The sequence below is a fragment of the Onthophagus taurus genome, chromosome 6, assembly GCF_036711975.1.
Source record: "Onthophagus taurus isolate NC chromosome 6, IU_Otau_3.0, whole genome shotgun sequence".
Lineage (NCBI taxonomy): Eukaryota > Metazoa > Arthropoda > Insecta > Coleoptera > Scarabaeidae > Onthophagus > Onthophagus taurus.
Window position 1 is genome coordinate 1347867 of NC_091971.1, and position 70583 is coordinate 1418449.

The following is a 70583-nucleotide window of genomic DNA, read 5'->3' on the forward strand; positions in this document are numbered from 1 at the left end:
TTGCTGGTTTTACAATATTTCCAATTTTGGCCTCTAGGGGAAAAACAAAAGACGATAGCGCTATGAGGTTTTCGGCATTAGCAGTTTCTCGAAAAACGAGATCATGACATGTAAGCTACTTTTTTTCTAACTCTTATAGTTTCCGAGTTAGCCTATTCGGACATCGAATTTGAACCACCCTGTACTTATTATACATTACATTTTTAATTTTTTTTTCTAGTTTTAGCTATGATTCAGTGCTAGGTTGTATATTTTTATTGAACTAACACTAGATCTAGAAACATTCGGGTTTAGCCGTCTAAAGAGACATCCGAATGTTTCTAGTTCTAAATCTATTACTGTTAGCTTCGATGTCAGAACTAAAACTAGAACTTTTACTTCAATGAAAAATAGATCTAGAACTAGAAAGCGTTAGATTGTTGTATATTTTTATTAAAATAAAACTAAATTCTGATTTTTTAAATGATTTTGACATACAAGTGTCATCGTAACGTTAAACGTCATTTTGACGTTTAAATTTACAACCCATTTCCCTAAAATGATACCAACCTAAATTTTTGGAAATCTTTTGACGAATGTCGAATATTTCTTACCAGTTTTTTCATAACTTTTTTTGATTTATAGGATTTCGCTACTTTTAATATTTTAATAAGATTTTTTTCATCAAATTAACTGATTTTTGAGTTTTTTTAATATCCATTTTTTTTAACGTTGACGTTTAATCCGTTTAATTGTCAAATTGACGTTTAAAAGTATATTTTTACATATTTTTGATCAACTAAAACTAGAACTTTACACTAGACCTAGAACTAGAAAGACGTAGAACTAACACAAGACTTAGAACTAGAATCATTCGGGTTTAGCCGAACGTCTCTCAAGACGGCTACACCCCAATAAAATTCTAGGTCTAGGTCTTGTATGTCTTCTTCATTTGTACGTCTTCTCATTGCCGGCAATGTTTCTGTGACCTAGAACCCACCATAGAGTAACATCATTGCTCCTAGCTAGTTCTCTCAGGTTGCTGGTATACTGATCAGTGCAAAACCACATGTGTAAGCCTAAATTGTCTTTAGAGCGGCCCGACTGTCTCTGAAAATATTTATGGATGCACCTTTCTGTCCATTTTGTAGGTTCAAAGTGGTTATGTCAAGCTGAGGAGCAATTTAATTTGGTCCACTAATGCCCATGCCTACTCTGGATCCAACTGTCTTCTCTTTTTAGTTGAAGCCCACCCTTCGCCCAATTATTCCTGCTTTTAAACATGACCTTATACGGCTGATTGAACAGCATAGAATATATTTATCAAATTAAAAAGAAACATATTAAGAAGAAATTCTTATTCTTTATTTAGAAAAAATAAAATATGTGGTATACATTATACCAAGTCTTAAATAAATGTACAAAAAAAAATGGTATTAATTGCATAAACAACTTAACCTTTTTAATATTTAAGGTTATGCGAATTAAATAATTATTAATTAATCGTCATAACCTCATTTAGGTACTTCAAACTTACATAAATATTATTAAAAAATATAAAACAAATTAAATAACAAGAGTTTTATCTCCGTCCCAATCAAATTTTTTTGATTTTCCTTTACGTTCATGTTCCCTCAAAGCACCGGGGGGTGTATTTTCACATTGAATGCCAAACTTGTTCTTTGTATTCACTTTAGAAATGGGAATTTTGCTCAAACGATTATTGAGCTTCTTTGGTTTATCAGCCACTTTTAATTTAGGCAATTTTTTAGTTTCAACATTAATGTTTCTAGCTGCCAATGGAGTTCTATTTGTTAATCTCAAACCGTTATCTTCTTTTTTATTTACATCTTCAGTTTCTTCATCTTCATAAATAAGATTCATCAATTTTTTATCGAAATCTTTTACTGTGTTCATCACAACAGTCAAATCTTTTGGTAAAGTTTCAATTTTTGGAATTAAATCATTTTCAGATTCTTGAAGGTCATTATCAACTATGTCTTTTATTTCTTCTTCTTCCAATTTAATCTCATCAACTTCTTTCTCAATTTCAATAATTTCTTTTTCTTGAATACTTACATTAATTTCTTTTACCATGTTTAGCTTTAAAGGTGATTTTTCTTTAAATGCCACGTCAATATCAGTTTCAACATAATCTAAATTAGTCTCTAACAGCCCAGATTTCCTTTTGTTTGCCTCAAAACTTTTCTTTTTATCACAAATTTCGTCAAGTTTCTCCTCAGTGTCTTCAACAAGTATAGGAGTCCTATTAAAATCTACTGTTGGTGATCTTGGATCAACATTTAAATACTTTAATCTCGGAGCATATTGAACAGCGCTTAAAACCCCATCCAAAGATGATTTATGTTTCAACATAATCGTCTTAAAACATGAAATAAACTTTATTTAATAATTAAACGCAATAATTAATTACTTTACCTCAATTGGAGTTCTAACAACATTATTACTTGGAGATCGAGGATCAAGATCGCGAATAAGATTTGTTTTAGGGGTTAAAATTGGAGTTGAAGGTACACTTCCTTCAGGAACGATTTCTTCCTTGACATCTTCTTGTATTTTACTCGCTTCTGTTCCCATGATTTAATTAAGTTTGACTGAGAATCGTTAGAATGTAATGAGATGATGATAATTTCTTAGTAAAAATGTAATTGAATGAGTTTTAAGACGTTATTTTGAACGAAATCGAAACTAATTCAGAATTGACGTTTACCAAATACGTTGAATTGAATATAACCGTTAAAAAGAATAAACGAAATTAAGTACCAACTTTAGAAGTTAAAAAGAAACTAAAATTATAGAAATGTTTTTTTAGCGAAAACTCAAATTTAATTATTTAGATTAAGTTGATTTTTTATTAGTGGATATATTGTGTTTTCAATATTTTCAATATTATTACAAAAGCAATTTTCAAATTTGACTTATAATTACCAACTTGACGTACAAATCAACATAACCTAAAAATGTTTTAATTTTTATTCTGAGTAAGTGTATTACTAAATAATTAAATAAATATTTTTGTATTATTATTTTTAGATATGATATAAACCAAAAATAATGGCAAGACACTTAATTAAATTTAGATGGAAAATTATTTCAATATCACTTTTTTTCTTCTTGTTAGGAAACTTGGTATCATTATTTTTCATACCAATAAACCAAAAATGCTATGTTAAAACCGATGAAGTCGCTCAAAAAGTGATAAATTTAGCACCACAATCACCTAATTTAGTCATACTGATCTTATCAGCACCTAATAATATCTTAAAAAGAAATTCGATAAGAAACTCTTGGTTAAATCTAATTAAAAATATACGTAAAGATCAAGAACACGTTCTAATTAAGTATTATTTCGTAATTGGTCATTTAAATTTACCAAAAATTGATATAAAGGGCATTCAAAATGAAAATAATATATACAACGACGTTTTAAATTTGCCGATTCAAGATTCTTATGGAAATCTGACATTGAAACTTATCACATCCTTTGAGTGGTTATTTAAAGACTCTAACATTGATTTTAAATACGTATTAAAATGTGATGATGATAGTTTTGTAAGAATAGATCATTTAATTCACGAATTAATTCATTTGGAAGTTATTTATTTAAAATCATCCATTGATGATGTTCGAAAAATTAATGAACACACTGCGCCATATATTAGTGTTAATATTCAGTCAAATAATGTTTCTTCACATGGAAATAGAGAATTATATTGGGGATACATGAATGGGGCAGCTACTGTTTTTAAAAAAGGCAAATGGAAGGAACCTTCATGGATTTCTTGTGATCATTATTTACCATACGCTTTAGGAGGTGGTTATTTAATTTCAAAGGAGATGGTTGGATTCATTTCGAGGAGTAAATATTATTTAAGGTATGTTAATTTCTTAATTACATGCAATAAAGTAAAAATAGGAAGTGTACAGAATAAAGCTAAAAATAAAGTTTTTTTTTAGTGTCGTTACAGTTTCCTGTAAATTATGGTACTTTAACTAAAAATTAAAAAAACATATTTCTCCTATCCAAAACAATGCAATCCATTAAATATTTCCGTATTAACAGTTGGTGTAATAAACATAATTATTTGTTTTTAAATACCAGAAAAATAATACCCCGTAATTTAAATACCGGCCCGTAATTTACAGGAAACTGTAAATTTCATTTCTTCGACGACACTAGACTTCCGTGGCGTTTAGAAATTTTATAAAAAAAGTTTATTTTTAGATGTATTCTAAAACAATAAGAAATAAACCTGTCGAACCCTATATTTTTGTAATCAGATGGTTGTTTCCATTTAAAAAGACGAAAATTTTCATATCTCAAAATCTAAAAACGAAAAAATTTTTTTGACTTCGTCATCAAATTCTCTGTAAAAAAGTGTCCATATAATGTCTTAATTGTAATACTCCACCTCTAATAATAACCAAGATAATTGCATTTGCTGGTTTTACAATATTTTAAATTTTGACCTCTAGGAGAAAAACAAAAGACGATAGCGCTTTGAGGTTTTCGATATTGGAATTTATTTAAAAAAATAGATCAAGACATGTAAGCTACTTTTTTTCTAACTCTTATAGTTTTCGAGATAGCCTATTCGGACATCGAATTTGAACCACCCTGTACATACTCAAAAGTGTTTTATTTAATTAAGATTTATAAAGTGTAAGAAACTCTCTGCTTAGTATGCTTAGTATTATGTTATTAGAAGTCATTTGTAAATTTTTTTGTCATTTTTAGAAATGTCCCAAAATAATAGAAAAATAATCAATTTTTTAACAAAATCCAATATTTGGAGAATTTATATTTTAATGGTTGCTATTATTATTATTGGAATGTCTTTAATTCCTATTTACATATGGAAAATGACTTACTGTTCAAACACTATTATTGTATTAATTTTAACAGCTCCAGAAAATGAGATTAAAAGGGATGCGTTAAGAAATACTTACATGGAGATTAAAAAAGTATATCATAAAAAATATGAAAAAATTATCTATTTAAAATATTATTTCATAATTGGCGACGAAAATTTACCTAAAAACGTTACAGAAAAATTAATTTTGGAACAATCAACCCAAAAAGATATCATTTTTGTCCCTGTTAAAGATAATTACGATAATTTAACATTAAAAATGATGGAAGCTTTTTGTTATTTACATAATCGTTTAAGTTTTTATTTCGATTTTAACTACATTATGAAATTTGATGATGATATTTTTGTTAATGTGGAAGAATTAGGACAAGAATTAATTCAAATAGAAGCAAAATATTTAAAATTAAAACTAAATTCGTATAAAAAATTAAATACTAAATATTTAAGTGTTAATCTTCAAAGTAATGGGAGAAATATCGGAGAAAATTATAAATTATATTGGGGTTTCATGATTGGGAATTCACAAATATATAAAAACGGAAAATATAAGGAATCTAATTGGATTTTATGTGATTATTATATTCCTTATGCTTTAGGAGGTGGATATATATTATCGAAGGCGATTATTAACTTTTTTGTTAAAAATAAAAATGATTTAAGGTAAGAATAAAACATATTTATAAGTTTCTATTTATCAATTTTGGGGATATTCTCTTGTACAATTTGGTATATGTAATAATAATAATAATAGTACTTTATTGACCGCAACAACCAACATAAAAAAGTTAAATAACAATATAAAGAAAAAAAATATATATAAATGAAAAATTCATTCTATATGTGAAACTAATTACAATCTGCGACCAATAGGCGGAGTCCAGATTGGCATCCATCGCGATGGAAGCCATCTGTTCAACTCAACCTAGAGTTGAGAATGACTAATAATTACATATTCAATTGTTTTCCGCAATTAAATTAATCAATTCAAATGATTCCCTATATAACCAATAAATAGATAACAACCCAATGTCAGAGCACTGAGGCAGAATAAGGATTATGTTGACCTATCTGAAGCCGAAACAAGGTGTTACGCAAGTTAACTTTAAAAACGGATAGACTTTTATTTTTAAATTCAGGAGGACAGGAATTATACTCCTTGGCCACATTATATGAAAAAGAGCGCCTAAAAAGAGCTTTCCTGTGAGCAGGAACGGCGATAGTATTTTTGTGTCTAAGATTCAAGTTATGAACATCGGTCCTATAGGTGATTTTATTATATAAGTAAGGTGGAGTCCCCGTAGTAATTAACTTGTGCACAAGACACAAGAACTGATGTTTGAATTTGTTTCTGATATTTAACCATTTTGCAGTAACCAATGTGTGACTAATATTTTCACGCTTACGAACGCCATACATAAAACGAAGACAGCTATTTTGAACCCTTTGAATACGATGAAGTTCATACCCAGTTAAACATGGACAATACATGGCAGCACAATGCACAAAATTTGACAGAACAAGTGTTTCGCACAAACGTTTCTTTGTAATTATATTTAAAATGTGTCGGTGTTGATAGAGGCAACTAAGAACACCATATACCTTTTTCACGCAAGCAGTGACATGACTGCTGAATCGCAGATTGCTGTCGACAAGCACACCCAGATTTTTTGACTTAGGGTACACTACCAGCCTCTCTCCACCCAAAAATATACCGACACTATCAGAGTCCAAGTTACCAAAGATGACTACCTTAGATTTAGTGGCATTGAGAGTTAGTGCCATCTTGTGCGAGCAATCTAAAATAGCGTTCAGATCTGCATTTATTTTTGAGCAAGCAGAAGCGAGGTGTTCCTTTGGAAAGGTTATGTAAATTTGGGTATCATCTGCGGACATGTGTATCGACGAATATTGAATGCACTTAGGCAACTGGGATGTATACAAGGAAAACAATAGAGGAGCCAGAATAGACCCCTGTGGCACTCCCACTCTCGCAGGCAGTGATGATGAAGATACATTGTTCAATTTTACTATCTGAGCACGATTGGATAGGAAACTTTCCAAAAGCAAAACCGCTGAGTCGGACAGACCAACATAGCGCAGAAGAGCTAAAAGCATGGAATGGTTAACCTTATCAAAGGCCTTACTGTAGTCCAGCAGTACAAGTATCCCACATAGACCGCCATCACGAGCTCTAATAATATCGTCTGTTACCTTTAATAGAGCCGTTGTACAGCTATGGTTAGGTCGAAAACCAGACTGAGAGGTGGGCAAGATGTTATGATCACTAATATATTTACGCAATTGGACCTCCATGCACCTTTCAAGGACTTTTGAGATAACTGGCAGGATAGTAATTGGACGCAGGTCCGCCAAACCTGCTGGATTTGGTTTTTTAGGCAACGGCATTACCAAAGCAATCTTCCAGGCTTCCGGGAAAATAGACTGTTCAAGACAGGTATTTATAATATGTACAATGTAGGGCAATATTTCAGGGAGACACATTCTTATAAATGTGATGTTCAATTCGTCTGCAACTTGGATAACAGCCGCCAACTACTCTTTACATCACTAGTCACAAATGTACTATTTAAGAAAGATTTCTTTTCTCGTCGTATTGCAGAAGTCGTTAAATTGCGTAAGGACTTGTAGTAGTCGAAGTGCGCTATTAATTTAGTTCTTTTATATCGAGATAAGGCTCTATCCCTCAGCGACATCATTAGTTTTATTGTGTCCGTTAACCATGGTGCAAATGGCCTATGTAATCTGAGTGACCGAACCGGTGCATGAAAATCTAGAAGTGCCAAAAGATGAGTGTTTAAAAAATGTACTTTCTGATTAACATCAGTTATATGATAGATTGCATAGAGTGGTAACCGGGATAAATCACCCTTCAGACTATAGGCATCTATGTTTGATATAGGTCTACAAAATTTGGTAATCCGAATGGGCCTTGAATCAGAAATAGTAATGTCACATTAAACAAGATTGTGGTCTGACATATGCATCGGTATGCTTGCCTGGTTAATACAACCGTCCGGGTAATTCAATAATCCGAATATTTCTAGTTCTCGGTCTAGTGTTAGTTCTAATATTGCACTAGCACTATCACTAGAACTAGTCGTCTTGAGAAACGTGCGGCTAAATCCGAATGTTTCTAGTTTTCGGTCTAGTGTTAGTTTTAGTGATAGTGCTAGTGTAAAACATAACAACCAAGTCTGAAATTCTGCCAAAACTTGCAATGCAACATTTGACACAATTGTACAAACTGATACTATTGCCAGCGAAATCATAAACGTCCATAAATTATGAAACGTATCCTTAAAAGAAAAGTCAATTACTTTTTGCTGTGTCAAGATCATGAAAGTTACAAATTTCATTATTTATATATAAATATGTGTCAAAGTCATTTTTTTAATTTTACACGAATTGATTATTTAATGTTTTAATTAAAAATGCCCAAAATTAACTCCAGTGATGAACGTTCACAAAGCCGTAAATTGAAAACTTCAAAACAAATTCTAGCGGTGTCGATTTTTCTAATCCTAACGTTTAGTTTTTCCGTTCTCTTCGTGGAATATCGCACGCCAAAAACTGGGTTGTACAATCACATAAATTCGTATTGGATGAAAAGATCCGATCAAATCGATTTGGCCGTTCTGTTAAAATCGGAAATAAATCATACCAAACAACGCGATGTTATAAGAAAAACTTGGGCCAAAATAAATGGAAATTTATCACTCAAAGTGATGTATTTTTTCGTGATTGGTTATAAAAACGTTTCGGAGTCGGATTGGAACGAATTACAAGAAGAAAACAAAAAATTCAAAGATGTTTTAACGTTTTTATCGAACGATGATTTTTCAAGAATTTTTTGGGATTTTATTTGGTATTACGATGTTGGTTTTGTAAAACACGGATTTAAATATTTATTGAAATGCGATGATAGTTGTTATGTTAGATTAAAAGCATTAACTAGAGTTTTAAAAGGATTTGAAACGAATTATTTAGAAGGAAATTTAGATAAAATTAACGAAAGTAATTCTGTTTTTGAATCGGTCGAAATTAATAATGTTAAAAACGATAATTACGGACAATTAAAAAAAGATTTATATTGGGGATATTTCAATAATTTTGAAATGATTTCTTACGCTTTTAATGGGGGTTACGTTTTATCTACACAAATTGTGGGATTTTTGGCAAATAATAAAAATTATTTGAGGTACCTATTCTATTAAGTCAAAGCAGCGTCTATTTCGGTGTATAAATAAATTGTATTTTTTTTTATAGATATTACCACTCTGAAGATGTAAGTGTTGGGGCTTGGTTAGCTCCAGTTAATAACATCGTAAGGATACACGATCGGCGTTTCGATACAGAATACGTAAGCAGAGGGTGCCAAAATTATTATTTAATTAGACACAATGTTTCGCCGGATGAAATGATGGAAATGTATAAAAATTTGAAAGAAAAACGACAACTTTGCACGAAAGAACAACGTAACGTTAAAGAATATCTTTATGATTGGTCTGTAGCACCGACTAAATGTTGTAATCGGGTTTTATAAAAAAATTGTTGTATTTATTTTTATTTGTATATTATTTACTTTATAATAAAACTTAGATTATACACATTTTTGTGTCTTCAAGGACATTGAGACAGTGGCAGAGAGGGAAGGTAGAATAGGGAGCTGAAGGAAAAGTAGGCTGAGAAGATTAAGGAGTTGAAAGAGGAAAAGGAGGTGTGGTGATACTTAAAGAGGATGAGGAAGGGAAGAGAGGAAATCAGCAGAGATATACAAATGACTGAATGGAGAACCTACTTCATGGGCTTGTTGGGAGGGGTGGAAGAGAGAAGACTGGGAGAGGGAGAGCGAGGGGTGCAAGGAGGAGAAGAGATAACAATGGAAGAAATGGAAGCAGTGTTGATGGCGCCAGGAGAGGATGAGATCCAGAATGTGGCATGGTTGGAGGCGACGGAGACAGTGAAGAAGAACTTATAGAAGGTAATAAACGACGACGTAGGGATAGGGGAGAGGTTTCCGGACAGGTGGAGGATGGCGATAATATGCCCACTGTATTAAAAGGGTAGTGAGCAATTATAGAGAGATCATCCTGTTGGACACAACTTTCAAAATTTATGCAAAGATACTGCTGGGGAGGTTGGAAGAGGAAATGTAGAGGGGGGAATTGGTGCCGAATGTGCAGGCGGAATTCAGGAAGGGAAGGGGGGAAATTGACAATATATACATACTGAAATACCTGGTAGATAGGGAGTTGCACAAGAAGGGAGGAAAGTTGTATGGATTGTTTATTGCCCTGAAGTCTGCATTCGATAACGTGGATAGAGAGAAGTTGTGGGAGAAAATGAGGAGGAGAGATATCACAGAACAACTGATAGAGAGGGTGAAAGAGATGTACAGGAAAACGATGGCCAAGGTTAAATTGGGGGAAGAGTTAAGCGAAATATCCTGAACGACAAAGGGATTGAGACAGGGGTGCCCGCTTAGTCCCACACTATTTGCAATATATACGGCGGACCTGGAAAGGAGACTTGTGAAGGAGCAAATGGGTGGGGTGGTGATAGGAGGAACAAAGGTGTACGCCTTGGCGTATGCGGACGATTTGGTGGTCGTGGCTAGAGAGGCGGTGGAGATGATGAGGTCCCTGGAAAGATATTTTAAGGCGAAGGGGTTGGAGGTAAATGTCGAGAAAACAAAGATAATAAACTTCTGCAAAACCCAGCTGGGTAGCCGTGGTGTTAAGCACTCGACTGGCCAGTCTGGGGGTTACAGTGATGGGCGCTGGATAAATACCCGGCGGGTAGGTATTTCTAAAATGTGTATTTATACGGGTATTTACCCCGGCCCAGGGTAAATACCCAAACAGTGGGTATAAAAGTGTACTCACTGTATACCAGTAAAAATATATCAGATTCCAAAAAAAAATGAAGAGGAAGATGATGAGGGCGTTGACTACGAGGAATTGTCAACAATCAAAGACGTATTATCATTAGACGAATCTGTCGTAATTTAGATTAGATCAAGTTATTATGATTATTGTCATCAAGCACCCTCTGCGTCCAATGTTGGACATAGACCTCCCCCATTCTATTCCATTCGATTGTATTCTGTGCTGTCTGAATCCAATTGTTGGTCATTCTTTTGATGTCTACTTCGTCTGTTCGCTCGCGGTCTCCACTCAAGCAACCTTTTTGTCCACTGCTCATTCTTCATTCGCGCGACATGACCCGCCCAGTTCCACTTAAGCTTTGTGATAATGTTGACCACATCATTTACGCCACTTCTTCTTCATAGGTCTTCATTTCGTATGTAGTCACTCAGAGTTAGACCCAGGATCGACCTCTCCATCTATCTTTGCGGTACCTTGGACCCTCCTGGCAGTGGCTACCGTTAATATTAAAGTTTCGGAGCCTCATGTCATAACCGGAAACACGCATTGATTGAAAGCCTTTTCTCTTGAAGATGTCTCTAAGTTTCCCGTAGGCTGTCCATACGAGTGTGACCCTTCTGTTTAGTTCGCTTGTTTGATTATCTCTCGATAAACGAACCTCATAGCCAAGATATACATAACTGTCAACCCTCTCAATCTCATTATTTGTAGATGTTAGAGTTGGAAACGAGATTTATCATAAATTTTGATTTCTCCTCGTTGATATTTAACCCGACTCTTGCACACACCTCCTTTAAGTCGTTCAAAATTAGTTTAATCTCTCCAAGGCTATCCGATATAAGAACTATATCGTCCCCGTAGCGCAAATTACTTAAACATTTGCAATCAATGTTTATGTCTTTTTGGGTACAATCCAGTTGTTTAAATGTACTCTGACGACTGTGATGAACAATTTGGGTTCAACAGTGTCTCGCCTTGTTTTATTCACAATAAGTATTTTACTACTTTTACTCTCTTCAGTACTTTCATGCAATTTTACCGTCATTGTAGATGTTATAAATAAGTTTGGTATATCGATAATCGACTCTGCATTCTTGAAGTGCTTGCCAAACTGCCATCAACTCAATGTAAATTAAATTTTATAAATACCTCTAAATACCCATCTTGGGTAAATACCCCCAGGTATATATCCAGGAAATTTACCCTTGAAAATAAATACCCGGGTATTTAACAACACTGGGGGGTCACAGGTTCGATTCCCGCCGTGGCACTGTTTACGGAATAAAAAATTGTGTTTATGTGGTGATGGTCTATCCTTTGTTTCTTCTGTGTTGTCCATCCCCTTTCTGTAAGGGAATCATATCCTGAAATATTTATAAATATACGCAGTAACTGGGCAATAAGGACTAAAGTTTCCAAAGCCCAAATCCATCCTTCCTAGTTTATCAAATCCAATCCAATCCAACTTCTGCAAAGGGGGGGAAGAAAGAAGGAGGAATGGAGGTAGCAGGGAAGAGAGATAGAGCAAGTGAAAGAGTACACGAACCTGGGATATGGGTTCGCGGAAAATAATACGGTAGGGGCGCACGTGAGGGCGATGGCAAAAAGAGCGAAAAGAACTCTTGGAAGGGACGTGGGAAAAAGAAAAGTTATGTTTGATGGCTTGGTAAGGAGCACAATGATGTACGGCGCAGAAGTATGGGGATGAAGAGAACAAGGATTGCTGGAGGGTATACAAACACGGTATTGGAGATGGGTATTAGGGTTGGCAAGGGAGACTCCAGGGTATGTAGGGAGAGAGGAGGTTAAGGTGGATACAGTAAGGGTGGAGGCTGGGAGAAGAGCAGTGAAGTATGAGGAAATGATAGACGCAAGATCCTGGGAGAGTGCTGCAGGGAAATTAAGGAGAGGAGGCTGATCTATGGATAAAGAGACAGGGAAGAATATTATAGAAGGATATTCACTAACTGGGATCGAAAACAGAAGAGCGGAAAGAGGTGAAACTGAGAGATAAGGACAGGGACATACAGTGGCAGGAAAGAAGGTCACAGATACGAGAAGGGAGATATAATGAAAGATATGGGGTGATAGTGACAGTGAAACTGCTAAACTAATTCTTGATGGAAGGGGATGATGAAGGGAAGAGATTGGTGACCAAATTACGCTGTGGCAATGAGTGGAGTGTGGTATAGGCTATGTGGAGAGGATTAGGAGACGCTGGAACATATGTTGAGAGGGTGTAGTAAGCTAAGGGAGGAGGCAAAGGACAGGAAGCAGATTTTGGGAGAGGGGGCGAGGGCAAAAGATGGATGAGGGAGGTGAAAGGACCCGAAAGTTTCTAGCATTAGTTCTAATTTTTGATTTCTTATGATTTTAATGGGGGTTACGTTTAATCAGACACAATATTTTGGGGATAGATTCAGGGGTTCCGCAGGGAAGCAATCTGGGACCTTTATTGTTTCTATTATTCATAAATAATTTACCTTTGCTAATTAATCCATCTAGATGCTTACTCTTTGCGGACGATCTGAAAATATTCACATCTGTTCGTGATATGTGACTGCCAGTCCTTACAGTCTGATCTGGATAATGTATGCGATTGGTGTCGGCTGAACAAACTTCACTTTAACGTGGCCAAATGTGAATCAATGACATATTTTTTGGGGAGGAAGCCGATAGAATTTGTGTACAGAATAGATAATATAAATTTGAAATCAGTTGTCAGAAAGAGGGACCTAGGTATTATTTTTACCAACAATTTATGCTTTGCCGAGCACGTGAAAACCATAACTTCCGCAGCACTTCGACTCTTAGGATTTGTTATAAGAAATGCTTATAGTTTTTCAAATGTGGAGACGTTAAAATTATTATTCAATTCATTGGTGCGATCTAAATTAGAATACGCGGTAATTGTATGGGATCCTGGATCAGACCTTTATTCAAACTTAATCGAAATTATTCAAAATAAGTTTATTCGGTATACTTATTACAAACAATTTAATGCCTTTATCGGGTTCAGATCGTACGAATTTGCGCGTACATTATTTGATATAACTAAGTTATCTATTAGAAGGAAAATCATATCGCTTTGTTTTCTATGTAAAATATTAAACAATAAAATAGATGCACCTTTAATCTTGGAAAAGATTGGTTTTTACGTGCCGGCATATTATGGACGATTGAAAAATCTATTTTACATTCCCCGCTTTACCACTGAACTCAGAAGAAATTCTCCTTTTATTAGAATTCTCTTGCTACATAACAAACTATCTATGGCTTCCTTCATCCCACTATTTGGCGTTGATGTAAAAACAGTAAAAAAGAATTTGATGTCTGTGATGAACGTTGCAACCGCCCAGTGCAGTGGCTGATCTTATAGAATCTTATTATAGTTCATAATTCTTCGCGCATTCTGTTCCATTCCTCTGTTCTGTTTTACGTTATTGTTTTATTTTGTATCATTTTTTTTCTTTTTACTTATTTGCTTTTTTATTGTTTGCTTACAAATCGAGTACGGCTTAGTTTAATATTTAATTTAGTTTAATATTTAGTTCAATTTTGTTTAATTATTATGTAGTAATTCCGAAATCTGTAATTAGGGGAAACCCTGTTTATTTTGGAAATAAATAAATAAATATTTCACCGAATGAAATGATGGAAATATATAAAAATTGAAAAAAAAAAGCGACAACTTTGCACGAAAGAACATAACGTTAAAGAATATCTTTATGATTGGTCTGTAGCACCGACTAAATGTTGTAATCGGGTTTTATAAAAAAATTGCTGTAATTATTTTTATTTATATATTATTTACTTTATAATAAAACTTAGATTATACACATTTTTATGTCTTTAATGTTTTTAAAATATTAGCGAGAGTTTCAATACTTTCTAAATGTAACGGATTATTTTTATCCAACTGTTGAGCGAAATTCGTGATACAACTACTAAACATTTGTAATTGCTGAGTATCGTTTTGTAACCAAACTCTGGGTAAAATCAAACTAATTAACCCAATCTTAGCGACGGCATCAGTTAACGGACAGATTTTAACCGCAGAAAGCAAATAGCGATTTAACAAAGAATTTAAAGCAATATCTTTTATAATGTTATCATTTATAATTCCCTGCCAACTCGTTATATTTCTTAACAATTTTAATCCGCTCGCAAATTGTCTTTGAAAGAACACATTTTTAGACTCAACCAATTTCGGAACAATCGGAATAAAAACGTCGTTCTCCAACGAACTCTTCAATTTATGTAAAATTGCATTGAAAAGATTCAAAAGTGATTTACTTTCAGGGCCTAACGTTGGAAAGCGACGAATATAACGACTTACAACGCTTAATAATCGTAAAGTTTGTGTACTGGATAGTGGATCCCAACATTTATCAACTAAGATTGTTAATTTTGGGATAACAACTTTTTCAACAACGCTTGGAAGTAAAGTTATATCAGGATCTCGAGATAAACTGGTTTCAGTTTCGCCTTCGTGAAGACCGTACATTGCTAAAATTCGATACCAATCTAATTTATCAATATCTCCCGTTTCAGTTAAAGGATCCCAAAAAATCATGTTTAACCGAACTAAAGGGCTTACAACTTTTGGCAAACAAACCGTTGCGTAAGCTTCAGTGTAAGCGCTAACATCGGTTTCCCTCCATTGTTCAAATTTAATTAAAATATTTGAAACGGACGAAAAGTCTTCAACTACATCATCAAAAACGGTTTGAGCTTCAACCTCAATTTGTTCTCGTTCTTTAATTAACGTTAAAATATCTTGTTGCGAAATCTCATCGTCGCTAGACATTCCTTCAACGTGTTTTATTTCTTCGTTAGCTTCTCGACATCGCCTTCTCCTTGTTCTTCGACCTTCTCGCTCAACAGCTCTTCGATTTTTTTCTTCATCTTCACTTTTTCGAACGATATTTCTACTTGGCATATTTGTGACTTCTTCAGCTTGATCACGAACGTCTTGCCGCCGTCTTTCAATTAACCAGTCTGATTTTTTAGCCATAACATCGATAGCTCTTTGTTCCAAAGAATGAATCACCTCAATTTTCTCATCTAAACATTCAACTAAATCAGTTATATATCCCCTAAGTTCCTGATAAAATCGAAAACGACTTGCAGCTTTTGGAGCTTCAAGTTTTAACGCTTCGATTTCATGTGCTGTTGATTCAATCTCATCACGGATTTCTTGTAGCTTCTTAATATTGTTGTTTCGTGATTTAATAACATTTTCGTGGTGCTCGGTGAGTTTTTCGAGAATTGCTTGAGGTGTGCGAGGTATGTCGGGGTTAATTTTTGGGATATTTTCTTGTACGATTTGAGGTGGATTATTTAATTGGTACTCGTTATACAATAATTCTTGATTTAAAGCAGCTGCTGTAACCCCTTTTCTTATTTGTTGATCCTCCCACTCATCTGCTTCTTCTAAATCGGAAGTTTGAGCTTCAAAAAATTGTTCTCTTCGCCTTTCTTGGTCTCGAATAACAGGATTCGCTCCCATATCTATTCTTTCTTCGTCACTTCCATCGTGTTCATCTTCTCGTAGTAATCGCCCTTTATCTTCCATTTCCTCCTCTTCAAATGGGATGTGGTCACCTAATTCTCGAGCACGTTGACGACGTTTTCTTGCTGCGTGAATCATCGCTGCATCGGGAATAGCTCCAGATTCTAAAACGTGTTTAAAATTGTCAGGTTTTGAAAATTTATAACTTGGTTTTCCTGGATTATCATCATCTTCGGAACTTAAATCATCTTTTCCGGCACATAAAGCATCTCTTCCACTTAAAATAGGTATTTGAGGTGGAGATGGGGGTTTATGGCTTGAATTTACCACCAAAATTAAATCATCTGTTACAATTTCGGTTGGTTTATACTCTTTAAATTTTTCTTTAACCTCCTCTTTTTCTTTTAAATCCTTTTTACGGCGTTCTTTTTCGTACATTTTCATCAATTTCTTACTATGATTTGATTTTTTTACTTGGAAAACTTCACCTTCCTCTTCAGTTTCAAAACTAAGAAGGGATTTCGGTTTGTGTTTAGCCGTTTTCTCTTTCGATTTGGATTCCTTTTCTTTTTTTGGGACGTCCACTTCCATTTCTTCGTCATCTTCATCGTCTTTTTCAGAAAATACTCTTCTTTGAATCGACTTTTTTGGTTTTCTAAAAAGGGACATTTTAGAAGTGTCAAAGACGTAAAGTTAGGTTATGTTTAGACCAAAATCTAGGGGAATTTCAGTCTGTTGAGTAAACATACTGTTGTTATGAACGTATCCCTCCGCAAAGGCCTTGTTGTAACGTCATTGGAAGAATTGACATTTCTATGTTTTTATTTATACAGTGTATTTCACTTAAGAAGCAATATACAAAAATATAAAAAAAAAGAAAATAAAATATAAAGCGAAATATTAACGGTTATAATTTTATTATTGTTAGGTTATCCAACTTGACGCGGTTACCATGGTGATTAAGATCCAAATATTGCAGGTACTTGTCAAAATTGAAATTGAATTTAAGTTTTTTTAAGGGAAAAGTCTTATTTAATTGGTTTAAAAGGCTGTATTTAACTCAAAATTGGTTTATCTAGGGTATTATAAACAAGGTAAGTGGATTAAATCAAAAAGAGATGTTTTTAATTTATTTCTCTTAATTAGAATCGATTTAAATTCACTACAATTAACGAATTTGTTATGAATGCGAGATAATCTTAGAAAATTCGAATTGTTTTAAAATTAATAAAAATTATAATCGGAATAAAATTCTTTTATTTTAAGGTTATCCAACTTGACTCGGTTACCATGGTGATTAAGATCCAAATATTGCAGTTGCTTGTCAAAATTGACGTTGAATTTAAGTTTTTTTTAGTGAAAACCACATAATTAATGGGATTTAAAGGTTGTATTTAATTCAAAATGGGTAAATGGATGAAATTATAAGCAAGGTAAGTGGATTAAATAAAAAAAAAATATTTTTAGATCAATTAAAATGTACAAGAATTTAGGGTTAAATAACAATTAAAACTAGAACTAACACTAGACCTACAACTAGAAAGTTTTAGGTTTAGCCGGGCGTCTGAGACAAGAATTAGAAAAGTATTAGTTAAGGTGAGTCCAAACTTGACGCATTTATCTCAAAAAACCAAAAAGTTCCAACTTTCAAGTTTTAATTTTGACATATTTGTCAACTTCATAAAAAATCCTTTAAAATGAGTCCAAACTCGACATATTTAACTTTAATATTAATGGAAATACAATCACTTCCGGTTTGAAACGTCAACGTCAATTTTGACATATTTGTCATCTTCATTAAAAAACCTTTAAAATGAGTCCAAAGATGACGCACTTATCTCAAAAAACAGAAAAGTTAGAATAAAAAACGTTAAACCCGAAGTTAGCAACAATGAAGATAATAATTTAATTATTAAATATTAATACCAACCTTAATTTTTAATTTTTTTTTATTGTTTTATTGTTTTTGTGATAAATTTTAAGAAAATTAAGAATTTGTCGAAATGTCATTGACATTTCAAACCGGAAGTTGCTTATATCTCGACTAATATTGGAATTAAACGTATCATGTTTGGGCTCATTTTAAACGATTTTTCACGACAATTACATATATGTCAAAATTGACGTTGACATTTCTAATCGGAAGTTGACCATAACTTCATTAATATTGAAGATAAATATGTCGTGTTTGTACTCATTTTAAAGGATATTTAATGAAGATTACAAATATGTCAAAATTGAGGTTGATATTTTAAATCTGAAGTTAGTTATCTTATAATAGACAAATTGACAACTTCATGGTGTTCTTTTATGATGTATTCTTTATTTAAAAAAAACCATTAACATGAGTCCGATCATAATGTTGCTAGATATCACTATGTTGTATATTTTTATTGCACTAAAACTAGAACTAACACTAGACCTAGAACTAGAAAGCTTTTTTTCCAATTCTAGGTCTAGTGTTAATTCTAGTTTTAATTGTTACTAAGCGTTAAATTCTATTTTTACTGAAATAGAACTAACATTAGACCCAGAACTAGAATCATTCAATTTTTAATTTTTTTTCAAAAATTATCTGTTATAAGAGTACTAAAATTTTACGTTATCGTAACGAGTAAACAAATCTCTATCAAATGAGCCTAACGAAATATCACAGTATTTTTATTGCAATACGTGATTTGCGTATGATGTGTGATATTGGTTGCATACTTGTAATGATGATGTCGGGTACGATAATTAATTAACACACTGTATTATATTCCATACATAATGGGCATTCTGTATATTATATTATACTTTTCCTCCAATGACGTCACGTTTCCGACCTCAGTTGGATAACCTTATAACCAATGCTGAACAGACCTTGGGGGAATTTGTTGTATTATTTATTTAAAAATAATTTATATTTACTTTTTTATTTTAAATTTTGATTAATCGAAAAAGTTTGTTTCAATTGATATATAACAATTTAAAGTTTTATTATAATAAATAATTGTGTCAAATTTGACATTTAATACATAACCTATTTTTATATCAATTAAGGTTAATTTATTTGACAATATTCCGTACAATAAATAATTACGTAACTTAGGTAGGAATTTAATTCGGCGTTTATTTATAATTTTTATCAGGACTTGAACCTTTAACCTTATGCATCGTAATCAACGTAATATTGTATGTAAATGTTTGTTTATTAATCGCACCTTATGACAGTGCCTTAAGGATAGAAAACGACGAGTCAGCAATTACATTTTAAATTTTCCGTGAATAACATTAATGAGAAAACCAGTTTCGAAGGAAGACACACTTTTAAAACGCTTTTAGTGTTCAAGGATCGCGTTATCATTGCGTTACGTCAACAATTTGTATATTTTGAAGTGATTTTAAGTGATTAAAAAATGCCGAAACCGAATCAAGTAGAAAGTAAAAAGCCAATTAGAAGTCCGGCGAAAGAGATGTTAATTAAAGCGTATTTACTTAGTTATAATTTTATACAAACTTTAGGGTGAGTATTTGTAAAAGGGATATTGAGAGATTTTGTTTTTCTAATTTGTAGTTGGTCCTATTTATTGTATCAAATATTTGAGTTTTATTTATTGAAACGTGAGGGGACCTTATATGATCAAGTTGGAACAACTTTATTAATATTTCAAAATGCTGCTATCCTAGAAGCTGTTAATGCGATATACAAATTAATAAGTTCAAATCCTGCAATAGTTATCCCACAGATTTATTCAAGAATTTTTGTCGTTTGTGGCATTTTATTACCTTTATCGGATTCTCAAAGTACAATCGGATTCCCACTTTTATTATTCGCATGGAGTATAACTGAAATTATACGATATTCTACTTATACCTTGAACTTGATTAATATTCAATTGTATATTTTAAAATGGTTAAGGTGAGTTTATAATATTTAATGATTGGAGTAATTTAGTAATAACATTTTTTGTAGATATACATTGTTTATTGCTTTATACCCTATTGGTGTAACTGGTGAATTATTATGTATGTATTGGGCTGTAATGGAAGTATCAAGAACAAAGTTATGGTGCTGGGAGCTTCCAAATAAGTACAATGTAGTGTTTTATTACCACTTTTACATTGTCTTCAATATGATTTTATATATCCCAAGTAATTTTTTAATACATAACCTCAAACGTCAAAATATAACCTTACTTTTTGTTGTAGTTTTCCCTCAATTATATTTACATATGTTTTCGCAAAGAAGAAAAGTCTTAGGGGCATCTACAAAAAAGACAAATTGAAGTGTATTAAAGACAGTAACGTTTTATGGGCAAGGGGTCAACTTAATACGTAATTTTTTATAAATATATCCATTCCATTTCAAACAACTATTTTACAACTACTTTTTTTTGGTATTAATTTATTGGAGTGTATTTCTATAAAATCATTTTCATAAAAGATATTTATTGTTTAATTTCATTTTTCCTTGTAAATATGAAAATAGTCAATAAACAATTACATCAATGGAAAACTTATTTGTTATTTATGCAGTTTTTAAATTAATTGATTGACGCAATTGGCTTTTTATTCAAACAAAAAATCAATAAACACACTACCTAGAATTTCTCACATTAAATGCAACATAGTTTAATAGTGCATTGGGGACTTTTGGAAAAGGTGACGTCCTAAACCCGAATACTTCTAGTTCTAGATCTAGTGTTAGTCCTGGTTTTACACTAACACTGTCACTAATAATAATAAGCATTTTATTGCTTTTAATATTTACAATTTTTATCCCCTTAATACATTCTAATATATATATTATTACTATATTATTTTCACCCTCTACCCTCTTCCGCCATTTCCGTACCCTCGGCTCCACGGCCCAATCATCCCCTCATCCTTCCCTTTGTCTCCTTACCCCCACAACCATTCTCATCCATCGTTTCCCCTCTCCCCCCTCTCCTAAGATCTGCACTCGGTCCAACTCCTCCTCCCTCAACTCACTGTACCCATTCAACATATGTTCCAACGTTTCCCATTCCTCCCTGCATAGCCTACACCACCTCTCCTCATCAGCCATCCAGTATCTGTTAGCTCTCTCCTCGTTTCCACAACGGAACCTAGCCACCAACTTCTTCCCTTCCTCATCTCCTTCCAATAACAAGTATCTAGGCAGCCCCTCCGTTATTATGTCCCTGTACCTTTCGTTATACCTCCACTCTTTTATTTGTGTCCTTCTTTCCTGTCTCTGCACATCTCGGTCCCTATCTCTCAACTCCCTCCACATCTCCCTACCCACCCTTCGTCTACTATTTATCTCAGTAACCGAGTAGCCCGCTCGTCTATAATAGTTGTCTCTGTCTCCTTTCCCATATCTGATCTTTCCCTCTCTAATTTCCCTCCAACACTCCCCCAAGATCCCGCAGTTTGGCCTCCCTTCTATTCTTTCTTCATATTTCACTGCTCTCCTGTCCGCCTTCACTCTGATCTTGTCCACCTTTACCTCTTCCCTCACTATATACCCCGGTGTTTCTCTCGCCACCCCAAGCACCCATCTCCAGTATCTAGCTTGCACGTCCTCCAGCATTGCCTGCTCTCTCCATCCCCATACCTCTGCTCCATACATCATCGCACTGCTAACCAGGCCTTCAAACATAATCTTCCTCGCTGCCACATTCCTTCCAAAAACTCTCTTCCCCCAACTCCATACTTGTCCCATCACCTTATTCGCCTTTTTTGCCATAGCTATCACATGCGACCCCTCCCTGTTGTCCTCACTGAACACATACCCCAAGTAAGTATACTCCCTAACCTCCTCGATTTCTTTTCCCTCCCATCTCCAGTTTTCTGTTCTTTTTCTCCCACCCTTACAAAACTTCATCACCCTTGTCTTCCCCACATTCACTTCCAGCCCCTTCCCCCTAAAATATCTTTCCAATGTCTTTATCATATCTTTCATCTCCGCCGCTTCTCTCGCCATGACCACGATGTCATCCGCGTATGCTAACATATGCACTTTTCTACCTCCCACCACCAACCCTCCCATTTGCCCCTTCCCCAATCTATCCTCCAGGTCCGCCGTATACAGTGCAAACAGACTTGGGCTCAGCGGACATCCCTGCCTCAGTCCCTTCGTCGTCCAGAACACGTCGCTCAGCTTATCTCCCACTTTTATCCTAGCCATAGTCTCCATGTATATTTCCTTCACTCTCGCAATTAGGTGTTCCGTGATCCCCCTCCTCCCACAACTTTCCCCTATCCACCTTATCAAAAGCCGCCTTCAAATCTATAAATAGGGCGTACAATTTCCCTCCCTTCTTATCCAGCTCTCTAGCTGCCAGATGCTTCAACACGTACATGTTGTCGATTGCTCCCCTTCCCTTCCGAAAGCCTGCCTGCCCATCCGGCAAAATTCCCCCCAACTCCATCTCCTCCTCCAGTCTTCCCAGCAGTATCTTCGTGTATACCTTGTATGCCGAGTTTAGTAGGATAATTCCTCTGTAGCTCTCTACCCTTCCCTTATTACCCTTTTTATATACTGGGCAAATTACCCCCACTTTCCATCCCTCCGGAAACCCACCCCCTCTCCATACGCTATTCATCCCCTCCAACAACTTCACTCTCACCACCCTTGATGCTTCCAACCATGCCTCGTTCTGGATCCCATCTTCCCCTGGCGCCTTTCCCTTCTTCACTAGAACTGTCACTAGAACTATCACTAGAACTAACACTATACCTAGAACTAGAATCATTGGGGTTTAGCCACACGTCATTAAAGGCGGTTAAACCAGAATGATTCTAGTTCTTGGTCTTGTGTGAGTTCCACTTTTAGTTCAATAAAAATATACAACAATCTAGCGCTGCACAACAATTAAAACTATTTAGAAACCAGTTAAACCACTTACAGGTTGCTTCCCGGCGCTTTGTGATCCACCGCGATCTTTTAAATATAGATTACAGGTTATTGACACATACTGGCACCTTGGCTGAATGATGAAATCGGGAACATTATCGTGTGCTGTACAATCGTTGTAATCATCGTTGCAAAAACGCTAAAAGATTGCACTACTGTCAGAGGTTGTCTAGAGCTACTCATAAGACATTTTGGAAAACAATGCGATCATTTGATGTTATAGAGTCTCCCACAGATCAACCCACTTTTGATGCTGCTGCTCTGGCGGAGTATTTTGCGGATCCTCCTGTGTTGGTTGGTAACATAACTAGGCACAATACTATTAATGAAATCCTTGCATCTACCAACCTGCTTTTCTTTTCATTCAGCTTGGTTACAGATGCTGAGGTCCGGGATGCTTTAACTTACTCCAAGTCCATTAGTGTCGGAGCAGATGGTATTGGTCTCAGATTCCTCTTACCCATTCTGGATATAGTTATTACTCCCCTAACTCATATTTTCAACTGTTCTTTTGAATAATCTATATTTCCGTCAATTTGATGAATCGCCCATGTTATTCCTATCCCAAAAATTAAATCTCCGTCCCATGTTGGTGATCCATTTCTATTCTATCTATGTTCTCAAAAGCTATTGAATGTTTAGCTTATTTACAGATTCAGAAATATCTTGAGCAGTTTAATGTGATTCACAAGTTCTAGTCTGGTTTTCGTGACAACCTGCAGATGATGACTTGCCAGAGTTGTAGATCATTTCGTATGCTTACTATGTTGTACAAAATTGTCCATGCCCACACTTCTGCTTATTTGTCTGATGCCTTTCACTTTTTAGCATCACATGACTTGCCCACTCGATCAATGTCGGACTCTACACTTATGTTTTCAGTCCATAGTACTGAAATCTACCACAGGTTTTTTACAGTGCAGTCGATTGCGTTGTGGAACGATTTGCCTGCCGTTGTTCGCAATGCAGCTAGTTTAATAAGTTTAAAAAATGCCTTGAGGCGCCATGTGCTATCTCTTCAACTATCTTCTTCTTGACCTATACGTGTTTGTTTTCTTCTCTAGTCTACCTTTCATCTATTTTTTGCTGCACTCTTTTGTGTCTATTTCCTTCCTTGTAATAACTGACTGTCGATCCGTTACATAATTCAAATATGCTCATTCGCTCAGTTTTATTAGTATATCATTTAGTATTACTTTTTTGGTAGCCATAATTATTTGTTAGTGCGTCTTCAGACGCACGGCTAAACCCGAATGTTTCTAGTTCTAGGTCTAGTGTTAGTTTTACACTTGCACTGTCACTACAACTAACCCTAGATCTAGAATCAATTGGGTTTAGCCGCACGTCTCTAAAGACGGCTAAACCCGATTAATTCTAGTTTTAGTAGGTATAGTGTTCGTTCTAGTTTTAGTTCTATAAAAATATGCAACATATAAGGAATGTTACGTAAGGTTAGTTCTGTTTACAAACATTAATTATAGCGTGAAGTTTTCTTTAGTAATTAGTAATGCCAATTATAGCGTGAAGTTTTCTTTTGAAATGCCAATTACACCGTGAAGGAATGTTAAGTAAGGTTAGTTCTGTTTACAAACATCAATTATAGCGTGAAGTTTTCTTTAGTAATTAGTAATGCCAATCATAGCGTGAAGTTTTCTTTTGTAATGTCAATTATAGCGTGAAGGAATGTTAGGTAAGGTTAGTTCTGTTTACAAACATTAATTATAGCGTGAAGTTTTCTTTAGTAATTAGTAATGCCAATTATAGCGTGAAGTTTTCTTTTGAAATGCCAATTAAACCGTGAAGGAATGTTAGGTAAGGTTAGTTCTGTTTACAAACATTAATTAATGTTTGTACATACGTTCACAGGTGCTGAAGATATTCCAGACATGTTTCAGACACATTTGTAGCGAAATGTTTCAAATGAAATGTTTCTGCTACATATTTTAATGATATTTCATAAATATTTCTACTGAAATGTATTTGATACATATCTTTAGATACGTTTCGTAAAAATCGTATCTGTCACGTATATGAAACGTAGTTCTAAGATGTTTCATTTAATTCACTGTACGTTAAAATTGAAATGTTTCACAGAGGTTTCTTGTTTACTGGGTAGTGATATTTTATGCTAACTAGCGCTACCTACCAGCCGTCTTAAGAGAGGTACGACTAAATGGAATGTTTCTAGTTGCAGTGTTAGTCTAGTTTTATTTGTTGACACTACATTTCCCGTATTGATCCGTTACATAGAGGTTACATACTGTAATGTCAAATTATATTGCACTTCATATCAAACAGAGTAAGTAGGTACGCCCTAATTTTTATGGAAACATATTTTTGTATATTGCGTCTCAACTGAAAATCACTGTAGAATGAGGTAAATTAAATTTTAATTGTGGGATAATTGTGAAGAGAGGAGATATTAGTGTCCATTTATTGCAATTAAAATGAAATAGCTGCGTTTGGAATCGTATTATTTTGGTTATAACTTTATTTAATTACAACTTTTAATAGCTTTTTCTATAAATTCTGACATAATTGGATAAATAGGATCAAAATTAATCGAGTTTTTCTGCCTAATTAACGTAACGTATCTTTGTAAAGCCCCAGCGATTAAATCTAAACGTTCATATTCCGAAACGTGCTCATCCAACCACGTCGATAATTTCTGTATCGTCCACCCTGTATTTTGATGTGGGCTCGCCAATTCACTCCCAGCATAAGAAAACAACAAAAACAATACTGTACTATGAGGAATTGAACTTCCTGAATCTTGACTTGCTACTATATCAGTTGGTGATTGTATTATAAGTGTTGCCATTGATTTTAATAATCGATATGGATGCCCCAAATCGAATAAATGGGGACATATCACTTTTAAAGCTTGTTCTAAATGATTAAAATCTGCTTGAAGTCGTAATCGTCCCCCTTGGGAAATAGGTCGTAAAATCGACGTGTGTCTAACGAGTAAATCTATGCATCTCATTGCAATCGAATGGCATTTTTGAGTTAAACACTCCTTGTTACTAAAAGGGCTTAAATAAGTTTGATACGATCGTGTTATAAATTGAACAAGTTCGCGCATGTATGGGCTACAAGATTGAGTTGATTTAGTTGGTGGAATTTGAAGTTTTGTCCAATCTGTTTCAATGTGGATTGTTATTATTATTGTTTCAACTGTTAGTTTAACTGAATCTAAAAAAAAATAATATGATTAAAAATTATTAATAATTTAATAAATCCTACCAATTAACGGATCTAAAATTGATCCAGTTAAATTATCTAAGCTTGATAATGTTTCGTTTATAGACACAACACTTTCAATGGGTAAACTATCTTTCATGTTTGATAAAATTCTTTGTATTTGTACTTGAAAATAATACATCGAGTTTGCTAATTGGATATTGTGTTGTTGTCCTGAATTGACAGCCCCGCCAACAACTTGGGCTGCTTCAGGACCAGTTACAATTTGTTGCTCAGTTTTAACTCCATACAATTTGATGCATTTCGAAATGTTTTTAGCGATTTTTTCATTTAAATTGTGTTCAACTAACGTTACACTTAATTCGCTAAAACGAAAAGAAATTAATTCAAGCTTTATTAAAATTTAAAAAAAGGAAATTACGTCGTGATTAATCGTATCAATGAATCAATTTGATCATGACTTGGAGTGTTTAATTCATTATTAAACATATTCTGCGTTGGTTCTAAGATCCTATTTAATGAACTTGATAAATAGGAGTTTTCGCATTTTTCAAAAATACTCCGACTAAAAAATAAACAATAATTTTCAATCGATTAATCTTCAAAAAAAATCTTACTCAAATTTAAAATTATTATAATTTAATTTCAAGGTCATTTCGTAATAACATTTTAATAATTTCGGATAATCATCTTCTAGCATTTGTTGAACGGCGGAATTGGAATTCTCAATCTCCTCTTTTATACATTTACTTAATTGGTTCCAAAAATCCGGTGAAATCTCATTTTGCTCAACAATAACGTTCATGTTATTCAATGTCGTTTCTAAAAATTTTATTTGTCGACATTGTTTGTAAATCTCTTCTGAAAACGCTTTCTCTAAATCGACCCAAATACGACTTCGAAACCCTTGAGATGATGACAGATTCGCTTTTCCCGGTCCAACTTTATTCTTATTCAAATTTCCTGTTATATTCACATTTAAATCAAACGAAGCTTTTAAACTTTCTCGACATTCCGATAACGAAATATCGATTGCATTTTGTATTGCTGTTTTTATTATTCCCATATTAATAAATATCTAAAATAAAATTTTTAGAACAATTTTTTAATAAAATTCACTAAGGCTAAGTGTAATTAACCTGAGTGAATAATAGCTCATTACATGTGAGTAGAATACTATACTTTGTCCACGACTACTATTGAAATTGATTTCACAAATTTATTTTCTTAAATAAATTTTTGAATAAAGTTTAAACGTCAATGTGACAGAAGAGTCATCATGTCGCTTAAAAATCGACGGAAAATCACTCAAGTAAGCTGTTACAAAAAAAAAAGTGCGGAAACGTTAAAAACTTAAAGTTTCGCCGTGACGTCACTTTTTGTGACGTCATCGACCATACTAACCATATATTTTCGCAACATATTTGGTTAAAACGCGTATTTTCGGGTGAAATACGGTTGTTCTTAGGTTTTCGACAGACGACGACTAAAATGTAGTTGTTTATCATCTATAAACTAAAAATATCTGATGCCCGGTTCCTGAATGCTAGATACTGTTGGCAAAAGACTAATTATTGCTAACAGAAGATTAAATACTGCTAGTACTATTTCAAAAAGTTACCTACTGCTTCTAAAATGCTATATACTGCAGAAAAAGACCACAACTTACTTGGAAAAGACTAGATGCTGTTTTGAAAATACTACCTATTGCTTCCAAAATGCTAAACACTGCTGTTAAAGGTTTTGACGTACTTGGATAGGCGGAATACTGCTTCCAAGATCACTTATTGCTTTCAAAGACTTTAATAATTGTTTGGAAAAGAGATATGCTTTCGAAAAAGCTACCTACCGTTTCCAGAATGTTAGATACTGCTGGAAAAGACTAATAACTACGTGGAAAGAAGAGATATGCTTCCCAAAAAGCTACCTAATGCTGTCAAAATGCTAAATACTACTGGAAAAGACTAATAACTACTTGGAAAGAAGAAATATTCTCTCCAAAAAAGGTCTGCTTCCAAAATGCTAAATACTGGTGGAAAAGATTACAATCTGCTTGGAGAAGACTAGATAGTGCTAACAAACAACTACAAACTAATTGGAAAGATGAGATACCGCTTCCATAAGACTACTTACTGCTTTCAGAGCGCTATATACTACTAGAAAAGACTACAACCTGCTTGGAGAAAACTAAATACTGCTGGGAGAAACTATTATCTGCCTAGAAAGAAAGATACTGTTTTCAATGACTATTTAATGCTTTCAGAAGACTATATACTACTGCCAAAACACTACTAGGTGCATGGAAATTACAATACTACTCGCTGAAAAGTATTTACTGAAACTATTCTTCTGTTGAGTGATATCTTTCTGCGTCCCTTCCATTATAGATCTAAAAAGCTGCTACAACACTTGATTCTTTGTCACCTAGATGCGACATATCTTTTTAGAGGGGGGTAAGGCCCCTTCTTTAAACGTTACATTCGTATCCACCTAATTTATTGATTTATTTCAGAATTTTGTGCAAAAAATCCACTTTGAGTTAGGTTAATGAACATTTAAACCGGTGCGAATTTCTCAAATGTCGGGTTTGGCATGGAGCAGAGGGTGGGTTGTAAATTCCAGAGATTACATTAAACCCGATACTTTCTAGTAGTTCTAGTTAAAACACAGTTTATTGATACAGTCTGTCTAACGACAGGTAGTCAGTCGTTATGCATCAAAAACCTAAGAAAAACAAGGTGTTTCATCCGAAAATATACGTTGTAATCTCACCTAGTTTAGCGAAAATAACTTTACTTTTAGGTTTATCAGATTGATTTTGTGCGCGGCTATAAAATAAACAATTTGTAAGATAGGTGTTGACTAGTTTTATAGAAAAATGCATGGTTAACATTGCTTGTGACGTCACATCAAAACGGTAATGTGAGTCTTCGGTGTGTTCTATACTTTTCCGCACTTTTTTTTATTTTTAACTTGTTTTTTGGGTCATTTTACATTGATTAAAAAAAAATCGTCGATGATTTTTGAATTTTTCCCAAATTCAATGTTACCAACTGTAACCAACTTCACAACAATTTGTCAAAATTAAATGTCAATTTTATGAAACGTCGTTTTTTTTGCAAAATTTAATTAATTTATGCTTAAACAGGAAAAAAGGAACTTGTTAAGGCTTTTTAATGTCAAACCTTTAGAAAGTCCTAAAAAATTAAATTAAATTGACGTTTTTTGAAATTTTGACGTTTCAAATAATTATTATTAGTCTGTCAAGTTAATTATAAATAATGATTATTCAGGGCTATTATTCAAATGACTACCATTTTGATTCAGAAAACTCATTTATAAGGTAGTTGTGGATAAATATCTTTTTTTAAACATACTTGAAGTGCAGTTGTCGTCTGTATCATATTCTCATTAACAACACTTTGATGTAACATAGTATTTGTTGTTTTTACAATGTTTTGATGTTGTTCTTTAATATTTCTTAACTCCAAAGTGATTGCATCAATGTCTGAAAGTTCCGGATCAGCAGCTAACTGTTCCAATTCTTGCAAAATTGTCGCTTTTTGTATTGGATCATTCGTGTTAGAAAGACGTTTGCTTAATTGTTGCATTCGATTAACTTGGCGCAAAATATGACTCGCTAAATGTAACCTTGATAACATTTTCGTATGTTTTTCTAACGCTGAATATGGACCATGTATCTAATAAGATTAAAACGTTTGATTTGATTTAAAAAGGTTTTTGGAAATTTTACTTGTAATTTGAGCCGTTCTGCGTTTGCATATAAGTTTTGAACGTGTAAATTCATCGTATTTAAAATATCTTGTAGTTTGGTGGCATGATTTGCTTGCCTTAATAAATCATTATGTTTCTCTAAAACTTGCGCGTTCAATTCTTTACTTAAAGCATCGATACCATCCCCTAATTTCTTTACTTGTTCCGTTATCGAAAGTGTTGTTAAAAGATTTGATCGGACGGAGGTTTGCAAGAACTTTTTGTAAAAATCTACGAATCAATTAAAAATAAATCATTTCATAAATAAAGATATACTTAATTACCATCATTTTCAATACTTTCCAATATAGTATTATCTTCCATTATTTAATTATTAATATTTTTTAATAATTTATAACCTCAAAAACGAACTCCACGTATAACTGTCATTAGTTCGTTTTGACATTTGGGATACGTTCATGAATTAAGTGAAAAAAATTATTTTAAAAAATCAAATCTAATTAGATTTTTTAATTATAAATAAAAAAGTATTATTTAAATAAATATAAGAAAGATTTTTTTTTTAATTTTAAAAATTCACCCGAATTAATAATGAAGTGACATAACCTAAAAACGTCATTTTTTAAAGGTTATGTTTACAAAATGAATAAATTAAAACTTCTTCATGAATTAATTCGATTAAATACCTATAAAAAACCTGCAATAAACTACACTTTAATAAGATGTGTAAAAACGGATATACAAAAAAAAGAAGAGAAAGATATAATTGGTATCGCGAAAGAAGTGGAAGATTTCAAAATTTCAAGATCGGCAACGATTAGAAGACTTGTTTACCTTTTTGGAGTTGATCAAAACGAAGCTTTAGACATGGTCTCAAAGCATAAACAATTATGCTACGTAACGGGTCACTTATTGAATGAAAACTATAAATTATGTGTAAATGCGGGAATGAGAAACCCGACAATTTTAAAATGTGTTGATGTGCTGGTGTTCGATGATCTTCCTTTACGACTTAGTATTTTATCGAAAATTGGGCCTATCAATAATATGGCACCTTTATTAACACTACCTCCTCCTACTTTATTAAAACTTCAAAGTGAGTTTGCAATCAAAGGAAATGTTATTTATAAATTAGCCGAGTTGTTAGAGGTTAGTAGTTTTGAAATTAGCAAACAATTTGTTAAAAAAACGTTCTTATTGAGACTTAATTTTGAAAAGGTTTCTCAAATTATTGAATTGTTTAAACAAAATAATATCACAGGACAAATGGTAGCAAATGATTTAACTGCATTAAGGTATTCTTTACCTACAATTAAAAACAGAATAGAATTTGCTAAAACTTGTGGTGTTCTCGAACTAAAAACGTGGATGATTAGAGTTGATCCTCAAATTTTTCAACAATACATTAAAATAAGATTGGAAAATAAAGAAATTATAGGAAATAAATCAGTAGCGGAGTATTTATCAGAACGATTAGATTGTTCGTTAGCAACTGCTAACTATTTAGTTTATAAGTTACCAGCCCTAAACAATAAAAGTGTGAAGAAAATGTCGGAATTAATCGATTTTTTGTATGCTCAAGGATACACTCCTGGTCACATTTGCAGAGTCCCGAAAATTTTACTCCATAGTATTGAAACGACAAAGAAACGTTTGAAAATACTCAACGAAATTGGAGTTCAAGTTAACACAATGTACGTTCTCATTAAAAGTCAAAAATCATTTCAAGAGTATTACGACAATTTAGTTAAGAATTTAATGAAAAGAAATAAAATTCAAAAGAAACCTTAAAATGTTTTTTATTTATATTTCTGATTCGCCTTTCACCTTCGTTAAATATACAGTTCAATTACAATTAATACAGTCGCTGCTAGATGTGTTTGAAGATCTTGACTTAAATCATGTGTCCATTCAACTCGACCCCAATGTCAAAACTCTAAAAATACCGACATTACCATCCTCATATATACTTACAAATAACTTAAAACACTTAAAATTTGCATACAGGTTTACTCCAGCTAAAATATTTCCAGTTTTCGCCAACTTACAGTTATACAGGAAATAGACCCCAACTTCGTTATTTTAAATGGAATGTACCAATTTTTATAGAATTTTCGAGATCCCCGCCAAATTTTAATATAATTTGATATAAGTCATCATATTATGTGTAGAGTGCACCATTTTTGAGTTATTTCAGTTTTTTCGAAAATTTTGGCAGATGCAACTCTTCACAATAAGAATAATTTTTCGAAATGACTGTAGAGTACGGCCAAATATTCTCAGAGTTTGCACAGAGAGAACCAAAGGCTTACATAACCCTTAAAAAGTTTTTCAAAAAATTATATAGGATGGTCAGAAATTTGCGCCGAAAATCGAAAACTTCATTTTTTTAAATGACAACCCCCATTTTTCCTTCACCAGCGTATTGTACGCTGGAAAATAAGGGAACTATATGGTTTTCGTAGAAATTTGAAAAAAAAATGAAATTTTCTTGGTTATTAGTAAATTTAAAATTATCAGTTGGCTTTGATTTGAAGCAACCAAACCGAAGAAACAAAAACTATCGTATTAAGACAAATAATTTGATGTTTACGTAGAAAAAAGGCCAATGGCCAGTTTGTTGCAAAGCACAAAAGAGTTAAACCAATCGTAGATAACGAAGAAAATGAAATTACAGTTTTGGGGTACTTTAGAGCGTATCCTGAAAATTCGTTATTAGATGCTAAAAGAAATTTGGGAATATCTGAAAAAAACAATCACAGGATTTCAAAAACATAACTTTCATCCTTATTCTTACTCATTGGCACAAAGTTTAAGGCCAGGTGACGATCATAAGAGAATTGTTTTTTTTTGAATTGATGTTGATTAAAACTCAAGAAGATGACGATTTTTTGGAAAAAATACTGATGAGGCAAAATTTCAGCCGCTAAATCTGAACTGGAATCAGCTGTGGTACATTTTTTGACATTTAAAGCTGTCAACGGCGTTATTTCCGTGCCTACTTTGATTATAAATTACTTATTTCATATTTTCAAACAACGCATTTTTCTCGATTTTTTTCTTATACAACCATATGATTTGATATGTTCATCGTAGAGAGGGACTTATCCTCTATCAAAGTATGCAAAAAAAACATATGCATCCCATTTAAAATAACAATATTGGTTGCCATAGCAACGAAACAAAAAACAATGTAAACGAGCAAATATCACCAAAAAATGCGCCACAATTAATAAATAACTTTTATTAAAAACATTTTTCTTTAAAACCACAAATGACAAAGTTATTGGCTATACTCCAGACATTTGACACACCTGTATAATGAATTATCACCCCATTTTAAAACATTGAATATGAAGAGTTTTAAAAGACAGGTCTAGAATATGCTCTTGGAAAAGAAATTCTACTGTACATTTTGATGCATATTCAATAAACTTATTCTTATTATTATTAATGATCCAACTGAAAACAACAATACATTTATTTGTAGGTTATAAATATAACTTAAGAAGAAAATTAAATTTCTACCTGAAATTCTTCTTCAAGTCTCAATTTATAAGGCCGTATTTATATTATGGGATGTATTGGGGGATATAAATGTATTATAAACAGGTTTTGAGTCATACATGAAGGTTTCGGCACGTTTGTACGTTTTTGAAAAATACAGGTCCGTAATGACAATTTTGTCGGAATCGAAACTATCAGTAGAACTAACACAAGACCTAGAACTAGAATCATTCGGATTTAGCCGCACGTCTCCAAGACGGCTAAACCCGAATGATTCTAGTTCTAGGTCTTGTGTTAGTTCTACTGATAGTTCTAGTTTTAGTTCAATTAGAATATGTAACATAGCGATATCTTATGTTGACTAGCGCTAGCTACTACTGTCACCGAAAAGATTAAAATATTAAAATGACGAGAGAACTAGAATCATTCGGGTTTAGCCGTCTTGGAGACGTGCGGCTAAATCCGAATGATTCTAGTTCTAGGTCTAGTGTTAGTTCTAGTTTTGCACTAGCACTAGAACTAACACAAGACCTAGAACTAGAACCATTCGGGTTTAGTCGTCTTGAGAGACGCACGGCTAAACCCGAATGTTTCTAGCTCTAGGGTTGGTTTTAGTTTTACACTAGCACTATCACTAGAGCTAACACAAGACCTAGAACTAGAACCATTCGGGTTTAGCCGTCTTGAGAGACGTGCGGCTAAATCTGAATGATTCTAGTTCTAGGTCTAGTGTTAGTTCTAGTTTTGCACTAGCACTAGAACTAACACAAGACCTAGAACTAGAACCATTCGGGTTTAGTCGTCTTGAGAGACGCACGACTAAACCCGAATGTTTCTAGCTCTAGGGTTGGTTTTAGTTTTACACTAGCACTATCACTAGAACTAACACAAGACCTAGAACTAGAACCATTCGGGTTTAGCCGTCTTGAGAGACGTGGGGCTAAATCCGAATGTCTCTAGTTCTAGGACTAGTGTTAGTTCTAGTTTTGCACTAGCATTAGAACTAACACAAGACATAGATCTAGAACCATTCGGGTTTAGTCGTCTTGAGAGACGCACGGCTAAACCCGAATGTTTCTAGCTCTAGGGTTGGTTTTAGTTTTACACTAGCACTATCACTAGAACTAACACAAGACCTAGAACTAGAACCATTCGGGTTTAGCCGTCTTGAGAGACGTGCGGCTAAATCTGAATGATTCTAGTTCTAGGTCTAGTGTTAGTTCTAGTTTTGCACTAGCACTAGAACTAACACAAGACCTAGAACTAGAACCATTCGGGTTTAGTCGTCTTGAGAGACGCACGACTAAACCCGAATGTTTCTAGCTCTAGGGTTGGTTTTAGTTTTACACTAGCACTATCACTAGAACTAACACAAGACCTAGAACTAGAACCATTCGGGTTTAGCCGTCTTGAGAGACGTGGGGCTAAATCCGAATGTCTCTAGTTCTAGGACTAGTGTTAGTTCTAGTTTTGCACTAGCATTAGAACTAACACAAGACATAGATCTAGAACCATTCGGGTTTAGTCGTCTTGAGAGACGCACGGCTAAACCCGAATGTTTCTAGCTCTAGGGTTGGTTTTAGTTTTACACTAGCACTATCACTAGAACTAACACAAGACCTAGAACTAGAACCATTCGGGTTTAGCCGTCTTGAGAGACGTGCGGCTAAATCTGAATGATTCTAGTTCTAGGTCTAGTGTTAGTTCTAGTTTTGCACTAGCACTAGAATTAACACAAGACCTAGAACTAGAACCATTCGGGTTTAGTCGTCTTGAGAGACGCACGACTAAACCCGAATGTTTCTAGCTCTAGGGTTGGTTTTAGTTTTACACTAGCACTATCACTAGAACTAACACAAGACCTAGAACCATTCGGGTTTAGCCGTCTTGAGAGACGTGGGGCTAAATCCGAATGTCTCTAGTTCTAGGACTAGTGTTAGTTCTAGTTTTGCACTAGCATTAGAACTAACACAAGATATAGATCTAGAACCATTCGGGTTTAGTCGTCTTGAGAGACGCACGGCTAAACCCGAATGTTTCTAGCTCTAGGGTTGGTTTTAGTTTTACACTAGCACTATCACTAGAACTAACACAAGACCTAGAACTAGAACCATTCGGGTTTAGCCGTCTTGAGAGACGTGCGGCTAAATCTGAATGATTCTAGTTCTAGGTCTAGTGTTAGTTCTAGTTTTGCACTAGCACTAGAACTAACACAAGACCTAGAACCATTCGGGTTTAGCCGTCTTGATAGACGTGCGGCTAAATCCGAATGATTCTAGTTCTAGGTCTAGTGTTAGTTCTAGTTTTGCACTATCACTAGAACTAACACAAGACCTAGAACTAGAACCATTCGGGTTTAGCTGTCTTGAGAGACGTGGGGCTAAATCCGAATGTCTCTAGTTCTAGGACTAGTGTTAGTTCTAGTTTTGCACTAGCATTAGAACTAACACAAGACCTAGATCTAGAACCATTCGGGTTTAGTCGTCTTGAGAGACGCACGGCTAAACCCGAATGTTTCTAGCTCTAGGGTTGGTTTTAGTTTTACACTAGCACTATCACTAGAACTAACACAAGACTTAGAACTAGAACCATTCGGGTTTAGCCGTCTTGAGAGACGTGCGACTAAATCCGAATGATTCTAGTTCTAGGTCTAATGTTAGTTCTAGTGACAGTGGTAGATAGCGCTAGTTAACATAGTGATATCTTATTATAGAATTAGAATCTAATTGAACTAAAACTAACACTAGACAATTTAAGGAAAAGAAATAAACTTCAAAAAAATCCTTAAAATGTTTTTTTATTTATATTTCCGATTTGCCTTTCACCTTTGTTAAGTGTAAAGTTGAATTACAATAAATAAATAGTACTGTTGCTGCTAAACGTGCTTGAAGGTCATGTTGACTTAAATCATGTGCCCATTCAACTCGACCCCAATGACCTAACTGAAAACAACAATAAATTTTATAATAAAAATGGAAAAAATTAAAACTTTGTGAGAAATAACAAAATACTTAATTTATTTCAATAAATAGACATGTTTCGAAAAAAAAACACTAAAAAATAACTAGAAAAATTATATTTATATTATTTCTAGAAATGAACTTATAGATAAGTTAATTCCCAAGAAATTTAAGGATTTACTTTGATTTTGTAAAAAGTTTTCTAGAAGTATTTTGTTCAGACCTATTCCTAACATATTTTAAAAAAATTTTTCTGAAGATGTATGTATTGAAATAAATTAAGTATTTTGTTATTTCTCACAAAAAGTTTTTACATTTTCCATTTTTATTATTTAATTCTTGAGAAATATGGAGAATTTCATCCCTTTTAACAATAAATTTATTTGTAGGTTATAAATATAACATAGGAAGAAAATTAAATTTATACCTGAAATTCTTCTTCAAGTCTTGATAATAAAACAGCTTTTTCAGGTGTTAAAAACCGTTCAATACAAGCTAAAGTTAAAATAATAGATTTAATTGTGTCTACTCCATAAACGAAGCCTTAAAAAAAATATTATTTTTATAAAATCATCTTTATAGGTTTATGTTTCGTACCAAAAATAGCATCTTGACTATAAGAAAGTAAATATTTACTAATTTTCTGTTTAGTTTCATCACTAATTTTGGGACCTTCTATAACAACAGATTTTTGTAAATCAACTTTAAATTTATTACAAAACCATTGTATAACAGGATCCCATTCTTTTTCTTGTAATTCGTATAAACGTTCTTGTTCTTTTGCTTGAAATAATATCGTATCTGTATCTAAATAATTAACTAAATATTGAACCATATCGAATTTGATTAAATTATTAGGATTATCGATGGCCGTGTTGCATAAAGTTGTCTAAACGAAAACATAAAAAAAAATTACTTATATTATTGATTATTTTGAGTCATTTATACCAAATGCATTGATGTTTGAATGATTTTTTCTTTTTGAGCGTCCCATTCTGATGCAACAGCTAAAGCTAACGGCTCAGAATTAAGAATGAATAAATTTCCTTTAGGCGTTTTTAATTTCTTTTGGTCTAAAGTAATTTCATATTTTCCACCGCTTGTTAATATTCCTGTCGTTTTATAAAAACGTTTTTTAGCTTGAGCTAAAAAAGAAAATAATTTTATTTGAGGTTATGTATCACAACATGTCAGATAAACGTCAAAAAGTTGGGTTATAATTTAAAAATTTACCGTAATTTCTTAAATTAATCACTCCTTTAACATTAAAATAACTCCGATTGTGATGAAAACTCGTTAGTAATCGACTAACGGTTAAATTGATGGACATTATCTTCGAAATCGATTATAAATTAATTACGTAACCCCAAAGAAACCGGGTGTAAACTTTGTGTGGGATTGGTTTATTTGAAATTGAACCGGTTCAAATCGACCACTAAGAAACGTTAATTTTGACGTTGGCCTTGTGAATGATCCAGCGCACTGAGTTCAAGGATATTTTGGATGAACGAGAGCGAGTAATAGCACAGTAAGTAAACAATAATTTTAAGATTCTAAAAGCTAGTCAAACAGAAACGTTTCGACTTGATTCACGTGAAAGGTATTCGCGATTGATACATTAAACGTTTTAGTTAAATTGAGTGTGTTTTTTAGATGAGTTCCCTCATGATGTTACCTTCAAAAAGTGATAAAATCCAATTAATATCGAAAGAAAGAAAAGATTGTGCCTTTATTTGTGGAGAGGATAGAATAGGAGCACACAAATTGGTTTTATCGTACGCCAGCCCAGTTTTTGAGAAGATGTTTTTTGGAGAAATGAAAGCATCGGAAATTGTATTGTTGGATATTAATTTTAGTGATTTAAAACAAGTAATCGATTATATTTATACTGAGATTATTAAGATAAGTAGCATACAGAACGCTTGGGCTTTAATTTATGTTAGCCAGAAATATTTTTTAAAAGATTTACTCGATATATGCATTTGTTATGTTATTGATAATTTATCTGTGGACAATTTGTTATTGTGTTATGAGTACTCGCAATTGTATAATATAAAAATGTTAATGGAAAGTTGTTGGAAAAATATTCAAAAGTATTTTAAAGGTTTAATCCATGTTAATTATCATATGCAATTAAATACTTTGCATTCGATTTTATTAGACTCAAAACTTTTAGGAACTGATTCTGATTTAATTATTTTAATGTTTAAGTGGGCTATTGATGAATGTGAATTAAATGAAATTGAGCCGATTGAAGAAAATTTATTATTAACATTAAAAGAGAATAAATTAATTAAAGATTTTTCAAGTTTTGATAAATTTGATTATAAATTATCAGAGACATTAAAACAGATTGATTCATATTCAAATTTAAACGATATAATTAATATTATTGTTAATTTAAACAATCAAATTGAGTCTCGATTTATTAAATATAATCGAAAAATTTTCCCTCAAACCTACCAATTTCGCTTACTTTACAAAATATCTCGCGGTCATTTCTTTTCAAACGCTATCCAAATTGCGAGCGATGTAACAACATCTCGAACAATTTATTTATTTGGTTTAGCAATTTCCTCGCTTCATCAACCGGCGGGGGTTGATAATTTAAGTTATGATAGTACTATTGATGTTCGTATCACCCATAATATGTTAACGTATTATAATTGCCGATTTAAACAGAATAATATTATTTATAACGACGTTCAAAGATTGGTTTTTCCCGTTGCTATTAAATTGGAGTCAAAAAAATCGTACACGATTATTGTAACATATTATAATGAGAATATTAACGCTAAAGGACAAGTTGTTTTAAATTATTGTTCAGATGCATTGGTTAATAAGCGAAATTCGACTGTGATAACGTTTAGTAATGAATTAGATGGTTCTATTTTACAAGGATTATCTTATTTAATCGCTTAGGATTAATTTGTATTGACAGTTCTCAATTTTAGTAGTAAATTCGAATTGAATCGGGGGAAAAATTTTTTTTTAATCTATTTGATTAAAGTGAATAAAGCAAAATTGATAAAATTGATGTAACAGATTGTACTTATAAATTAGATAGTTAGGGATTAACGCAATTTTTAGTTAATTTAAATGCAACACTCATAGTATTTTATTTTTTTTAAATTTTTGAAATAATTTATTATCTTACTATGATTTACAATGCTTTGTAAACTGCCATTGTGATACAAAATGGAATAAAAAATGTGATGGTCATTGGATTTGTATTTGTGATTATCTGCATGTAAACTCCAAGTCCCCAAAAGTCATCATACACCAAAGTTTTTTGCAAAAAATACCAAAATAAATTAATAATTCTTCAAAATTGTTCCATTGCAACCTCACAAAAGTAACAATAATAACACAGAGAAACAGTGATTCTGCGGCATGAGATATCTTAGTCAATTTTGGTTCATTTTGGTCCACTGAATATAAAAATAGTAATTTATTTGTTGAATTGACCCTAGTTTTTGAGATAAAGTATTAATTTATACAGAAAATTAAATTTTGAGAAAAGAGAATATTGTTGAAATCTATATTTTAAAATTATTTATCCATTCGACTTAAAACAAAAAATAAAACAAAATTAACTATAATAAACAAAAACATATCGATAACTTTTAAGAAAATCGTTTTCTGTGTGATTTTCTATTGTGTTTTTGATTAAGGCAATCTCTCTGTAAATTCCAGCAATAATCCGCCATCATATGGTGGTCCCACCGCCCTTTATATCTCTCTTCCATAATCTTGATATCTTGGTGAAACCGCTCCCCTTGTTCTTCGCTGTAGTCACCCAAATTATCTGGAAATTTGTCTAAATGGCTGTGCAAGTAATGCAGTTTCACGCTCATGTTAACGCCCAGTTTTTGGAATTTTTTAAGCATGTCTACCAATTCATGTGTTTCAGCTTTGTGGTTTCCTAAAAAATTTTCGACAACCAATACGAAGCTTGACCATGCTTCCGATTCAACTTGATTCATATGGTTTTTAAAATCTTGGTTTTTAATAAGGGAGCGAATTTTGGGACCGTCAAAAATACCTGCTTTTAACATCTCGATACTGAGACCAGGAAATAATTCACAAATATATTTGAAGCAGTCGCCGTTCTTATCTAAAGCTTTCACGAATTGTTTCATAAGTCCAAGTTTTATATGGAGGGGAGACAGGATAACTTTTTCGCGACTTATTAATGGTTCTTCGATGATGTTTGCTTTTCCTACATCCATGTTAAGTCTCGATGGCCAGACTTTCCTGGTCCAGTGTTCATTTTTCGCTCGACTATCCCACAGACATAGAAAGCAAGGATATTTTGTGTATCCACTCTGCTGCCCCAATAAAAAGTTTACCATTTTTAAATCTACACACACTTGCCATTGATGTTGATCGTATGAAATTTTTTCTAAAACAAGCTTGATGTTTTTATATTCTTCCTTAAGTATAGTGGAATGACCTATTGGGATTGATGCTAACACGTTTCTGTTATGCAGTAACACACATTTCAAACTTCTTTTAGAACTATCTATGAATAGTCGCCAGTCTTGTGGTTGATATTCTGGAGGGCCCATTAAATTTAAAAGCCCAGAAATGTCATTACAATATACGATATCATTCAAATTTGTGAAATAAGGAAGAATATCGCGCTCTCTAGTTCGATAACTTGTTATTGACACGCCAGGATGAAGGCAATGTTTTTCTTTCAGTCTTGACGCAAGAAGCTCAGCTGATTTCTTCGATAAATTTAAATCTCGAATCAAGTCGTTTAGCTCACTCTGAGAAAACCCTTTTCGTGTAGGACTACTTTCTTCGAATTCACTTTCACTGCTGTGTTCACTGCTACTGTTAACGTCTAACATTTCAATATCATCATAACAATCGCCGGGTAAAGAAGTAAATTCCTGTGTTGGTAAATCTTTACTATGCAACGTTGGTGGCTTAGCTGATTGTTGTACATCTGGGTAAATCCATGAACGCTTTTTATACCGATTCATACCCTTTACATTTACAGCGCAAAAATAGCAGTCATCAAAGTGGTTTCTTGGCTCTCTCCAAGTCATCGGTATTCCAAATGGCAGCCCTTTTCGACCTCCTTGTGTCCAGTATCTGAGTGACTCCACACAAGTTTTACAAACTTTATGCGGAACCCAACATTTATCTTGCTGTCCAAGGTGTTTTCCAAAATATGCCTGATAGGCTTGTTTCACGAAATCGTTTATATTCCTTCGTTGCTTTTCCTGACAGTATTTACCACATATATAGCAGAAATGGTCGGGATTATTAACACAGGACTTGCGTGATGATCCACTCATACTTTTTTATTTTCAACAACTACGTCAAGATGACAATAAAAATGACACAAGAATGAGTAAACTACACCGAATAGTGATCAAAAAAAACAATGTTAAAATTTTAAGGCTATTTGATATTTCGAGGGTTTTGTTATTTTAATAAAAATACCAGTTCCACAATTTATACAATGAAAACAAGTTCACGAGGAAAAGAGCAATAAATAAAAAACGCGTATGCGATCAATTTGAATCAATCGACCATTCAACCAATTTGAATATTTTTGGTCTCGTTTGAAAGAGCATTTTATGCTCTTTTAAAAGATATTTTCAGTAAGACCGTTTGGTTTACAACAAATAAGTTAGAGGGCGTTATCTGGAGCGATGACTTATTTTTGTGATTTTTGAAAAAAAGTTAAATGGAACGGTACTATTTACTTCACAGATCCTTAGTCACCATAAAATTTGCTAAATATTAGTGAAAACCGCATCTCGATATCGCCATCCGTTCTCGAATTATAGAAGAAAATGTTAAAAATTCGGGTTTCTTTAATCAGATCTAATCACCTTATAGAGAATAACAAAGCACATAGCCATGGTAACTATGGTAACTAGTTGAAAACATTGCGCTTTGACAACTGTCAAAACTTAATTCAAATAGTAATTGTCTGTTACATTTATTTTGTTTTACAATCATGTCTTTTACTAACGTAGCAGCGTATGATATGTTACGTATTTATTTTCAATGTTTGGAAAATGCTGTAATTGCATCGCGCGAATATGCAATGCAGTTTCCACAAAGAAGACATTTTTCTCGAGACGTGTTTTCAAGATTGGCTAGGCGATTACGGGAAACTGGTAATGTGCAACCTATTCAGACACCTATAAGAACTCGCAAAACATGCATCGACGAAAATATTATTAATGTTTTGGCCTACGTACAATTCCGACGACCTGGGAATCCCGAAAACAACTGTGCATAAGATTCTTCAAGAGAATAATATGCATCCCTACCATATTATTTTACATCAGGCCTTAAGAGAAGCCGATTATGATAACAGACTTAATTATTGTCATTGGCTGTTAAGTATGATTGAATTTTTTAACAGAAATACTATGGACGGATCTTTCAATAGCGCAGGTGGTGTAAATTTGCATAACATGCATTATTGGTCGGAGCAAAATCCACATTGGATGCGACAGATAGAGCATCAAAATCGCTAGAGTTTGAATGTATGGTGCGGAATTGTGGAAGGAAAACTTATACGCAAAACTTAACGTAGAACGATTTTTGGAATTTTTGAACGTTTTCCTTCCACCCCTTTTAGAAAACGTCTCCTTGGAAACAAGAAGGAACATGTGGTTTCAGCTTGATGGTTGTCCGGCGCACTATGACCGAAACGTACGTCAGCATTTAGATGAACTGTATCCGAATCGTGTTATTGGAAGGGGCAGTCTATCTCCTTGGCCGGCGCGTTCCCTGGATCTAACTTGTTTGGATTTTTATCTATGGGGTAGATTAAAAGACCTAGTTTTTCAAGAAGAACCAACAACCAAGGAAAATATGATTGAAGCTAGATAGAAACTTGTCCAGGGCTGAAATACAAGCAGCAGTTTTTTCCACCGAAACTAAAGCAAATAAATGCATCGAGAATGATGGAAAACATTTTTGAGCAGAATTCAAAGTGTTTTGGTTTATTTTGTTTTATTGTTATAGTTGATGTTTCGTTGGTCCGTTGACCTTTAAACATGCTTCAAAAATGGTCTTGAACCAGTCCTAAGCCTGGATAAAGTGTGAAGGAAGGCTCTACGTAATACAGGGGACACCCTGTATATGATTTATTACAATTCGTGCAATCGATTCTGTATACCGTCTTTATTTTATCTTTCCTATTGGTGAGCAAGTTTTCCAGTTTATTGTGGTTGTAAGGAGCGAATGTCAATTCTGTACTTTATTGGTTATACCAGGTATGTGCATGATTTTGTTGAAGTTGATTTTGTTAGGTGTGCTTCTATTATTAATTATTAGTTATTATTGAGTTTTCATTATTACTATGTTTATTGATATAACTGGTCAACAAGGATTGTGTTATTATTATTATTAGGATTGTTTTATTTATGGCATACGAAAATATGATAAGATATCTCATAAGTTAGTTGACGCTGGATGGTTGTCGATGGGGAACAGAAGAGTGCTTCAGACATTGGTGGTTTATCATAAACTAATGTTGAGTAAGACTCCAAGTTATTTATATAGGAAGATTAATTTTAGAAGTAACGTTCATAATCGATTGACTAGGTTTATTTCCTTTATTTCTCCACCTGTCCATCGCACGGGTTTGTTTGAGAGATCTTTCTCATACCATGTTTACAAATCCTATAATCTTATTTCGATGGCTGATTGGAGGTTAAGTGTATCGACGTTCAGGTCTCGGTTATTTGAAAGATTATTCAGATGTCAGTGTGCTTCTCTGTTGCAAGGGGTCCCGATATCGAGTTGCGTTGCGCATGTCACGGAATCGAGTTTAGTTAATTAGTTTATTATTTACAACTAATTTAAATTTTTTTTTTTGTGTTTTGTGTTTGTTACGTCTTCAATTATTAATGTTTAATACCTCTTTTTGTTATCGAGGTGAATTGCTTGCCGCACTATGCTATAATAGCTCTCTCTTGTTTAGATAGTTTTATTTTGTATCTTTTTTTTTCTTTCGAATCATTTATTGTTTTTATTTTTGGTTATATTATCTTGCTATATTATATTGTTTTATTTCTGTAATTGCTGTGTGGTTTGGCAATAAAGTCTATTATTATTATTATTATTATATCTCTGGTTCAGAGGTGGTGATTTTGCCTTTGTTATGGTGTTACTTGTATTTACAGAATGATCAACATTCTGAATACAAAATTTTGTATTTATACTGTATCACATTTTATTGATTAAGATTCTGGGATAAGCATTTTCCAAAAGAATTTCATATGTCACTGTTTTTATTTCTTTTCTGAATGGTTTATCAGTCAATGCAATAGCTCTATGTATTAAATTATTCATTGTGTTTAGGATCTAAGTCTTAGGGTGGTTACTGTAGTAATGTAAGGTTCTATTGCTAGAAGAGGTCTTCTTATACCAGGTTGTGTAAACTTTGTTATTGTTATGGTCTAGTATTATTTTCAAATCTAAATACGGTATTTGTTCTTCTTTTGTCAATTCTACTGTAAATTTTTTGTTTTTTCTTCGTGATGATCAGCAAATCGTCTATATATTTAGCTAATAGAACTGGTTTTTTGTTTGTTTTTCCAAGCTGAGTGGTTAGTACTCTTAAATTCAACAAATTAAATTCAACGTATTGAACAAATACGTTTAAATAAAATAATTATAACTATGATAAATAAATTAACTCTTATATTCGATTCTATTTTAGAAATTTTGGAAAAACCGTTAGTGTACGATGACTTTTGGGACTGTCTGTATATTGTGACATATTTCAAATAAAGAATGTGATTAGAAAATCTTCAATAGATAAAAAGGAAATATCCATGAAGCAAGATTATATCGTTCCCAAAGAAAGATTTTTCTTTTAATTACAAGAATTAACACACTTCGCGCATTAACCATTGCGTCATATTCTTGTTTACTTGTGAAATACGTTTTATTTTCTTGGTAATTATTATGCATCTTAAAAGATTTACTGCGCGTGGAATAAGTAATTTATAAGTTTGTTCACGGTTACTTTTTGTAACAATAAAACTTAAGATTAAAATTAAATGCGATAAAATTTCATAAAAATAATATATTTAAATACATACAAATTAAATTACACCTTATTAAGTACAAATTACAAGTTCACGATCATTGTTAATCCTAAACTAATATGTGGAGGATGATTTAAAATTAAAAAAAGCGAAATATTCACATGCTTGAAAAAAAGAAAAAATTAAAAAAAGGAATGTGCAAATGTGATTTGGGTGCTTTTAATTTTGATTTTTAAACGATCGTTGAATTTGATGGGTAATTCGCAAAAAAAAAATTAATTTCAATCACGAATTAATCATTAAATTTTGATCTAAAAGGTACTTCTTTTCCATCTTCTGTTTCTGTTAATTTAAAGACGGATTCCCGGATTACGGGAGGCAACGAAGTTCAATAACTCTTCGCTATCTTCGCATACGAAAGGTTTTACATGGTGACAAGCGACATCATGCCATTTAACACCATCGTTGTAGAAATTATTAAGAATTGATAAACAGGATTCATCGTTACCCTATAACAAATTCAATTTAATAAAAGTTAATTCAAAAAAGAAATTTTAATAATTACTTGGGCAGCTTCTCTATTATCTGGTTGAGCTTGTCCAAATCCTCCGGTATGACTCCAATCGCCAGTATTTCTTTGAGTTGTTGGTCCGATTTTTGCACCAGATCCAGACCAGAACCAACCGTTAATATTTGGTGGTTGTAAATCGGGTCTGTCACAACCGGCAAAGTTACATTTCCTTCCAGATGTCCAAATATAACGGACGTTTCCTCTGGCTAAGCGCTGTTTAACAAATTCGTTTTCTTGAGGCGTTTCTAACGAAACAGCGTCCATGCAATGTCTTCTGCAAATATTTCTTGCATCTAACCAATCAACTTCTAAATTTCTTGTTGGCGAGTGTTCCCAACTGAAGAAATACGAATGGGTCACTCCTCTCGCGTCTCTGTAGGTTGCATGACGTACCCCTTAAAAAATTTTGAAAAAAATTTGTGTATAATAAGAGATTAACCTCAATCTTCAATAAAAAAAGGTGAAAAAACCTTGCAAAAGCTTTAAAAACAATGCGTTTTGCTAACAGTTATTGCAACAGGATTCCCGTTATGGCGGTATTTCGCAAGAAGAAGAGATAAAGTCGGATGGATGCGTTTGCCATTGTCCACACTTGCGAGTTAAAAATGAAAGTAGCCTAAGGAGTCGATTGCCACGACCACAGCCGACCCATTAGTTACCACTTCTTGCAACCAGGCGCACATTTAATGTTTCTTCTTCGACTTCTTCTCGAGCGGTCGACGAACTCTCGAGAAGTTTTTATGAGATGGTTTTCCACAAATGGAGTTATTAACACCTTTTTATACTTATTTAATGTGTAAATAGATCTTTTGTTGTAGAAAAAAATTAAAAAAACCCAGCGCTTCCACCAATTTTTTTTTTTACTTACTGTTTGCACAACTTCTTGGATCTGGTAAGGCTAATCTTCTTTGGGCTAAAACCATAGCAGCTCCTATTACAAGGAGCAAAATTTGACGAATCATCTCTGTAACAAAAATAAGAAAAGTTTTACAAAAATATTCATTTTATGTACACTAAAATATATAATATATACAGGTGTCCCGTTAAGCGTACGGAGCGGCTGTATCTCTAGAACGGTAAGGCCAAGAGGTTTGGGAAAAAAATCCTTATAAGCAAAGTGACCAAGAGAAATAGCTGGAAATTATTTTGAAGTTCGTAATTCGACCGCTAGGGGGCGTAACTGCCATTGAGAAACATAAAGTTGCCGCTATCTCAGAAACTTAGACGATGAGCTATAACTTTGACACCATCATTTAATAGCTTGGATAATACCGCATCGCTTTTGTTTTGCGATATTTCTCATATCTGTCATAATAAGGGAGGGGGAGGCCAATACGTTTTCATATGTTTACATTTTAATATCTTCTAGACCATTCAACCGATTTGAATGTTTTCGGTGTTGTTTGAAAGAGCATTTTATGCTCTTTTTAAAGATATTTTCAGTAAGACCGTCTGCTTTAAAACAAATGAGCTAGAGGACGTTATCTGCAGCGATTACATATTTTTGTGATTTTTGAAGAAAAGTTAAATGGAGCGATACTATTTACTTCACAGACCCTTAGTCACCTTCAAATTTGCTAAATTTTAGTGAAAACCGCATCTCGATGTCGCCACCCGTTCTCGAGTTATAGAAGAAAATGTTAAAAACTCGAGTGCCATCAATCGGATCCAGTTACCTCATCGAGAAAAACAAATCACATAACCATGGTAACTGTAAACATGTCATTTACTAACGCAGAAGCGTATGATAGAGCGTATGATGATTTATTTTCAATGTTTCGAATACGATGCAACTGCATGGCAAAAATGTGCAATGCAATTACGACAAAGAAAGACATTTTTCTCTAGAAGTGTTTTTAAGATTGACTTAGCGATTACGGAAAACTGGCAACGTGTAGCTCATTCAGACGTCTCTATGAATTCGTAAATCATATTGGTGCGCAATGTGATCCCACATAATCTGGGAACTCCGAAAACAATTGTCCACAAGAGTTCTCAAGAGAATAATATCTCCACCACGTTGTTTTACATCAGGCCTTAACAGATACCGATTATGATAACAGACTGAACTATTACCATTGACTTTTAAATATGATTTGGGCAAATCCAAACCTTTTATCACAAATGCTATGGATGCATGAAGCATCTGTCCACAAGCTGATGTAAACCTGCATAATATGCATTCTTGGTTCGAGCAAAACCCACATTGCTTTCACCCCTTTATCTATTGGGCAGACTAAACGACCTGACTTTTCAAGAAAAACCAATAACCAGGGAAAATATGACAAAACACTAAATACCAGTAAAAACGTGTCCAGGGAAGTGACTTAAGCAGCGCTTTTTTGTCGTCGAAACTAGATTAAATAAATGCATTGAGGTTTATGTAAGACATTTCGAACATTAGTGAGTTATTTTTGTCAAAAATTTAAGTTATTCTAAGTGTTTCGGTTTATTTTGTTTTATTATCATTGTTGATGTTTCATTGATCCGTTGGCTTTTCAACACGCCTCAAAAGTAGTTTTGAAGCAGTTCTAAGCTTGGATAAAGTGTGAAGGAAGGTTCTAGATAATAAAATTTTTGTTATCTCTTATTTGTTTCCTAAGGTAACTTGATCCGATTAAGATATACGAATTTTTAACATTTTCTTTTATAATTCGAGAATGGATGGAGATATCGAGATGCGGTTTTCACTAATATTTAGCAAATTTTATGGTGAATAACGGTCTGTGAAGTAAATAGCACCGTTCCATTTAACTTTTTTTCAAAAATCACAAAAGTATGTAACCGCTGCAGATAACGCCCTCTAGCTTATTTGTTTTAAACCAAGTGGTCTTACTGAAAATATCTTTTAAAAGAGCATGAAATGCTCTTTCAAACAAGACCAAAAATATTCAAATCGGTTGAATGGTCCAGGAGATATTAAAATGTAAACATTTGAAAACGCATTGGCCTCCCCCTCCCTTATTATGACAGATATGAAAAATATTGCAAAACAAAAGCGATGCGGTATTATCCAAGCTACTAAATGGTGTTGTCAAAGTTATAGCTCATCGTCTAAATTTCTGAGATAGTGGGAATTTTATGTTTCTCTATGGCAGTTACGCCCCCGCTTAACGGAACACCCTGTATATATAATTTTTTTAATTCTTCTCTGAAATTACACTGATTTTAAAAGAATTAAATTATATCATAAGAACTAAGCATTTTAAAGCAAATTTAATTAAGATATAGCATGGATATAGTATGTCTTTATTCCTATAAATTGTTCATGATTTTTTTTGTTTATTAACTAACTTGTAAAAACTTTCAAAAAATTTAAACAAAAAAAATCTTGGTGGGTTTCTCTATTTTACGAACTGTTAAACTATAAATAAGTTAAAAGAGAAACTTTTTAAGTAAACATTTTTCTCTAAAAACAATCCGTCTCTTTCTTAGATTTTCTAGGTAATTTATTTTAACAAGTTTAGAATTTTTTCGAGGTCACCGACACCATTAAAACACAAAAAAAAAGCACTGAAACCAATTTGTTGAATCATCTCATTTCTTTAAAATGAATCGGAACACACCTCGAAGGACGTCATCGTTCCGCCCATTCAGTTTCGAGGTCGAGAACCCCGAAGAGACGAAGACTTGGAGAAGCCGATGTAGAAGAAGAAGTGGTAGGTTGAACAAGATATAATCACCGTTAACCGCTTTTTGAAGTCGAACGAAGAGTGGACCTTACAATGACCGCTCTTAAGATACGTTATAATTCGTTTATGATCATTTTTTTGGTCAACTCAAAAAAAACAGTTTATTTTAATAAGGATATTGACATTGACTTTGGTTTAATTTAGTCCTTGGTGAAAGTATCTCAAAAACGAATTGAGATTTTGTAATTCTATAATGGGTATTTTAATGCAAATTTAATCTAGTTTTAGCGTGCCGTAAATAATTTCTTAGATTTCATAAATCTAGTTATTATTGATAATGAAGTAAGTTATTAAAATCTGTGATTTCTTTTTGAGTCAAATTATTTCTTAGAATTTAACCCAAATTTTTTCTTGTTGAAGATAATTTTTGGTTCACGATCTCTGATCTATCTGCATTGGCACGTGATCGACTTCGTCATCGGCACGTCTGTCCTGGATGGACGACGATGTTTCCTGGGTCCGGCCGGACTTGGAATCCGGGTCACAGACCGACCTGACCTGGCTTTCTTCGCCCGAACAAACCGGAGGTGTCCGCAATCGGACTTCTTATTCGAAAGACGCAGGTGCTAAACATCATTCGATTTACGTCAATATCACGTTTGAATTTACCACCATTTGCTTCAGAATTAAATAATTTGATTATCTTTAAAACAATAAGCGTTGAGAGTAAAAGAAAACGAAAACGGGGAAATTAAATTTCCCACAAAGAATAAATTAGTTATTCTTTATGCGATCTGATGAGTTTCACTTTCCATTTTAAATGGCACGACATTAAAATTACCTGCTATTTGAAGTTAGGTTCAAATAAGAAATTGATGAATACCTAAACATATCGTTAAATTGTGAAAGGAGACTGGAAAATTTTTCAATTCGATACTCATCCGCACTTTAACAATCACACCAATTACGTTTGAACCGAGTTGAAAATACCGATTCCCACGCGGATAATTCCCAGGCATAAAAGACTCCGAGTTTCTGTGTGATGGTGATGTAATCGAATGATGTACCGACGTTGTTTAGGATTTACCATCAGGAAGACGAAGCAAAACACTTTTAAGTTAATTGTTTTGAGTTGTTACAGCAATCTTGGTATTTTCGAGATAATCTTGAAGAATTCCTATTTTAGTTTTTAAGTACGCTGAGATTAGGTGAAAGTTGTAATAAAAAATTTTGATTATCACATTTCACAATTATTTTTGATTAAGAACATAATGGGTGTTAAATTAACTCAAAGTTATTAGAAATTATTTTTTCACTTTTAGTAAAGTAATCTTTAAAAATAATCTAATCGGCAAATAATTATGGTTTTGTGAAATTGATTGACATTGATAGAGCATTTTCTATTCAATCTTAACATGACACCAAGCTTTATAAAATCGGGCCAAAGTTTTTTGCAAAATAAATCTTATTTATTACTTATAATTCAGAATCACCCTGTATTTATATAGATAACCACTAAACTTTCAAGGTTGTAGTTTCTATGAAAATATTCCAACTTGTTACAACGTGATGGTACCCTCATTGAGACATAAAAAAAAGTTTTATTAAAAGTTATCCAGTGATTGGAATGTTGGATTCAATATGCAGTTTGCTTTATGACCACAATCAATCCATAAGTCTTCAATCCCTCCAACAAAAAGAGCTTTTACAATAAAGAGTAAAAGTAAACTAACAACTCCGTCAATCACCCGATGGTGCAATAGAACGTTTTAAATTGAACGTTAACATTCCCATAAGCATTTATAAAACGAAACGACTCGATTTTCTCCTTTTACCGTCTTCGGATTCGAAACGAAGATATAAATCTTTATAAATCGTCTCTCGTTTCCACTCGTTGTTATAACAAAAAAAAACGTGTAAGCAACATTCACCGTTTTTGTATTCGCTTTTTCTTTAAAGTAAGCAAAAAAAGAAATTACAGCGTGCAGTGTGAATTATCTTCAGATACATAATTGGATAGCATGTGGGGGAGATATACAAGTTGAATAGAATCGTTTCCCATAACGCAGTGAAACCGCAAGTGCACCTAACCTAACTAGCAACTTTCTTCGTCTGCGTGTAGAGAGCTGTTTTTCCTTTCAGCACTTGAATGTACATTTGACTTTTGACCGGTTGTGGGGATCGATGCGTTTTTCGAGAGGTCATCGAGCTTTTGCTTCAGCAACGACAGCGCGCTTTATAGAAAGTTTGCGGGAAATCACGTTTAACAATTTGAAATGCCGTAAATACGTGACTATTTAAATTAAATGTTAATATAAGTAAAATTGTAGAAGAATTTAAGTTTTTAATACGAAGAAAGTTGTATTTACAATTATTTATAAAACATTAAGAAAATGTAATTAATGCTGAAGACAAGAAGGTTGGCTGATGAAGAAAGCTTTTTTAAAAAAAAATCAATTTATGCTATTTATTATAACAATTAATTATAATTTCGTTGGAGATGTGATTATTGCTATGTTATGCTACTGGGGAGTGAGGATATATTCTTTTTAATGTTTCATCTAAACTATTCGACACCATTAATCATTAAAATTCTTGATTTTTGGTTTTGGATCTTCCTTTTATGCGGCTTCTCTGCTTATATGTGAAACTTATCTTATTCAAATATCGCAGTTCTAAGGAATAACATATGAAATGTTGTTAATATGATATAAAATCAAAGTGTGCAAAACCATGTTTATATATTCTATTAAATAAGTAAAGGAAAGCACTTCGTAATCTAGTAGAGCATGATGAAATAGATCACGTTTTTGGCAAGAAAATCGATGTGCAGATATATATACTAAAAGCATCTTAAAGTATCAAGAGAAGTCTAAAAGGAAGTGTTTACGACTAAAATTAACGTTTTAAAGGCAATCTTTTTAAACAGAATGGTTTTAGAAAAAGATGTCTAATTTCAACTTTTATCTGCTATGATACATGTGAAGACAATAATCATTTAATATTATTGAACTATTGTTTAAACTTAACCTGATGAGGAGCTAATAGAGGTTGATATAATAATATAGCAAAAATAAGCAGATAGTCATTGACCAAAAATACTTTCTTTAAGAAATGACTAATATTAAGTTTAGTATGACTTAGTTTTTGACAAAAATAGATTAATTGAAAAAATTAATCATACATTTTTATTAAAAGGTCATACGTATATGGAGATAGAAAGCGAATAATGATTTGGAAAATTAAGTGTGAATATGGAGGTATACTTTAAATACTGCCACAATGGATTATAATGACATGACATTTAGTGAAAATAAAAGTTATTCAATACATCTTACGCATAACTCACTGTTAGTTTCTGGAAATGTATTTAGACTAGTGCCTTACATTAAAAAAAATTTATGATGATGTTAGTAGACAAGCTTTTGTTGTTTTCTTCTTGGGGTAGCTCAAATTTGTCTCTGTGCCACCCCATACATTGCCAACAGTATACTTCACACTTGTTCACTCTCATATTACTTATCAAGATTATTTAATTGGAATTACTTTAGTGTGTTGCAAAAAAAAACAATAAAAACAATGTTTACACATTGCTGATAAAACTTGGATATTTGATTCTGCAATGTTTATATATTCTAGAATGCATTAAATATATTAAACATTAAGCAATATGGATTTACAAAAGTGAAGTAATTAACCAACCTTCATGACTACACCTGAAAACCTAACCAGAAACTGATTATGAAAACAACAATCAATTTTTCAAATTTCAAAAATGGCTTATCTTTACTTAGCTTGCTAATATGAAAAAGAATCGACATATTTTAGGTAAAGTGCTATTTCTAGTACACGAATTAAGCCTAAAACTTATTATAACTAGCTATGTAAGTATTTTGAGTTTAGCCAACCTGAAAAAAATATAATTTTCATCAAAGTTGACACACTGCATTTAGTAGCAAATTAATTTTTGTATTAATCTTAACAATACTAGATTTGAATTGTTCTCAGCGAAACTATGCAACAATAATTCATCTTAATAGATAATTAATACATTTCTTAAGATTTCACCCCTCAAAAGAATAAAATCTGATAAAATTTATGCATTTATTTGCTGCACTTTTTTTAAGAATATAATTCTTTTAAGAGTACTAAGTCTAAAGAATTTTTCTCATTGCATAAAAGTTCTTAAATAATTTTTGTTACTTCAAATCTAAAATCTAATAAAATATCTTAAATTTTTTGATAATCAAATAAATAATTATTTTTTTTAAATTAACTTACCTGTTAGAAAATTTTTATGAAACCAAGTCGCAAGGAATGTAGTCACAGTTGGAACTACCGCAGTCCGACGCGTCCTCTGTATATAGCCGGCCTACATCCCCACATCTTAACCTAGATAGTGGGCCCCCGAGGAGGGAAGCCCCGCCGCTCTTAAGCCCCCCTGAGTAGGCTGGGGTCATCCCTATCACTTCACAAACTCCTCTCCCAACTAATACTGTCACTATCGAAACGTTTGCGAATATTAATTACTTTTTTTGAACATTTAGACCACCTAGAAGTAAAAAATTTATCACATATTATAAATTTAAATTCAAATTTTTGTTTAACATGATTGATTTTGTTCAGATTTAGTGTTAATTATGCTTTAAAGGGAAAGTGTTAATTAGATTTTAATGAAATTAATCTGGGAAGATGGGAATTTTATTGTTTAAAGAGAAAAATAAGTTTGCTTTTAAATGATCATCTTCTAAGTTGTACGTTCCGGGGTCATCGTTCTAGTTCTTTAAATTTTATGTTTACATTTTTTCTTTTTGGAAAGTTATTTGCACCTTTTTCTTCTTCCCTCCAAAACGAAAAAATAAATATTTTCAATACCAAAAACAAAATTTAAACCTTTTTTTAATCGATTAATATTCTATGCAAATCACGAACAGAAAGCTATGCTATGTATTTACAAATTTAGGATATGTTCATGAAGAGAAATTTTTTTTTGTTATTTAAATTTCTAAATCCAAAAATAGTAACAAATTATAATCTTTTGGGTTGCAAAAATCATTTCAATTATATTATTTTATTAAGTAAATAAATAGTAAATTAGATTTGAGTAGGATTATAACCTTAAAAAGATCTGCCAAAGTGATAGATGATAACTTCAGATTAACCCTTTGTGTCCCAAGAAGTCAAAAATTTTGAAAGTTTGTGAAAAAAATATTGATATAAAACTTACATTTTCGTATATCCTAAAAGTGTTAAAAAAGATGCTACATTAAAAATTCCTGGAAGCCGTATTTATTGAAATTAAGGAATGAGACTTATTCTAAATTAAAGCTCAAAGCTTTCTCTTTAAAATGATGTATAATAATTGTTGGGTTGGATTGGAAAAATATTGAGAAAAAAAATGTTGAAATTAAACTTACATTTTGATATAACCTAAAAATGTCAAAAAAGATGCTAATTTAAAAATTCCTGGAAGTCGTATTTATTGAAATTAAGGAATGAGACTTACTCTAAATTAAAGCTCAAAGCTTTCTCTTTAAAATGATGTATAATAATTGTTGGGTTGGATTGGAAAAATATTAAGAAAAGAAATGTTGAAATAAAACTTACATTTTCGCATAACCTAAAAGTCTCAAAAAATATGCTAATTTAAAAATTCCTGGAAGTCGTATTTATTGCAATTAAGTAATGAGACTTGTTCTAAATTAAAGCTCAAAGCTTTCTCTTTAAAATGATGTATAATAATTGTTGGGTTGGATTGGAAAAATATTAAGAAAAGAAATGTTGAAATAAAACTTACATTTTCGCATAACCTAAAAGTCTCAAAAAATATGCTAATTTAAAAATTCCTGGAAGTCGTATTTATTGCAATTAAGTAATGAGACTTGTTCTAAATTAAAGCTCAAAGCTTTCTCTTTAAAATGATATATAATAATTGTTGGGTTGGATTGGAAAAATATTGAGAAAAAAAATGTTGAAACAAAACTTACATTTTTGTACAACCTAAAAGTGTCAAAAAAAATGATAAATTAAAAATTCCTGGAAGCCGTATTTATTGAAATTAAGGAATGAGAGTTGTTCTAAATTAAAGTTCAAAGCTCTCTCTTTAAAATGATGTATAATACTTGTTGGGTTGGATTGGAAAAATATTGAGAAAAAAAATGTTGAAACAAAACTTACATTTTCGTATAAACTAAAAGTGTCAAAAAAGATGCTAATTTAAAAATTCCTGGAAGTCGTATTTATTGAAATTAAGGAATGAGACTTGTTCTAAATTAAAGCTCAAAGCTTTCTCTTTAAAATGATGTATAATAATTGTTGGGTTGGATTGGAAAAATATTGAGAAAAAAAATGTTGAAACAAAACTTACATTTTCGTATAAACTAAAAGTGTCAAAAAAGATGCTAATTTAAAAATTCCTAGAAGCCGTATTTATTGAAATTAAGGAATGACAGTTGTTCTAAATTAAAGTTCAAAGCTCTCTCTTTAAAATGATGTATAATACTTGTTGGGTTGGATTGGAAAAATATTGAGAAAAAAAATGTTGAAACAAAACTTACATTTTCGTATAAACTAAAAGTGTCAAAAAAGATGCTAATTTAAAAATTCCTGGAAGTCGTATTTATTGAAATTAAGTAATGAGACTTGTTCTAAATTAAAGCTCAAAGCTTTCTCTTTAAAATGATATATAATAATTGTTGGGTTGGATTGGAAAAATATTGAGAAAAAAAATGTTGAAACAAAACTTACATTTTTGTACAACCTAAAAGTGTCAAAAAAAATGATAAATTAAAAATTCCTGGAAGCCGTATTTATTGAAATTAAGGAATGAGACTTACTCTAAATTAAAGCTCAAAGCTTTCTCTTTAAAATGATGTATAATAATTGTTGGGTTGGATTGGAAAAATATTGAGAAAAAAAATGTTGAAACAAAACTTACATTTTCGTATAAACTAAAAGTGTCAAAAAAGATGCTAATTTAAAAATTCCTGGAAGTCGTATTTATTGCAATTAAGTAATGAGACTTGTTCTAAATTAAAGCTCAAAGCTTTCTCTTTAAAATGATATATAATAATTGTTGGGTTGGATTGGAAAAATATTGAGAAAAAAAATGTTGAAACAAAACTTACATTTTCGTATAAACTAAAAGTGTCAAAAAAGATGCTAATTTAAAAATTCCTGGAAGCCGTATTTATTGAAATTAAGGAATGAGAGTTGTTCTAAATTAAAGCTCAAAGCTCTCTCTTTAAAATGATGTATAATACTTGTTGGGTTGGATTGGAAAAATATTGAGAAAAAAAATGTTGAAACAAAACTTACATTTTCGTATAAACTAAAAGTGTCAAAAAAGATGCTAATTTAAAAATTCCTGGAAGCCGTATTTATTGAAATTAAGGAATGAGATTTGTTCTAAATTAAAGCTCAAAGCTTTCTCTTTAAAATGATGTATAATAATTGTTGGGTTGGATTGGAAAAATATTGAGAAAAAAAATGTTGAAACAAAACTTACATTTTCGTATAAACTAAAAGTGTCAAAAAAGATGCTAATTTAAAAATTCCTGGAAGTCGTATTTATTGAAATTAAGGAATGAGACTTACTCTAAATTAAAGCTCAAAGCTTTCTCTTTAAAATGATGTATAATAATTGTTGGGTTGGATTGGAAAAATATTGAGAAAAAAAATGTTGAAACAAAACTTACGTTTTCGTATAAACTAAAAGTGTCAAAAAAGATGCTAATTTAAAAATTCCTGGAAGCCGTATTTATTAAAATTAAGGAATGAGAGTTGTTCTAAATTAAAGTTCAAAGCTCTCTCTTTAAAATGATGTATAATACTTGTTGGGTTGGATTGGAAAAATATTGAGAAAAAAAATGTTGAAACAAAACTTACATTTTCGTATAAACTAAAAGTGTCAAAAAAGATGCTAATTTAAAAATTCCTGGAAGTCGTATTTATTGAAATTAAGGAATGAGACTTGTTCTAAATTAAAGCTCAAAGCTTTCTCTTTAAAATGATGTATAATAATTGTTGGGTTGGATTGGAAAAATATTGAGAAAAAAAATGTTGAAACAAAACTTACATTTTCGTATAAACTAAAAGTGTCAAAAAAGATGCTAATTTAAAAATTCCTGGAAGCCGTATTTATTGAAATTAAGGAATGAGAGTTGTTCTAAATTAAAGTTCAAAGCTTTCTCTTTAAAATGATGTATAATAATTGTTGGGTTGGATTGGAAAAATATTGAGAAAAAAAATGTTGAAACAAAACTTACATTTTCGTATAAACTAAAAGTGTCAAAAAAGATGCTAATTTAAAAATTCCTGGAAGCCGTATTTATTGAAATTAAGGAATGAGAGTTGTTCTAAATTAAAGTTCAAAGCTCTCTCTTTAAAATGATGTATAATACTTGTTGGGTTGGATTGGAAAAATATTGAGAAAAAAAATGTTGAAACAAAACTTACATTTTCGTATAAACTAAAAGTGTCAAAAAAGATGCTAATTTAAAAATTCCTGGAAGTCGTATTTATTGAAATTAAGGAATGAGACTTGTTCTAAATTAAAGCTCAAAGCTTTCTCTTTAAAATGATGTATAATAATTATTGGGTTCGATTGGAAAAATATTGAGAAAAAAAAGGTTGAAACAAAACTTACATTTTCGTATAAACTAAAAGTGTCAAAAAAGATGCTAATTTAAAAATTCCTGGAAGTCGTATTTATTGAAATTAAGGAATGAGACTTGTTCTAAATTAAAGCTCAAAGCTTTCTCTTTAAAATGATGTATAATAATTGTTGGGTTGGATTGGAAAAATATTGAGAAAAAAAATGTTGAAACAAAACTTACATTTTCGTATAAACTAAAAGTGTCAAAAAAGATGCTAATTTAAAAATTCCTGGAAGCCGTATTTATTGAAATTAAGGAATGAGAGTTGTTCTAAATTAAAGTTCAAAGCTCTCTCTTTAAAATGATGTATAATACTTGTTGGGTTGGATTGGAAAAATATTGAGAAAAAAAATGTTGAAACAAAACTTACATTTTCGTATAAACTTAGTAGAAAGTACCGATAGTTCTAAATGCGCCGAATAGATGACTACAGTTTAAAATGAGTGTTTAAAACTACCGGTACTTTAAAGTACCGCCGGGATATAAAGGGTTAAACACGATTTTTATTTTTAAATAATTAATTTTATATATTATATTTTAGATAAATCTTTTTCATTCCACACCATTAAATATCATCAATTTGATTTAAAATTTAAATTATCAAAATAAAACAAACTTCACTTTGCTTTGTAAATAAAATCAATTTTTATTTTGACGTTTAAAACGTCAAAGTGAATTTAACGTATGAAGAGGTTATTAATTTATTTAAATTAATTTCAACTTGAATACAAGATCTCATCTACTATTCTCAATTATGATTTAAACTGTGCCACATCTGGATATAAGCTAAAACTTTCACATTTCGCGATATTAACCATTCTCATTATGAATTACTAACTATTTAGAAATCAGGGTGGAAACTCCCAAGTTATAATTTATAAAAATAAACGATGATCTTATTCGGAAAATTATTAAATAAAAAGAGGTAGTAATAAAAAATAGTTGAGATGCATTTTAAATTATGTAATTTAAAAGTTGTTTTAGAATGAAAAAAACCTTGATCATCCCGACCTGGCATTGACACTAAAGTCTTAAAACGACTTAAGAGGTACACGGTGATGAAAAAAAAAATCACGTGTATTCATACAATCGAAGTGATGAAGTAACTGGTTTAGGTCACGTTCTTTTTTTTAACCATCATTCGATTGCTTCAGTTATTATTACAAGATTGATGAGCTGAAATGTAACACTCTTATTTTTTTTCTCTTTGTGGTTCAAAAGAAATGAAGAGTAAAGTGGTGAAATACCAATTTAGATTAAGATCTAATATATGAAACAACTAGTGAATGCATTTAGAATGTTAATTAAGATTTCTAAAGGAATTTATGATTTGAAGATGAGTTTATGAAACCTCAACAACACTATCATTGTCTTAGAAGTACTTAACTTAATAAAAAACATTATATAATTAAATTTCGTCTAACAATTAACAACAATAAAATTTTGAAGGTTAAATTGACAGATGTTAACCTTCAAACTTCAGATTGATTTATTTATTTTTATAAATGTTAATTTTATGTTAATGTTGATTGTTTTTAAGGTATTGTACAACTTTTTGTTTAATTGACTTAATTTTATTTTGTTTTAAATGAAATAAATTTAATTCGTTAAAATGATATGAGTTAACTTCACTTCATTTCTGAGTTCATGTTGGTTACATTGAATTAAAATTTTAAATTAAATTATTATATAAAATGTATTTAATTTTTGTAAACCTTTAATTTCGTTTTATTTCATATAATTTTAACCAAATTTGTATCATTTTAAAATATTAAACATCCAAAGATAACTTTATATTAAACAAGTTATTTTGACGTTTAAAATGTCACCACAGTGAAAGACGATTTTCTTCAAATTATTAATTTTGATTATTCTAGTTTTAATACGTTATTTATAATTGGGATTGTACAAGTTTTTGTTTAATTGACTTTATTTTATTTCTTTATTTTGTTTTAAATGAAATAAATTTAATTCGTTAAAATGATTTGAGTTAACTTCACTTCATTTCTGAGTTCATGTTGGTTAAATTGAATTAAAATTTTAAATTAAATTATTATATAAAATGTATTTAATTTTTGTAAACCTTTAATTTCGTTTTATTTCATATAATTTTAACCAAATTTGTATCATTTTAAACTATTAAACATACAAAGATAACTTTATATTAAACAAGTTACTTTGACGTTTAAAATGTCACAGTGACAGAATTATTAATTTTGATTATTCTAGTTCTATTACGTTATAATTGGGATACGACTAAAAACTTAAAGTGCAAGGTAAGTTAAGAAGAAAATTATTTCATTGTTAATCCCCCTTCAAAGGTAGACTTTAGAAAAAATTCCTAACGAATCAAACATCTAATGATTTACTGTGAACTCGGTTTAACCAAAAAGTGTTTAATGTCCTTGCATTCTTTTCGCGATGTTCATCATCGTCCGGACGTCCGATTCAAAAAATAAACCTTTTTTATTCCATTCGAAGAGTACTTGGACAATGACATTAATTGAACAAAAAGGACGAACCATTTAACTTTGTCACAATGGTTTTTTTTAGACAATTTAATTCGAATCGATTAACTCCACTCCTTACCATCTGATTTGATGTGGACTTTATGTGTATGTAAAAAAAATTAATACTCTGTAGAAAGAAGAAAGTTGTAGGTGTCTTCGAAAGTTGCATTGTTTAGGAGGAAATTTCCTGATGATGTCTCAGAATTACAATGAAGAAAGGTGTAAAAATCTTTCCACATTTTATTTTTTCTATTGTATTAGAAAAAGATCAACAAATAAAGATTAATCGTTTATTTATTAGTTTATTGTAAAAACTAATAAATTGCATTTCATATCTAAAGATTACTTAACAAATAATTATTGATTCACACATAATACGACGTCCTGTACTTTCTCTCGTTCACCTAAAGGCGCCTTGCAACATACACACACAGAAAATTATTAATTGTTTGTTTCGTAATCTCTACCAGAAGAAGAACCATTTACAAATCTTTCAACATTCCTCGGGGGTACTTTAAAGGATTTATTGGGCCTCTAACACCAAATATATATAAAACAGTTTTAGTAAAATTCCTCTCTAAGGTAATCTTAAGATAATTTCTATGCTAATAAGAAATAATTATAGTCCTTTTTTGAGAATGAGTGGGTTGTAGTTAAGTTTCCTTCAAGAAGGCTAAAACATAATTTTTGAAGTATTGTTTTAAAATGTACTTGACCTAAATAATTAATAATTTATTATACCTATTTTGCGATTTAGATTAAGCCTAAATAAGTTTCTATATTTCCATTTGATTTAATATTTTTGTATTAACCCGATAAAAGATAATTAACATAATCGTCTCCTCTTAACGACTTTTTACGACATTTGCGTAGTTCGTGCACGACGATAGCCTTTTACAAACGTAAAGAACATAATCACGTGTGTACCAAGTTATTTCATCGGAGCCGAAATTACAACATCAACCGCAAGTTATAAAAATTTGAAAATTATTAGAAAACCACAAAACCAGTCTTCTTCAATATCCCTAACTTTGTCGCCTTCTCCTTCTTCGTTTTCAACATTATCGTTGCGAAAATACACATTTTGCAATACTTTATACGCGAAGAAACGCATTTTGTCATTAGTAATTAAAAAAAAAAGATAAGAAAAAAATAGTGAAAGTAAAAAATGGGAAAATAATCTTATTTTTTTTTGTGTTGTGTGAAGTTAAAGTTTATGTAATTTCTGGTTTCTTTCGATCGAACAAAGAGAGATTAGTTTAAAATGTTGTCGATGGTGGGAAGATTTACGATGCTCTCATTTCCAAAAATGAAAGGAGATGAGCGAGAGCAAGGTAATGTAACATTGAAACGGAGATGACACGAATCCAATCGCCTATTAACAAGAATCGTTTTTTGGATCAAGGTTAAGCCACGTTTTATTTTCAATAAAATTAATTAATTATAATAAAACATCGTTTATCCTAGAAGATTTTTAGAGTGTTTAAACACAACATTGTTTTCGTTTTAATTGATGAGTTTCCCGCTCTAATTACTTATGAAAACTCATCATTTTTTATTTATGGAAAATTCTCAAATAATTTAAAATTTTTTTCTTAGAAAGTTGTTTTTTTTTTCAATCCAACCAAACGAAATTGCATAAACTGAACTTTATGCAGCTTCTTTAGGTATTCTTAAGAAGATGCTAAACAACGATTTCAACATGTTATTACGTAAAAGCGGCTAAAACTTGTGCAAAAGTTTCGCGACACTCACCTAAACAATGAAGATTGTCTTGTTAACACTTTTGCAGTTATATGTAGAAATCTCGTGATAACCATAAAAATGAAGTAAATTGGTTATGTAATAATAATAATAAAATGTGTTTATTTTTGTTATAAAAATGTTTGTATAAAAAAGATGAAAACAGCTATAAAAATGAATGAAAATTTAGTTTCTCAAGTTAGAAGATCAATTTAATGTGTTATATTATTACACAAACACAGAGATCCATTTGTATTACTAACTTAACTATCTTTTCCAAGAAGTGGGTGTAGATCAAGTTGCTTCATTAAAGAATAGGAGATATTTTTTTACACTAATTGATAAATATTACATTTCTCGCCGTTCAAAACACCAGAACTAGACGGTATTATACCTGCCCTTTTACTATGGGTCTTGGAGGATTTAATACCTCACCTAGTGGAAATCTTGCAGGCATGTCTGGCTATATACCCAGTCGATGGCGTGAGGTCACAGTGAACTTCATACCAAAACTGGGTAAGCTTGATTATTTCATACCGAAATCGTCACTTTAGACCAATCAGTATCATCTCCTCCTTTCTTTTGAAAACCCTGGAAAGACTGTGTGATCGCTACATTAGAGATTTCTGTCTCCCAACTAAACCAGTAAATCCTAATCAACACGCTTACACTCAGAGCAACTCAAGGTGACCAGCTTTGTTGATGGAGTCCGCCCTGAGTGTTTTCATAGATATAGAAGGAGCTTTTGATAAAACAACTTTCTCTGGTATTAACGATGCCTTGTTAGAGCATAATGTTCCACCGACTCTTTGTGGTTGGATTGAGAACACTCTTAAACATAGAGTGAAGCTTAGGGCTGGCGATGTTAGTCTCCATGGAGGAGTTACTCGAGGTTGTCCACAAGAGGGTATACTATCCTCATTTTTGTGGAATCTCACCTTGGATAGCCTCTTGAAACGCCTCACTGAAGCCAACTTTACTACAGTTGCTTACGCAGAAAATTTAACCATTCTAGTCAAAGACAAGTACATAAACGTGTTTTTTGATAAGATGCAAGTAGCTCTCAAATTGATAGAGTCTTGGTGTGACAAACAAAGACTCTCTGTGAATCTTAAGAAGACAGAGTTGAGTCTTTTCACACGAATGAGGAAGTTTGGCAAGCCCAGAATGTCATCCCTTGCTAATACTCCATTGTTTTGTCAAAAGAAGTCAAATATCTGGGCATCACACTTGACAATAAAATGACATGGGGAACTCACCTAGATACTAGAGTAAAAAAAGCGTACTGTAAGATATAGGGTTTGTCACCCAAAAATGCCCTCTGGACTTATACGACTGTAATCCGACCTATGGTGTAGTAGTATGGTGGTCAAAGACCTTACAGTCTACATCCACTGCTGCACTTAATAAAGTACAGAGCACAGCAGCCATGGAAAACATGTTGAACCTTACACCACTTCATTTGTTCACTCAAGAGGTGACCACGATTCGACTGCGGATAGCAGGATTTCTAATGGATGAGAGAGATAGTAAAAATCCCATTCTCTGGAAGGAAATGGTGGATTACTCACCAATTCTGGAATGTAAAACGGACTTGTTAGAGCATAATGTTCCACCGACTCTTTGTGGTTGGATTGAGAACACTCTTAAACATAGAGTGAAGCTTAGGGCTGGCGATGTTAGTCTCCATCTAGGAGTTACTCGAGGCTGTCCACAAGAGGGTATACTATCCTCATTTTTGTGGAATCTCACCTTGGATAGCCTCTTGAAACGCCTCACTGAAGCCAACTTTACTACAGTTGCTTACGCAGAAAATTTAACCATTCTAGTCAAAGACAAGTACATAAACGTGTTTTTTAATAGGATGCAAGTAGCTCTCAAATTGATAGAGTCTTGGTGTGACGAACAAAGACTCTCTGTGAATCCTAAGAAGACAGAGTTGATTCTTTTCACACGAATGAGGAAGTTTGGCAAGCCCAGTATGCCATCCCTTCCTAATACTCCATTGTTTTGTCAAAGGAAGTCAAATATCTGGGCATCACACTTGACAATAAAATGACATGGGGAGCTCACCTAGATAATAGAGTAAAAAAGAGGGCCCTCTGGACTTATACGGCTATAATCCGACCTATGCTTACTTATGGTGCAGTAGTATGGTGGTCAAAGACCTTGCAGTCTACATCCACTGCTGCACTTAATAAAGTATAGAGCACTGCAGCCATGGAAAACATGTTGAACCTTACGCCACTTCATTTGTTCATTCAAGAGGTGGCACTGGTGACCATGATTCGACTGCGGGCAGAGGGATTTCTAATGGGTGGGAGAGATAGTAAAAATGCCATTATCTGGAAGGAAATAGTGTATTACTCACCAATTCTGGAATGTAAAACGGACTTCACACCCCTACAACACATTTTTACGAAGAAATATCTCACCCACCCAAGTTCCACAGAAGTAGAGGTAAAAAACAGCTTTAAAATCTACACTGATGGTTCAAGTAGACGGAAAAGAGCTGAAGCCGGAGTCTTTTCGTACGATCTTCGACTCCACGTATCTGAACTCTAGGTAAAAGTACTACCGTCCTACAGGCGGAGTTAATCGCCATACAACTTGACGTTATTGTCAGGTCCAACTTGAAAGGTAAGACTTTCACAATTTACACTGACAGTAGACAAGCTATTTTAGCCCTGAGTATGAATAACAATTACCTCAGGACTTGTTATGGGTTGTCATCTGACATTGGAAAAGGTCGCAGTGCATAACTGTGTTATACTTCAATGGACAAAAGGACACTCGACTTGTTCAGCCTGAACCGATAATCGTTCCGTCTTTATCAACTCAGATTGAGATAATTAAAGATTTTACCCACACAAAGTTTATGAACTGGTGGGACAGGGTAAGGGCTTTTTAACTTTTATCTCAATATTTTTATAACCAAAAATGATTAAGTTTATATGCGGTCTTGAAGAGGAAGGTTTCAGCTTCAATTTGAAGTATAAATCGTTTCATAACTCCTAAAAATAAGGAGAATACGATTTTTTGAAAATCCTGAATTTTTATTCGTATTAGAATAAGTTAAAAATTGTGGCTTCACCTTTTAACTTTTATCTCAAGATTTTTATAATCAAAAGTATTTAAGTTTATACACAGTCTTATAAAGGAAGGCTTCGGCTTCATTTTAATGTATAAATCGTTTCATAATTCCTAAAAATAAGGTCAAGACGATTTTTTGAAAATCCTGAATTTTCATTCCTTTTAGGTTTAGTTAAAAATTGTTACTTCACTTATTAATTTTTATCTCGACATTTTTATAATTAAAAGCAATTAAGTTTGACCACGGTCTTGAAGAGAAAGATTTCAGCTTCAATTTGAAATATAAATCGTTCTATAACTCCTAAAAATAAGGACGATACGATTTTTTGAAAATCGTGAATTTTTATTCGTTTTAGGTTAAGTTATAAATTGTTACTGCACATTTTAACTTTTATCTCAAGATTTTCATAACCAAAAACTATTAAGTTTATATACGGTATTGAAGAGGAAGGTTTCAGCTTCAATTTGAAGTATAAATCGTTTCATAACTCCTAAAAATAAGGAGAATACGATTTTTTGAAAATCCTGAATTTTTATTCGTTTTAGGATAAGTTAAAAATTGTGACTTCACCTTTTAACTTTTGTCTCAAGATTTTTATAATCAAAGGTATTTAAGTTTATACACAGTCTTATAAAAGAAGGCTTCGGCTTCATTTTAATGTATAAATCGTTTCATAATTCCTAAAAATAAGGTCAAGACGATTTTTTGAAAATCCTGAATTTTCATTCCTTTTAGGTTTAGTTAAAAATTGTTACTTCACTTATTAATTTTTATCTCAACATTTTTATAATTAAAAACAATTAAGTTTGACCACGGTCTTGAAGAGAAAGATTTCAGCTTCAATTTGAAATATAAATCGTTGTATAACTCCTAAAAATAAGGACGATACGATTTTTTGAAAATCGTGAACTTTTATTCGTTTTAGGTTAAGTTATAAATTGTTACTGCACATTTTAACTTTTATCTCAAGATTTTCATAACCAAAAACTATTAAGTTTATATACGGTCTTGAAGAGGAAGGTTTCAGCTTCAATTTTAAGTATAAATTATTTCATAACTCCTAAAAATAAGGAGAATACGATTTTTTGAAAATCCTGAATTTTTATTCGTTTTAGAATAAGTTAAAAATTGTGACTTCACCTTTTAACTTTTATCTCAAGATTTTTATAATCAAAAGTATTTAAGTTTATACACAGTCTTATAAAGGAAGGCTTCGGCTTCAATTTGAAGTATAAATCGTTTCATAACTCCTAAAAATAAGGAGAATACGATTTTTTGAAAATCCTGAATTTTTATTCGTTTTAGGATAAGTTAAAAATTGTGACTTCACCTTTTAACTTTTATCTCAAGATTTTTATAATCAAAAGTATTTAAGTTTATACACAGTCTTATAAAGGAAGGCTTCGGCTTCATTTTAATGTATAAATCGTTTCATAATTCCTAAAAATAAGGTCAAGACGATTTTTTGAAAATCCTGAATTTTCATTCCTTTTAGGTTTAGTTAAAAATTGTTACTTCACTTATTAATTTTTATCTCAACATTTTTATAATTAAAAGCAATTAAGTTTGACCACGGTCTTGAAGAGAAAGATTTCAGCTTCAATTTGAAATATAAATCGTTCTATAACTCCTAAAAATAAGGACGATACGATTTTTTGAAAATCGTGAATTTTTATTCGTTTTAGGTTAAGTTATAAATTGTTACTGCACATTTTAACTTTTATCTCAAGATTTTCATAACCAAAAACTATTAAGTTTATATACGGTCTTGAAGAGGATGGTTTCAGCTTCAATTTGAAGTATAAATCGTTTCATAACTCCTAAAAATAAGGAGAATACGATTTTTTGAAAATCCTGAATTTTTATTCGTTTTAGGATAAGTTAAAAATTGTGACTTCACCTTTTAACTTTTATCTCAAGATTTTTATAATCAAAAGTATTTAAGTTTATACACTGTCTTATAAAGGAAGCCTTCAGCTTCATTTTAATGTATATATCGTTTCATAATTCCTAAAAATAAGATCAAGACGATTTTTTGAAAATCCTGAATTTTCATTCCTTTTAGGTTTAGTTAAAAATTGTTACTTCACTTATGAATTTTTATCTCAACATTTTTATAATTAAAAGCAATTAAGTTTGACCACGGTCTTGAAGAGAAAGATTTCAGCTTCAATTTAAAATATAAATCGTTCTATAACTCCTAAAAATAAGGACGATACGATTTTTTGAAAATCGTGAATTTTTATTCGTTTTAGGTTAAGTTATAAATTGTTACCGCACATTTTAACTTTTATCTCAAGATTTTCATAACCAAAAACTATTAAGTTTATATACGGTCTTGAAGAGGAAGGTTTTAGCTTCAATTTGAAGTATAAATCGTTTCATAACTCCTAAAAATAAGGAGAATACGATTTTTTGAAAATCCTGAATTTTTATTCGTTTTAGGATAAGTTAAAAATTGTGACTTCACCTTTTAACTGTTATCTCAAGATTTTTATAATCAAAAGTATTTAAGTTTATACACAGTCTTATAAAGGAAGGCTTCGGCTTCATTTTAATGTATAAATCGTTTCATAATTCCTAAAAATAAGGTCAAGACGATTTTTTGAAAATCCTGAATTTTCATTCCTTTTAGGTTTAGTTAAAAATTGTTACTTCACTTATTAATTTTTATCTCAAAATTTTTATAATTAAAAACAATTAAGTTTGACCACGGTCTTGAAGAGAAAGATTTCAGCTTCAATTTGATATATAAATCGTTCTATAACTCCTAAAAATAAGGACGATACGATTTTTTGAAAATCGTGAATTTTTATTCGTTTTAGGTTAAGTTATAAATTGTTACTGCACATTTTAACTTTTATCTCAAGATTTTCATAACCAAAAACTATTAAGTTTATATACGGTCTTGAAGAGGAAGGTTTCAGCTTCAATTTGAAGTATAAATCGTTTCATAACTCCTAAAAATAAGGAGAATACGATTTTTTGAAAATCCTGAATTTTTATTCGTATTAGAATAAGTTAAAAATTGTGACTTCACCTTTTAACTTTTATCTCAAGATTTTTATAATCAAAAGTATTTAAGTTTATACAGAGTCTTATAAAGGAAGGCTTCGGCTTCATTTTAATGTATAAATCGTTTCATAATTCCTAAAAATAAGGTCAAGACGATTTTTTGAAAATCCTGAATTTTCATTCCTTTTTTGTTTAGTTAAAAATTGTTACTTCACTTATTAATTTTTATCTCAACATTTTTATAATTAAAAGCAATTAAGTTTGACCACGGTCTTGAAGAGAAAGATTTCAGCTTCAATTTGAAATATAAATCGTTCTATAACTCCTAAAAATAAGGACGATACGATTTTTTGAAAATCGTGAATTTTTATTCGTTTTAGGTTAAGTTATAAATTGTTACTGCACATTTTAACTTTTATCTCAAGATTTTCATAACCAAAAACTATTAAGTTTATATACGGTCTTGAAGAGGAAGGTTTCAGCTTCATTTTAATGTATATATCGTTTCATAATTCCTAAAAATAAGATCAAGGCGATTTTTTGAAAATCCTGAATTTTCATTCCTTTTAGGTTTAGTTAAAAATTGTTACTTCACTTATTAATTTTTATCTCAACATTTTTATAATTAAAAGCAATTAAGTTTGACCACGGTCTTGAAGAGAAAGATTTCAGCTTCAATTTGAAATATAAATCGTTCTATAACTCTTAAAAATAAGGACGATACGATTTTTTGAAAATCGTGAATTTTTATTCGTTTTAGGATAAGTTATAAATTGTTACCGCACATTTTAACTTTTATCTCAAGATTTTCATAACCAAAAACTATTAAGTTTATATACGGTCTTGAAGAGGAAGGTTTCAGCTTCAATTTGAAGTATAAATCGTTTCATAACTCCTAAAAATAAGGAGAATACGATTTTTTGAAAATCCTGAATTTTTATTCGTATTAGAATAAGTTAAAAATTGTGACTTCACCTTTTAACTTTTATCTCAAGATTTTTATAATCAAAAGTATTTAAGTTTATACACAGTCTTATAAAGGAAGGCTTCGGCTTCATTTTAATGTATAAATCGTTTCATAATTCCTAAAAATAAGGTCAAGACGATTTTTTGAAAATCCTGAATTTTCATTCCTTTTAGGTTTAGTTAAAAATTGTTACTTCACTTATTAATTTTTATCTCAACATTTTTATAATTAAAAGCAATTAAGTTTGACCACGGTCTTGAAGAGAAAGATTTCAGCTTCAATTTGAAATATAAATCGTTCTATAACTCTTAAAAATAAGGACGATACGATTTTTTGAAAATCGTGAATTTTTATTCGTTTTAGGATAAGTTATAAATTGTTACCGCACATTTTAACTTTTATCTCAAGATTTTCATAACCAAAAACTATTAAGTTTATATACGGTCTTGAAGAGGAAGGTTTCAGCTTCAATTTGAAGTATAAATCGTTTCATAACTCCTAAAAATAAGGAGAATACGATTTTTTGAAAATCCTGAATTTTTATTCGTATTAGAATAAGTTAAAAATTGTGACTTCACCTTTTAACTTTTATCTCAAGATTTTTATAATCAAAAGTATTTAAGTTTATACACAGTCTTATAAAGGAAGGCTTCGGCTTCATTTTAATGTATAAATCGTTTCATAATTCCTAAAAATAAGGTCAAGACGATTTTTTGAAAATCCTGAATTTTCATTCCTTTTAGGTTTAGTTAAAAATTGTTACTTCACT

The 70583-nt window shown here is 32.0% G+C and overlaps 10 protein-coding genes across 12 annotated transcripts; 5 read left to right on the forward strand and 5 right to left on the reverse strand.

Moving 5' to 3' along the window:
* Positions 1–1322: 1322 nt before the first annotated feature.
* LOC111424940 (repetitive organellar protein-like) lies at positions 1323–2738 on the reverse strand. The gene is made up of 2 exons (XM_023058680.2): positions 2419–2738; positions 1323–2361 (listed from the first exon to the last, which is right to left on the reverse strand). Exons 1-2 carry the CDS (start codon positions 2575–2577, stop codon positions 1546–1548), a joined length of 975 nt encoding a protein of 324 aa, XP_022914448.1. The 5' UTR covers positions 2578–2738; the 3' UTR covers positions 1323–1545.
* A 143-nt stretch (positions 2739–2881) lies between these two features.
* On the forward strand, positions 2882–9504 carry LOC111424934 (beta-1,3-galactosyltransferase 6). 2 transcript variants are annotated; one of them, XM_023058671.2, is made up of 3 exons: positions 2882–2981; positions 3034–3875; positions 9162–9504. In XM_023058671.2, the coding sequence occupies exons 2-3, from the start codon at positions 3055–3057 to the stop codon at positions 9436–9438; spliced, it is 1098 nt and encodes a 365-aa protein (XP_022914439.2). In that variant the 5' UTR covers positions 2882–2981; positions 3034–3054; the 3' UTR covers positions 9439–9504. The 2 variants fall into 2 exon arrangements, with proteins under 2 accessions (XP_022914439.2, XP_022914441.2); XM_023058673.2 differs by lacking the exons at positions 2882–2981; positions 3034–3875 and adding an exon at positions 8232–9093.
* LOC139430310 (beta-1,3-galactosyltransferase 6-like) lies at positions 4704–8105 on the forward strand. Its single transcript, XM_071197107.1, has 2 exons — positions 4704–5534; positions 8033–8105. Exons 1-2 carry the CDS (start codon positions 4741–4743, stop codon positions 8091–8093), a joined length of 855 nt encoding a protein of 284 aa, XP_071053208.1. The 5' UTR covers positions 4704–4740; the 3' UTR covers positions 8094–8105.
* Positions 9505–14571: 5067 nt separating the features above from the next.
* LOC111424935 (PAX3- and PAX7-binding protein 1) lies at positions 14572–17013 on the reverse strand. Its single transcript, XM_023058674.2, has one exon. It carries the CDS (start codon positions 16965–16967, stop codon positions 14628–14630), a length of 2340 nt encoding a protein of 779 aa, XP_022914442.2. The 5' UTR covers positions 16968–17013; the 3' UTR covers positions 14572–14627.
* Positions 17014–19294: 2281 nt separating this feature from the next.
* Positions 19295–20796, forward strand: LOC111424939 (3-hydroxyacyl-CoA dehydratase 1). The gene is made up of 4 exons (XM_023058679.2): positions 19295–19803; positions 19855–20199; positions 20254–20432; positions 20490–20796. Exons 1-4 carry the CDS (start codon positions 19697–19699, stop codon positions 20564–20566), a joined length of 708 nt encoding a protein of 235 aa, XP_022914447.1. The 5' UTR covers positions 19295–19696; the 3' UTR covers positions 20567–20796.
* Positions 20797–25642: 4846 nt separating this feature from the next.
* Positions 25643–30557, reverse strand: LOC111424950 (four way stop). The gene is made up of 7 exons (XM_023058692.2): positions 30444–30557; positions 30140–30390; positions 29763–30086; positions 27003–27463; positions 26807–26950; positions 26428–26750; positions 25643–26376 (listed from the first exon to the last, which is right to left on the reverse strand). The coding sequence occupies exons 1-7, from the start codon at positions 30481–30483 to the stop codon at positions 25676–25678; spliced, it is 2244 nt and encodes a 747-aa protein (XP_022914460.1). The 5' UTR covers positions 30484–30557; the 3' UTR covers positions 25643–25675.
* Positions 30558–30729: 172 nt separating this feature from the next.
* LOC111424942 (mitochondrial transcription termination factor) lies at positions 30730–31913 on the forward strand. The gene has a single exon (XM_023058683.2). It carries the CDS (start codon positions 30763–30765, stop codon positions 31909–31911), a length of 1149 nt encoding a protein of 382 aa, XP_022914451.2. The 5' UTR covers positions 30730–30762; the 3' UTR covers positions 31912–31913.
* Positions 31914–36408: 4495 nt separating this feature from the next.
* Positions 36409–38012, reverse strand: LOC111424949 (ATP synthase mitochondrial F1 complex assembly factor 2 homolog l(2)k14505). The gene is made up of 5 exons (XM_023058691.2): positions 37821–38012; positions 37536–37732; positions 37185–37476; positions 37015–37130; positions 36409–36569 (listed from the first exon to the last, which is right to left on the reverse strand). The coding sequence occupies exons 1-5, from the start codon at positions 37915–37917 to the stop codon at positions 36429–36431; spliced, it is 843 nt and encodes a 280-aa protein (XP_022914459.2). The 5' UTR covers positions 37918–38012; the 3' UTR covers positions 36409–36428.
* Positions 38013–38026: 14 nt separating this feature from the next.
* Positions 38027–39599, forward strand: LOC139429997 (kelch-like protein 41a). Of its 2 annotated transcripts, none has more exons than XM_071196535.1 (2): positions 38027–38115; positions 38241–39599. In XM_071196535.1, exon 2 carries the CDS (start codon positions 38241–38243, stop codon positions 39507–39509), a length of 1269 nt encoding a protein of 422 aa, XP_071052636.1. In that variant the 5' UTR covers positions 38027–38115; the 3' UTR covers positions 39510–39599. The 2 variants fall into 2 exon arrangements, with proteins under 2 accessions (XP_071052636.1, XP_071052635.1); XM_071196534.1 differs by having other exon boundaries at positions 38097–38187.
* Positions 39600–45648: 6049 nt separating this feature from the next.
* LOC111424960 (uncharacterized) lies at positions 45649–54216 on the reverse strand. The gene is made up of 4 exons (XM_023058701.2): positions 54110–54216; positions 47065–47160; positions 46191–46591; positions 45649–46134 (listed from the first exon to the last, which is right to left on the reverse strand). The coding sequence occupies exons 2-4, from the start codon at positions 47156–47158 to the stop codon at positions 45976–45978; spliced, it is 654 nt and encodes a 217-aa protein (XP_022914469.1). The 5' UTR covers positions 47159–47160; positions 54110–54216; the 3' UTR covers positions 45649–45975.
* Between the last annotated feature and the right edge of the window lie 16367 nt (positions 54217–70583).

Excerpts from the sequence above, each read along its gene's own strand:
- LOC111424940 (XM_023058680.2), bottom strand. The coding sequence starts at position 2,577 with ATGGGAACAGAAGCGAGTAAAATACAAGAAGATGTCAAGGAAGAAATC. Across the intron at positions 2,362-2,418 it reads TTGTTAGAACTCCAATTGAG|ACGATTATGTTGAAACATAA; the intron begins GTAAAGTAATTA and ends TCATGTTTTAAG.
- LOC111424934 (XM_023058671.2), top strand. The coding sequence starts at position 3,055 with ATGGCAAGACACTTAATTAAATTTAGATGGAAAATTATTTCAATATCA. Across the intron at positions 3,876-9,161 it reads AGGAGTAAATATTATTTAAG|ATATTACCACTCTGAAGATG; the intron begins GTATGTTAATTT and ends TTTTTTTTATAG.
- LOC139430310 (XM_071197107.1), top strand. The coding sequence starts at position 4,741 with ATGTCCCAAAATAATAGAAAAATAATCAATTTTTTAACAAAATCCAAT. Across the intron at positions 5,535-8,032 it reads AAAAATAAAAATGATTTAAG|TTTTCGGTCTAGTGTTAGTT; the intron begins GTAAGAATAAAA and ends GAATGTTTCTAG.
- LOC111424935 (XM_023058674.2), bottom strand. The coding sequence starts at position 16,967 with ATGTCCCTTTTTAGAAAACCAAAAAAGTCGATTCAAAGAAGAGTATTT.
- LOC111424939 (XM_023058679.2), top strand. The coding sequence starts at position 19,697 with ATGCCGAAACCGAATCAAGTAGAAAGTAAAAAGCCAATTAGAAGTCCG. Across the intron at positions 19,804-19,854 it reads AATTTTATACAAACTTTAGG|TTGGTCCTATTTATTGTATC; the intron begins GTGAGTATTTGT and ends TCTAATTTGTAG. Across the intron at positions 20,200-20,253 it reads TATATTTTAAAATGGTTAAG|ATATACATTGTTTATTGCTT; the intron begins GTGAGTTTATAA and ends CATTTTTTGTAG.
- LOC111424950 (XM_023058692.2), bottom strand. The coding sequence starts at position 30,483 with ATGGAAGATAATACTATATTGGAAAGTATTGAAAATGATG. Across the intron at positions 27,464-29,762 it reads AGACGACAACTGCACTTCAA|ATATTTATTAATATGGGAAT; the intron begins GTATGTTTAAAA and ends ATTTTATTTTAG. Across the intron at positions 26,751-26,806 it reads TTGATACGATTAATCACGAC|CGAATTAAGTGTAACGTTAG; the intron begins GTAATTTCCTTT and ends TTTTCGTTTTAG.
- LOC111424942 (XM_023058683.2), top strand. The coding sequence starts at position 30,763 with ATGAATAAATTAAAACTTCTTCATGAATTAATTCGATTAAATACCTAT.
- LOC111424949 (XM_023058691.2), bottom strand. The coding sequence starts at position 37,917 with ATGTCCATCAATTTAACCGTTAGTCGATTACTAACGAGTTTTCATCAC. Across the intron at positions 37,733-37,820 it reads GATTAATTTAAGAAATTACG|CTCAAGCTAAAAAACGTTTT; the intron begins GTAAATTTTTAA and ends TTTCTTTTTTAG. Across the intron at positions 36,570-37,014 it reads GACTTGAAGAAGAATTTCAG|TTAGGTCATTGGGGTCGAGT; the intron begins GTATAAATTTAA and ends TGTTGTTTTCAG.
- LOC139429997 (XM_071196535.1), top strand. The coding sequence starts at position 38,241 with ATGAGTTCCCTCATGATGTTACCTTCAAAAAGTGATAAAATCCAATTA.
- LOC111424960 (XM_023058701.2), bottom strand. The coding sequence starts at position 47,158 with ATGATTCGTCAAATTTTGCTCCTTGTAATAGGAGCTGCTATGGTTTTA. Across the intron at positions 46,592-47,064 it reads TCCAAGAAGTTGTGCAAACA|GGGTACGTCATGCAACCTAC; the intron begins GTAAGTAAAAAA and ends AAATTTTTTAAG. Across the intron at positions 46,135-46,190 it reads ATAATAGAGAAGCTGCCCAA|GGTAACGATGAATCCTGTTT; the intron begins GTAATTATTAAA and ends AATTTGTTATAG.